This window comes from Elaeis guineensis, chromosome 4 (genome assembly GCF_000442705.2).
Source record: "Elaeis guineensis isolate ETL-2024a chromosome 4, EG11, whole genome shotgun sequence".
Taxonomy (NCBI): domain Eukaryota; kingdom Viridiplantae; phylum Streptophyta; class Magnoliopsida; order Arecales; family Arecaceae; genus Elaeis; species Elaeis guineensis.
This window is the reverse complement of record NC_025996.2, coordinates 37346499-37407446: the sequence shown is the minus strand read 5'-3', so window position 1 is coordinate 37407446 and position 60948 is coordinate 37346499. Positions and strand designations below refer to the sequence as shown.

Here is a 60948-nt window from a genome sequence, read left to right as displayed (position 1 = left end):
TAAAAAATTTTGGTAAACTAAGGATATTTTTAGGATAAAATTTTATCAATATGAGTATATAACAATGATGTGCAGACTTAAACTACCAACTAGTTGATAGAGATGGATGGAAAAGCGATATTGACACAAATTAAAAATTGAAGATTGCATTGAAACCTTTTAAGGAGAGGGTATGTTTGTATAGATGGCTAAAAATAGGGGTCAAATAGTAATTTTCCTAAATATATGTAAAGTGATCGAGAAGATTTTAAGTCTCCATTCTCGTGTTCTCATATTGTGATTGAATATAGAGCTGGTAATTTGTGATCTGACTCATTGACTTGCAAACAATCTACTTCGAATAAATTTAGGTTTAACATAAATAGATTTGGATTATAAGCAAACTGGTCCACATAGATCTATTTATTAAATAGGTCAGTTTATATTTAGATCTTTGAACTATTTAACAATTAGTTTTGAGCCCACACATTGCACACGAGTTCTAGATCATATAATGGACTATATTAAAAAAAATATTTATAAATAATAAAATAATATCCATCCAAATTCATGATGTCCATCCATATTCTCAACTACTGGACTTTTATTGCAAGAGATAATAATATCAGTCTTTAAGAATATCATTTAAGTTACATAAGTGGACTTCAATTCAGTCTTTTAATAATATCATGCTTGCATTCAATATTTTAAGAATTGTTAGGTAGGAGAGTCTAGACACGTGGCATATTGCATATTGATTTTGATCCAAAGAATATTTATAAGTGATAAGGTGCTGCTTATGTGGATAACCTAAATGGCTAATCTATTTCTTTCAGTTTCTACTTTCATATATGCTAGTTTATAACCCAATGTGATGCATGGGATATAATTTTTTTAAATTTATCTATTCTATTATATCTATTAAATATATATTTTAAAAATAATTAAAATAATAAAATAATTATATTTTATGTATAGTATGGATTATAAGTTATCAGACAAATTTTATAATGATCGATGATCCTGATCCATGAAGCTCTTTTATAAATCTATTATTTCTTACTATTTTTATCTTTAATCATTTTTAAACATTTTCATCTCTTCTTCTCTTTCTTCTTTCTTCTTTGATCCTCTCCTTATACATTATCCAACTCTTTGAATAGCAGAGTCGACAATGTTGTCCATTGATCTCCATTGCCACCAATGACAGCAATATCTTCGAGCTCGAGGTGGAGTGAAAATATATCAATATGGTGATAGACGGCAATTTTGTGAGATACCTATTAGAAATCAATTACGATGCAGATTATATTTTATTTATTTATTTTATTATATCGATTATATATATTTTAAAAATATCTTCAATGTCTTGTATACGAGGTGCCCATCTCTTTTGTGGGTCATCCATCTCCTTTGCCAATTTCATCTTCTTTCAAAGTGCAATTGGATTGCATTAAGTCCCACGTATAACATGCCATGCTACCTCTTGTATTTCACCAATTCCCAATTGAGCGCCATCCACCATGCGTATACCCTTAATACCATTATGCTTTTATTTTTTATTTTTAAAAAATAAAAAATTAAAAATAAAATTTGACATGTGGCATTACGAGAGATTATCCTATAATCTTATGTGTCAACACAGAATGCCACTCTTAATACCCATATATTACTTTACTATTATTATATAGATAGATAGATTGTGTTTTTATTTTTTATTTTAAAAAATATAAAAAATAAAAAAATAAAACTTGACATGTGGCGTTGTGAGAATTATCTTATAATTTTACATGTCAACATGAAATGCCACCTCTAATATCCGTGTATCACTTTACTATTATTATATCAATAGATATAAATATAGATAAAAAAATAAAATTTGATATATGATATTACGAGAGATTATCCTATAATCTTACGTGTCAATACGAAATGCCACCCATAATACCCATGTATCTCTTTACTATTATTATATAGATATAGATAGATAGATAAATTATGCTTTTATTTCTTATTTTAAAAATATAAAAAAAATTGACACTTGACGTTGCAAGAAATTATCGTATAATCTTATGTGTCAACACGAAATGCCATACCTAATACTTGTGTATCGTCTTATTATTATTATACTTTTATTTTTTATTTAAAAATAATAATAAAACTTGATATGTTGTGTTGTGAGGGATTATCTTATAATCTTATGTGTCAATATAGAATGTTACCTCTAATATTCGTGTATCGCCTTACTATTATTATACTTTTATTTTTTATTTTAAAAATATTAAAAAAACTTGACACGTGGTATTGCGAGAGATTATCCTATAATCTTACATGTCAATACAGAATGTCACTCCTAATATTCATGTATCACTTTATTATTATTATATAGATATATATTATATTAGATTGAATCATAGCCTAACCTATTTAACCCATTTAAAATCTAAACCATTTTAAATCCACTCAACTTGCTCTTATCTAGTTCAACTAGATCTGCTTAACATGTTTAACCAATTTAATTCTATTTAATCTCTTGAAAAGAGTTACTTGATCTATTTAACTATTCAATCGAATTCTAATAAATGGGTTATGCATGTTAGGTCAGGTTGATTTTTCACCTATTTAATAAACAAGTTCGGTTTGGATTAACAATTTTTTGATCCAACTTGCATCTGACTCAATTCGTATCCAATGTGGACATAACTAAGTTGTCACCTATAATCAAAGTTTGTTCAAAAAAAGTCGAGATCTGCTGTACGTTGGGAGTATCTCTATTAGTCATCGGTACGTAAAAGACGATTTTGTTTTGAAGATAGTATTTAGCATATCTCTAAGCTAAGTAAGTCTACCATTTTTTTGGTTTCTATTTTTCAACGAGTTCAAAATATTCATATTAAGTTTTTTAAAATATGATTTTTTAAGAACACTTTGTATTTGCGGTACTATTTGTCTGATAAATTTTTGGGCTCTCTTTGTTTGCTCTATTAGCCAATTAGTTTCTTGCTTCTATTCAAGTAAACATCATTTATTGATGGCTTTTAAAGCCCCTGTGAGATCTTGTATTTAAAATAGACGATCCTTTAAATATAAAATGAGTTATTTTTATCGGAATAAACATATGATTTTAAATAGATAAGTTATCAGTGATTCGAGATATTTCAACATCTTAGACATAAGGTTATAAATAAAGCCACCTTGGCCCATCTTATAACATATGATTTTGAATAGATAAATAGCATATGATTTTAACTAGATAGTGCACATCCCCCCTCTCCCCACCCCAACCCACTTACACACAATCTCTTTTTTCTTTTTTTTTTTTATTTTTTTATTATTGTTGGTAGATGATCCCCCATTTTGCTTTATGGTTGCATCAAAGCCGCCTCAACTTTAAATGCAAGGGCTTCTGTTTCCATTTCATTCTCTTTCCACCAAACTTGCTAGCTCTAGAACCCTCTTGCTATTATCTTCTTCTGATAGTGAGTCCAATAATGATCATTCGCTTCAATCATCTTGATCTCTTCATCTTGAAAGATGTGCACGTTCCAACATCTTCTTGGTCAACCATCAAAATTATGCATGGAGTTAGGGTTTTTTAAAGATTTGTTTTATTAAATTTGACTCTGACTATGATTTTTGATCATGGGATCTTATTGAGATCTTGTATATTTTCAGGCTTAGATGATTTGACTAATTGAGAGATTGACAATTTTAATTTTAGTTTATTTTTTGAGATTTAAAAATATATTTATCAGTGTGTATATGTTAGATTGAGTTGCAATTTTTTACTCAATAACATATTTAGTTCAATATTTATTATCTCGAGAAAGGATGGATGGTGGTTCAATCAATCTAGAACATACTATAATAAATAGTTTTTTGACTTAAATTCAACTTAATCCGATCCATTCCATCTCTATAAATATCATGATAACCAATTTGAGGAGATCGAGAGAAATTAAAATCCTAATACTATAATTCACAAGCAATCACGGTCAAGTTAGAATCACAATACTCCATCAACTTTCATAGCAACGAAACTTGCAGTGAAACTCAAATCATCAGTGTTTATTTGCATATACCCATTTTTCCACATTACAAACGCCCCCTTCACATTTCTCAATCTAGATGTTTCTTGGTCAGGATTTTCTGATATAGAATTGTATGAATGACAAAAACTAGAATATTAGCTTGCATATGTCCATGGCAATGTCCATGATTGGAAATCTAATGAAACCTATAATACCGAATTAGGTCTCCATAGTCGTCATTCAGCAAATTGATTTTACGTTCCATGCTTCAGTAATGATTGAAGGTGAGCTAAGTTGCTAGATTGCCGTTAAAAGCATCCAATGACACCACACAACCTTGTGTGCGCAGCCACATTAAATGATCAAATGGCATTTTTTTTGGCTCTTACCTTCACATTTTGAAGGAAACCAAATGGAGGTATTGAGACATGCAAAACACCAAGAGGGCAGAGCCTAGCAAGCCGTGCTGCGCGTCTAAACGGAGCAGCCCACAGCATTTGAGCTGCTAACGTACGTTTGCGGGACAGTGGGCGTTCCTGAACTCCACAACTTGACCAGAATTTGGAACTCCGGCTACATGACTCGGGACATACCTGACTGCTCGGTGGGGTCGCGCTACCGGTTGGGTGCCTTCGCTGCAGAAGCCACCTCGATCCCCTAGCCGTTGGATCGTCATCGAACGGGGGAACACCGAAGGCAACGCACGCCTCTCCGGTATAAAAGGCGGCAACGGGCTCGCAGCTTTCTTCACACCGTTCGCACTCCAGCGGCAGACCAAACCCTCCGCCCGATCTGATCGCAAGGGGAGAGAGCGAGCGGAGCGACCGCGGAAAAAAGAGCGAGGAGAAGGGGATCTCGGGCATCGCCGCGGCGTCGTCTCCCTCCGATTCTGAGCGAGTTCAGGTATCCCCTCTTGTCTCCCCTCTCTGGCTGCCCCTCTTTCTCGATGTCCGTACTCGGCATCAGGAAAAGCCCGAGAAAGTTTTGTTTCTTTCGTCGAACGATCGGATCAGGGTTTCTTTCTCTTCAGTTTTAGGGCGTGTTCCAAGGCCTGTGGCCCAGTTTTGTTAATCTTTCATTTTTTGTCTTTTCTTGGTAGTATTGTAAGTCTTTCTTTAGAATACTGTGATTATTGCCTCCAAGGATTCGATTGTCGGTTTGCTAGGGTTTTTCAAGATCATCAGGGATTTGTTACAAAAAAAAAAAAGAAAAAAAAGAAAAAAAAAAGATCACGAGGAATTTGTTGTAGGCCTTCAAATTGTATCAAGAGGCTTGTTTTCTAATGCCCTCAGGCATCAAGATTTGATTCTTTTGCTTGCAGGATCCCTAATAGCATATGTGATTCTTGGGTAGGAGGGTCAGATAGGGTTTAGGTTTTCCCCCTCCCCTATTTTAAATTTGCGCCTTTTTTTAGGGTTTAGGGCTTTCATTGATCTTGTATCAAAGTTCGAACTTTGATTTTGTCTCCTGCTGTATCAGGGCAAAACCAACATTTCCTTCTGCGCGTTTCTGTCTACGGAGTCCATGAATGGCAGTGCCTTTCTCTGGGTGAAGGGTAAGCTGTGTCCTTCAATTTCTTGTTTATTTGCATGGTCATGGGAGTATGGGACTGTGATTTTTTTTAACTCAAACTTCTTTCTTTTTGTATGAAAAATTGTACGATCCGTGTCTTATTTCATTCTTATTGTCATACATATTAGTGCTGATTTTAAACTAGTCATCTATCCAACCTTAAATATCCTATCATGACTTAAAACAAGTATTGTGATCAAATGAGCATTTTTATTTTAGTCTTGGCATCAAAGTCAGACGTGGAGGATCGCTAAATTCAACAGAAAAATTGTTCCTGATAAGACGCTCTAAGTTGATACTTTCGGTGATTCAAAATTTGAACGGTTGTATGAGTTGGAACATGCATGCTACCGTAAGATGGGTGTACTATAAACCATTTACTGTTCTTTTCTTTCCCAACGCCTTGTTTTCTCTTAAAATTTATATTTCAGTCAATTGCTTTTTTACTGTCATTTTTTATCGAGGAAAATAACAATATTTACCTACATATTATGAAAAGCTATGTGTGACAAAAGTAGGTGCAAGGGTGTAGGTTTTTTATATAATAAGCCTCAAGTGGTTATTCCTTCAAAATTGTCTCTTGGATTATCAGAGCATTGTGCTTGTGGTCTAATGCAATGTTCATCAACAAGATTTTGAGGGTTATTTTAAGTCAGCCGCTGCCTTGTTTGCTTTGAAAGCTTAGAATTCCATTGAAGAACAAAGAATTATCTGTACATTGCAGGTGCATCTATGTACACATATGAACAGGTGTGCCTATTTATAAAAGTGCGCAAGACAGCAAGACTATTCTAATTTTTTGGCATATTAGGCCGTCTTTAGTTGGGTAATTTTTTTAGCTGCATCATGAATCATGAATGCATTTATGGACTCCCTGAAAGATCCTTGTCTCTAGTTTCTAAGGACTAGGGGAGAAGCCTCTTAAATTGTGTTTTATTCCCTAAGAGGGCTTTTTTGTATCCTATATATTTTTAGTATTCATTCGTGTCACCTACTTATCTTATCAGATATAGGGACATAGATCTTCTGCTGTCCTTTACTATAATGGCATTCAATGTTACTTTTTTTGCAATAGCAGTACCCATGGTTATTTTGTTGAATGGTGTAATGATGTTGAATGATATGTCATTAGTTAGTTATCATCTAGACGTGTTTGAGTAAATATCATATGAACATTACATTATAGCAGCTATTATTTTTTGGGTCCTATGCAGATTTTTTTTTTTTTTTTATTTTACAGTAATTTTTCCAGAAATGATGTTTTAATGTAAGTAGATAGTACATGCCGGTGAAGTATTTCTTTTTGACAGATTATCAGGGTGGCATGTAACAAGGTTGAGTAGAGGGAGGGTTTATCAGGCCATTTAAAATTAGGTCATGCTAGCATTCATAATGCCCTTGATGAGACTAGGGAGGGTTTATCAAGCCATATAAAGTTAGTCCTGCTGACATTCATAGTATCCTTGATGAGATTTTAATATCCCAAAGGTTGCTTGTGTGCTACAAAATTGGCAGGTGGGACACAAATTAATACTATATGCATTTTGTCATTGTTCATTGGAAAGGAATTTAGAAAATTTCAGAAGAAACCAAAGTCAACTGAATGATTCTATTGCTTTGGAATGAACATAAAACTGAACTTATTTTACTGACAGCTGCTGCCCCGATGCATTTTATTTGTATTTATTTTTATAGCTTTTGAAAGATTGTCTGGGAGTTGGATCCTTTACTTTCTTTTCTTTTTAATCCAACTCAACTATTCATATCTACTATTGATATTAGTCTTACTGTGATTCTAGTTTTTGTTGCGGCTTAAATCTCTTTGGGGGGAATGGCCAGCAATCCACAGTCTTCTGGGGCACAGGTAGCATATATAACCCTACAATATCTTTTCGCAATTTTATGGTGTCCTGTCCGGTCAATCTGAATGATTTTGTTTGATTTTTCCTTTGTTGGTCTTTTGACCATTGCTTGAATATAATGTGTTATTTTTATTTTGCAAAGCCCCTTAGGCCTGCAGTGGTGGGCTCCACAGGTCCACCTCAAAATTTTGGTCCACCAATGTCTATGCAGGTGAGAATGTGTTTCTCTGCTGGAATTTCAGATCTGTTGCTATATGCTTGACTCCCTTTATAAAGCATGTGATTATGTGGATGTTGCAGTTCAGACCTGTGGTTCCGGCTCAGCAAACACATCAGTTCATCCCAGCCGCTTCTCAGCAATTCCGACCTGTTGGGCAGGGTGTTCCTGGTTCAAATATTGGAATACCTTCTGGTCAAACTCAAATGCACCATTTTCCTCAAGCTGCACAGCATTTGCCTCCAAGATCAGGTCCACCAGCACCACCTTCTTCACAAGCAATTCCAATGCCATATGTTCAGCCAAGTAGGCCTATGACATCTGGGTCATTGCAGCCCCAGCAAAATCCTCAGATGCCAAACAGTCATCTGCCTAATTTAGGTGGCATAGGAATGCCTCTTTCTTCATCTTATACGGTAAGATCTCTCATATCTATATTCTTTAGTAGCTGCTAACATATTTTTCCTACCCTTTTTCCACTTCTGTTAGTTTGGTTATGTGACGGGGTGCAATACATGACTGCAGTTTGCAACGTCCTATGGCCAGCCACCAAATACTGTTAATACACCATCCCAGTATCAACCAGCATCCCAGATGCAACCACCCATTACACCTGCAGTGGGACAACCATGGTCTGCACCTGGGACTCAGAATGTACCTCTTGTTACACCTCTGGTTCAGGCTGCACCACAATCTTCAGCTACGGGGGCTGCGGGGGGCACACCTGCTGTGAGAATCTTCTGTACTTTTTTTACACTGTATTTGGTTCACTGGAATGGACGTTTGCATGGAATGGGAATTCTAGCTTGGTCCCCATTCAAATGTCTACTATGGCAATAAAAACCGAAATCATATTTTCTTTCAGAATCGCCACTGCTTTAATTAAAGGAACGATGATTGCTCTTTAGTTGGAGGAGTAATCATTGAATGGGAATGAATAATAGTTCTTGAAAATAGATTGATTAGTGATATTTATGATGTAAAATAGCAACAAACAATATATCTGACATGAGTTGAGTATCACTGGCAATAATATAAAATAAATAATAATTAACATTAATTAAAAAGTATAATTTTATTAAAAATTTAAAAAAAATCAAGTAACATGTATTATATATATATATATATATTGTAACATTATATGAATCATTGCGTGGAGGTCTACTATCTAGTATGCAAACACATGAGCATTTTGCAATGCATGTTAAATGAAGGAATTTATAAATATAAAAATAAATAATCAAATAGTATTGAATTCAAAAACATCTATTAGATAAATATCAAAAATCAATTTAATAATATAAAAATTAAAAGTAGTGCACCTTATTAAAATACCAGACTATGTAAAACAGAAGTATAAGAAAACTTGTTAAATAAAATGCAAAATGAATTAAAAGCAGGATTAACAAATATAAAAAATCTAAAAATGATATTAAAAATAAAAACAAAATATTAAATACAAATAAAACAAAAGTTTCAATTAAAGAATTAGAAAACTAAAAATAAATAGTATAAGAAAATTATAAATCATAATAATTGGAAAAATATAAAAATGACTAGAAATTAAAAATACTAATCAAAGGAAAATGAAGCAAAATATAAAAATGTAAATAAAATAATATTACATTGGGTACATTCTAATGCATAACTAGCTAAATTGAATATTAGAATTGAATTGATATTTTTTTTCTTTCTTTCCTTCCATTCTCATCCAGACATTGGAATCGGAACTGTGGACCCCATTCTTCCATTCCCATTTCATTCCATTTCCTGTTCTGATTCTTTTTGATTCTTGCAAACTGAACATAACATTAATTACTTTGCAAGAAAAATCTTCGCTACAGATCAGATTGATCATGGATGTTTCTTGCTTATATCTTCCTTTTGTCCTATTGAAAAATCCAGACAACAAATGCACAACCTAGGTCTTCTGAACAGACCTCTTCTGATTGGCAAGAGCACACATCTGCTGATGGAAAAAGGTATATTCTATACTTTGCATTGTTTTGCTTAGAGTGTTTCCAGATCTCTGTCCTTTGTGCCCTTTGGTTTTGTCATAAGTGTAGACAACCCCTACTGCATCTTTCTCTAACTCATTTGAATCTTTGATTTTGTCTGTTGGTCCATTATTTGTTTTCTAATCAGCTACAACATTTAATTATTTAGATATTATTACAATAAGAAGACTAGACAATCTAGCTGGGAGAAGCCCTTTGAGTTGATGACACCTATTGAGGTGAGTCACATTATTGAATGACCTCATATTATGATTCTACTAACTTTTTGTGATCATAGAAGTGGTTGCTGTTATGGTTGCTTTCATGAATGCTGACAGTTGTAAACTGTACTAGTGTTGATCAAAATTGTTTTATGTGGATTCTCTGTTTCTTTGCATGTTCTTCTACTGGTTTGTAGATGTCTTTTGGCACGTCTGGAGCAAAAAACGACTGCTCTATATGGTCATTATGAAGACGGGGTTTCAGTTTTCTCAAGGCAGGCAATGATTGCTATTTACCTTTCTTAAATCAAGGGGCTTCCCCCCATCTTTTTGTAATGCTAGTGGTGGGTGTGATTTGTGATCTGTAGAAACATGGAATAACAAAACATGATGCATTTCCTCTGTATGTATGGATAGTTTGGCATGAATTTTTGTTGCTTTCAACTGCCGTTAACACTTAAAAGTGGCCATGTGCTGAACTATAGACTTGATGTAATCCCTAGTTGACATCGGCAATAGAAATTCCATTAAATAGTTCTTCACATACTATTGTATTATAGGCTCGATATGCTTTTTTATAAATTGTGGACTGTTTATTAAGCTGTGCAGTTGCATAGTAACACAGATGCAATCATTTTATACAATACATTCTTAAAATACACATGCAACATTGCAGGCATATATGATGATCATGTGCATGTATAAATAGTGATAGTTGCGTTTGTATGTCAAAATATTTTCATCTAGCTGATGTGCCTAATCAATTCAAAATAATTTGTCACAGTACGATCAATGAATTGATTACAATCACAATAAGCTATTTCCACCATCTTTATATATCCTTTACACAATCACATATTTAATTTACATTGCATTGTGTGGGCAAACCTGGTTCAGATGACGGACATAGGTATTGGGTGAAATGACACTGACTTGCCACAGATACTGAAGCTTCTATCAGAAAATTTGTTGTTGTTAAGATGTATTCATTATGTTCTGATTCATGAGTTCTTTATTTATGTAAATGACATACCAGATGGCAATTCAAAATTTAACTACCTCAGCATTAATCCCAGTCTCATTTAAATATTTAAATGCGGTGTAAAATTTTTGCTTTCCATCATGAGCTGGGATTTCAGGACATGTCAGGTTCTCTGTGACACATGTTGCATTTTATCCCTTTCTTATGATATACCTGAACTTATATTTTGAATTTTACTCTGGGCATTCTTTGCATCATGAAAAATTATTTTTCTTGTTTCATTGATAATGGTGATCTATGTAATAGCATAATTTGGATTTGCTTAATGATGATTTATTTGACATCAATAGTTTCTAAAGGTTGCTCACAGGTACATGATTTATATAGTCACAGGAGAGGTATGATATGTTATGTGTTGAATGTTCATTGCAATATTTCTTGTTCGGATTAAGTTACACTGTATTTATTATTATCTGTTTATCTGTTGCCTTTGTGATGTCTGCTGTGCATCTCTTGTTGAGACTTTCTGCTTGCAGTTTATTGTAGAGGAGTGTTTTTTTCCTTTACCCAGAAAAAAGGGGAGTAGTTTCCACCATCAAGTCATGTTGCATTCAATTGTGTTATTGTACATGCATAAGCATGCTGTTTTGAGTTTAAACCAAATGCTAATCACTTGATAATGCTTTTTTTTTTTTTTGGGTAGAACTTTATGATCAATTAATGGTCATACAACTACTTTGTTTATATTTCTATTTTTTTTAACTGCTTTGTGTAGCTTAGGACTGTAATTATGTGTGCATTGTAGATTTATTTACTTCTGAGTAATTGGTGGTTACATGACTTTTTTTTTTTTTTAAATTCTATATCTTCTCTTGCTGAAACTCAGGCTGTGAAGTCATTTTACTAAAGCTCTAACTCGAAACCCTGTCAGTGAGAGCTTATAAGGGCTATATGGGGTCTGCTGTATTGATCATATTTTGATTAGTTAAGGGTTGAGATTTTTTTTACTGCAAGATCTGAACCTTGACATGGTCCATCTGTATATAAATTGTGGTGAGCATGATAGGCTAAGGAATAACGAGTTGTATTCTATTTCCTTCTTTTGTTCGTTGGCAATCTGTATCTCTTTATAATCTATCACTTTCTTTTGAATGACATTAGCTGTTACTTTTACCTTAAGGGTTGCACTATTCATGTCTACAAACGTAAGTTTATTTTTTGATGAATGGGAGCTTTAATCAGATTCTAAGCATGATTTATTATCTATAGGTAAGTTTTCTTTATTTTCCCCAAGTGTATAGCGGCCTTCTTCCCGATTGAACTGGGCAACAGGAAGGCAGGTTTCAAGGGAGAGAGATTCATTATCAAGATTTCTAGATTGGATAAAATTTTGTTGAAGAATATCACATATTTTATGGTTCCTGTGAGAAATGAGAGAATATCATCGTATTGCTGGATTTTTCTTTTTCTTACTTTATATACAAACATGGAAAAAAAAACTTATGAGACATTCACACCTATGTCACATTGTTGATTTTGTAGAATTGAAAGAATTGCAAGGGATACAAATATGGTTTGCCAATTTATATACCTTTCTTTGACTGCAATTTGGCAGAATTAAGGTGGCATGGTTACTGTGCAGGTAGATGAATCACTGCAGTTATACTTTGGCTATAATCATCAATTTAGATGAAGCTTTGGTTTTTATTGTTATTGCATGTCACTAATGAAATGCTACAATACTGAAATTTTAATGTAACCCTGAGCTGCATAACTTACTAATTCCAGTGAAAGGATGGTATTGTTTGCAGCTGCATTTTGTGGTACTTAAAAAGTTATCACACAACGATTTCTTATCCAAAATTTCTGATACAAATTTATCTAAGATGCCATGCTGGAATTCTTGCTAAGATGAATAAATGATCTCTTGTCAGTAGCTTTGCCTGCGCTTTAGTTTGATACACACCTTGTATCAGTACTCTTCTTTGTGCTTATTTAACCTTTTCACCTGCACAGAGGGCTGATGCCTCGACTGATTGGAAGGAGTTCAGCACTTCGGATGGACGAACGTAAGTAATTTTCTTGTACTTTTACCCATGGTTTCAAATCCTGATGGGATGTCCCATTGGATGCTGGGTTGGGCTACCATCCCAAGTGTTGGGAGTGGACCATTCTGCAATTATCCTACAATCTTGATCGGTGCATCTTGGAACACCCCCCCCCCCCCCCCCCCAAGTATCGGATTGGGGGGGAGATGCTGCTTCCCATCCCACCAAAAAAAAAAAAAAAAGAAAAGAAAAAAGAAGGGGACTCCCCTGTCCTTATTATTGTTTAGTTTCTTGTCAATGCGTCATGTAGTTTGAAATCTTGCAGATGTCTTGTGTTGTTTAACAGTTATAATCTTTTCTATATTCTGAATATTGTACAGATACTATTATAACAAGGTCACAAAGATATCAAAATGGATAATTCCTGATGAGCTCAAGGTTTGTATATGATCCATGTCTCTTCTTTCTTATTCTTATATCGCTTTTTTCAGTTCAATTCTGATTCAATGCATTTATTATTCAGTTAGCTCGTGAGCAAGCATTAAGGGCTGCAGCGCAGCAGGCACATACAGAAACTGGAACAGCTTCTGTTGCCCCAGTTGCTCCAACTGTTTCTTCTGGGGAGATCCCTTCCACCACAACAACCTCTGTGATTCCTGGAACAACATCTGCAGTAGCGTCAAGCTTTGTTCCAGTGGCAGTCAACTCAGTTATATCATCATCTGCGATGGCTTCGGTATCACCATCCGTTATACCATCACCCGGAATCTTGTCGAGTTCCTCCTTGGGAATTCCAAGCACAGTTGGCTCATCAAATCTTCAGACAACCATAACGCCATTACCCGCACCTATTTCTGCTAACACGGTGGTGTCTACTGTTGCAACAGAATCTGCATCATCTAACACTAAGTATGGTTTCATGGGTTGCTATGGATGCACTGGTTTCCTTTATCTTTTTTTTTTTTTAATCCTCTTTTTTTTAGTTAAAAAGTAGCCAATCTTCCATTACTCTCAATTTATTTTCAGGAGTAATCATGACAGTTCATCTCTCCTAAATACTGCAAGTGTGCCTGATGGTGCTTCTGCTCAGGATTTGGAGGTATGGTTGATTTGTAACTTCCTGCCTTGTTGGTTGGGTTTCCTTTCATTAGTCCCACTTTCTACCTGGGTCATTTTGTTGTATAATGTACTTCCCATGATTACTTATGTTACTTTATGGCGCATGATAATAGTCCATTGCCACCAAGATGTCATAGGGGTTTGTATTCTTCCACTATGCTTTTTTTACCCTTGGATTAGAATAGAGGGAGATGCTTGATATACTCGAAGAAAGGTAGGTAAAAAGCAGGAACCATGAGTGGGTGAAAGTGAGAAGTACACAAATGTGAGGAGATCATTAACATTGAGTGGTAGGTTTGTGAGCTGAGGGGAGGTGTTGCACCACCTTGTTTGCTGATAAGTTGAAGCTCTAACTAGTCATGTTACAAAATTTGTGGAGCACCTCTGGTATCAACTTAATGACCATGTAACTCTGGTTGGTTGCTGGAATATCCATATGACATGTGAATTCGAGCCAGATATGGGTGCCCAAACATGCCCAACAGAATCAACTAAACGATCTAAGTTTGGGTTCTCCTGATGCAACAAGGAGATTGACCTGGAAATGGGTTACCTGATCCTCTTTGCCCAGTCATTTGTTTGTCCTAGCTTTGGATTTCCATGTTGTCACTGTTCAATACAATTAGCATAGTGGCTATTTTTAGTTTGGTGACTATTTTTAGACTTTTGTATTGGTGAATTTGTTGTAGGAAGCTAAAAAGGCTATGCCAGTTACTGGAAAAGTCAATGTCACTCCAATGGAGGAGAAAACAATTGATGAAGAACCTTTGGTTTATTCTAATAAGCAGGTATTGTAATTGATTGAATGTCAGCTGGTTTCTCTTTCTTGTTTCTGATGAGTTGTGCTTCTTATTTTTTCTTTCAGGAGGCAAAAGCTGCATTCAAAGCCCTACTGGAATCTGCAAATGTTGAATCTGATTGGACTTGGGAGCAGGTATTTTTTTTTCTTGAATTAATAATGGGTGTTGTTTTTTTGACCTTTGGTCCTTTACACAGTTATATGATATTGCTTGGAATTTCTTAGGCAATGAGAGTTATTATTAATGACAAGAGATATGGTGCATTAAAGACGCTTGGTGAGAGGAAACAAGCATTTAATGAGGTGAGTTCACAGATAAATTATTCTCTTATCTAAAATGAAATTTGACTTAGCAAGTGGCGGTAGGTACATTGTAGGGTTGTCTTTCATTCTTCAGCACTTAGTGAAGTCACCTTATCTAGTAATTATTTATATTTTTGCTCTTGATAGTTAATCCCCTCTTTATTTTATCTCAGTACTTGGGACAAAGGAAAAAACAGGAAGCTGAGGAAAGGCGCATTAAACAAAAGAAAGCACGGGAAGACTTCACCAGAATGTTGGAGGTAGGTTACATTTTTTCTTTAAGAAGGTCCATTTGGTAGTTTCTCCGTATGTTTAATAATTTTTAATGGTATCTTATGCAGGAATGCAAAGAATTAACTTCGTCAACCCGGTGGAGGTCTGTTCTCTATTGTGCTTGTTTTTATGTACACAAGAAAAGAACTAGTTAAAAGTCTAAAACATATTCATTACTAAAAGCTGCTTGAATTTGAACATAGGAACTAGCTGTCTGAACTAAGATTTTATATCTGCCTTTATGAATTCTTAGATCATTATTACTTAGTAGTTGATTATATCCATTCAGTAAAGCTGGGACCATGTTTGAGAATGATGAACGGTTTCATGCTGTTGAGCGGCCAAGAGATCGTGAGGATCTATTTGAAAGCTATTTGGTGGATCTCCAGAAAAAGGTCAGACTTGCTGGATTGTTTTGGACAAAGCGAATAGATATAATTTGTTTCTTGTTTTTTGTTGCTGATATTCTTGGTGCTACTATGATGTTAATTCTGTATCTAAACCTTTTATTGATTTGAGATATTTATATGGCCAGCACATAGCAATATGTGTTTATTTCATTACTATAGCTGTCAAGCCTTATCCCAAGTATTGGGCCTGGCTTTGTCAATCCTCAATTGCCAGGTATTGAATTTAACTAATACAGTTGTGAAATATAAAAATTTGGATCTTATTACAGGTGTACACATCTGCAATGCAGATAACATACCAGACTTCAGAAACAATACCTAGGGTTGGAATTGACTGTTAGGTTCAAAAGCGTGACATTTAATTTAAATTTAAGATGTATGATGGAGATTACAGAGAAACCCTTGATTTTGACATGTGAACTTAGAATTTTAATGCCAGACTTGAAAAATAAAAACCAAGTCTTAAATTCAAAATCCGGGAAAAGTTACCTAAAATAATTGTTTTTTGCCGTGCTTGTAAAATTCTAACTTTAACACATGCAAGCTTCCAAACACAGCATTGTTCAAATTCATGCTTGTTTAATAATTCATTCTATACATTGATCTTCTAGGTTTTCCTCTAGAAGTATATGTTGAGCTGCTAGTTTGTCTTAGCCAATCATTAGTTTCTTCATTCACATAGTAAAATGGCTGGCTATGTGGAAATTGAATCATGCTTTGTGTTTCTGTTTTTGATATTTTATTATATCAAAACGTGCTTTTTTTTAAATATATCTTATTAGTTTTTCATATCTTCTTTAGGCTGGGTTATTGTAATATTATCTGCAGATGGATGTTTGAACACATCATTAATGCCTCGCTAACAGTTTGATGAAACCTGTGGCTTGAGCAAGGAAATTAGACATAAAGACTGTGGTCTTTTAGTTGTTGGCTTCCTTTGGGAAATCATATCTTTGAACTTATTCTTGATTTTTCTTTTAGCTTGTTATTTCATTATCATTCTTGAATTTACAGAATCTTTCATGAAGGATTTCTAGCACACTTTTTGCTCCATCATTTTACTGTAATGTGGATCCTGCTGCAGGAAAGAGCAAAGGCTGCTGAGGAGCATAAGCGAAACATAATGGAGTATAGAGCTTTTCTTGAATCATGTGACTTTATCAAGGTACTGTTGCAAACTAAGTGCCATATTAAGTATGCAAACATGGTCATTCTGCTTTAGAATATAGCTACCTATTATTTTTCCTGTATCTTTAGGCAAACACCCAATGGAGGAAAGTTCAAGATCGACTGGAGGATGATGAAAGATGTTCTCGACTTGAAAAAATTGATCGTTTGGAGATCTTCCAGGTAAGCTTTTCTCATCTTGTTGTTACCTTAGGAGGTGCTTTTCTCATCTTTCATGTTCTCAACCATGTCAGTTTATTGCAGGAGTATATACATGATCTGGAGAAGGAAGAGGAGGAGCAGCGGAAGATACAGAAGGTGCATTTATGTTTTTCTTGTCATAACTTGTGAACTGAATTTTGTAGTGTGCTCATATATCCTTCATCAATTGAACATATAGGAGCAATTAAGACGGCAGGAACGCAAAAACCGTGATGAGTTTCGCAAATTAATGGAAGAACATGTTGCTGCTGGAATTCTTACAGCTAAAACTCACTGGCGTGATTACTGTATGCAGGTAACTTAAAAATTGTGGTATGCTTTCATGAGATTATGGTTCATTGGAATATTTTCTTTCTATATCCATATGTTATAACATAATTGTTGCTTTGCAGGTGAAGGATTTGCCTTCTTACATAGCAGTATCATCAAACACATCCGGTTCAACACCAAAAGATCTGTTTGAGGATGTTGCAGAGGAACTCGAAAAGCAGGTTAGTTTTTTATTATCCATTTGATAATTATGCCTTGCCCGTTCTGAGTATTAGGCATGCATTAATTAATGAAGGTCAAAAATGAAGTTGGATGTAACCTTTGCTAAGTTATGGTGGTTCGTGAATGATTGTTGAATTGCTTTTTTTTTCCCTCTTGGTTTAATTAAAGAGAATTTCAAAGGAATATATTGTACCCATACTAACTGATTTCCAATTGCCTAATGATTCAAGTCAACTTAGGTTCACATTATTCTTTGTTTGGCATTTAAATCATATTTTGGTGAGGTTTCAATGTGTTGGTTGCATGATTAAACCAAAATCTGAATGTTAAAGAGATATGCTAATTGGGTACTATATGACTGCATGTTGCCTAATAAATAACGTAAAGTTCAGGTCTTATAATTCTCTCGTAGATTTGTTGGTCATAATGTCATGATCACTTTGTAGTGGAGGAAAATGACCACTTGAATTGGCAACCTTCAAGCGGGCAAGATAGTTGTCACAATATAATAACCATATGTCTGAGTGGAGTTTCTTTTTTGACCTCCAAAATAGAGCATCAACGTGTGCAATAAGATGAATATTGTCTTTTGGACAATTTTGTGATGTAATTTGTGGAAAAAAAGAATGTTAATATGTCTGAATTTACCTTTCCAGGAGAAGGTGGACTAATCAAATATTAAACTCTACCTCTTATAAGGTATATATCTTTGTATTTATTGAATTATGGGCTTTAGGAATATTCTAGTTCTATGCGGTATTTTACTATCTTAAGAAGTCATTCAACTTCAGATCTATGGTCTAAAGAATCAATAAAATCTGCAAACACTATGGGGGCAAACAATGATGTGCTGGAATTTGCATCACAGTCTGGCTTACTACGAACCAATGTGGTTCATTCAGGAACATGAATCATTTGATTGATGGCTCCGATCCTTTCAGATTGATTGTAGTATATTTGGTAGATAGACTTTCCATTTTGGTACATACTCTTTGATGGTGATTTATTTGAGAGCTAATGTTTTGACTATTCAAAGGGGGAGTATCTGTAATGGGATCAATTGATGGCTGTCTCCAGAAATAATATTCAGGGGGCTTAGTCATAGAGGTTTTAAGGAGTTTGCATTACAAAATGAGATGTTACACTTTTTGCAACTGGGGATTTCAGTCTCATGCCATGCACGTCATGACATGTTATCAAATTTAAAAATACAACGAAAAACTTAAATCTTAATTAAGTTGATAGTTTACTTTGTAAAGTGGGCTTGTTCTAGCAGTCACATCTTAGCAACCAAGTGTTCTAGGTTTGATTCTTAAAAAAAAAATCTAGAACTAGGTAATTACCAAGTTATTTAGTGCAACACATAATATTAAGAATACTATGAATTGGTACATGCTGTTCTTGATCATTTGACCTGCACCGTATAAAGTGGATGAATTGTATCAAATCAAATAAAATTTATAGTCCAAAAGAGCAACATCATAGACAGAGTGGAGGTTATGCCCAAGTATTTGAAATTGAGGTTAAATTAACCAAGGTTGCTCTCTGTTTTGTTTGACTCTCCCGGCAAGGTTCACCAAACTGATGGAATTAACTGTGCTGGAAATTGACGGGCCCGGCTCAGGACACCCCGAACCAGCCACTTCGGCATGGATTGGCAGACCTTGCTCCGATGTTCTGATAACTATGAAATTGTCCAGCCTAATTGATATTAAATTAAGCCGGGGGTTTCAAATTTGAATGAATTTAATTAATACAAACTTATCTTCAAAACCTCAAATTTAATTGCAACTTAGATGATGGAATAAAGAGAAAATTAATCCAAGTATAAATATAAAAATAGTAAAAAAATAGTTTTAACAAACAAACAAACTTTCCAGGTTAACCTTCATAGCTTTACCTGATAAAACGGATCATCGGTCCTTTCCCCTTTACTCCTTCATCTCTCTAACATCAAGCCACAGCCAAACCTTCCTCCTCGATACGCTCTTTTTTTTTAATTTCTCTCTGTTGTTAAACTCCTTTGTCTCTCTAACACCAAGTAATAGCCAAATCCTTCTCTCTCTCTCTCTCTCTCTCTCTCTCTCTCTCTATATATATATATATATATATATATATATATATATATATATATATATCTAACACCAAGCCTTTATCTCTCTAACACCAAGCCACAGCACATCCTTTCCTCCTCCTTGATCCCCCCCCCTCTCTCTCTAATTTCTCTCTAATGTTACTTCTTTGTGCCTCTACCCCCAGGCCATCATCGTCCAATCCTTCTCCTCTCTCCCCTCCCACTCTAATGTTTAGCTAACTAGCTATGAGAGGAGGTGGCAAGGGGTTGTCATGTCTTTGGCAAGGGTGATAATGGAGGCTGGTGGAGGTTGTGGAGGGATATATCCAGTATTATGTTTTAGAGCATCTTAATAGATAGAGAGGGGCTGCTGATAATAAACATGCAGCTAAAGTGATGGCAATTTTGTAAAAATAATGAGCCGTTGCTTGTGGAGTAGTAAGATAAATGCTTAAAAGAGTCCTAGAATCAACACTTAAAAAAAAAAAAAAAAAATATATATATATATATTAACTTTCTGATGTTATACTTGTAGTTTTTTGTTATATACTTTTAGATGTTATTAGGGGTTTAACCGTGAGCTTGATCAAGCTTGGGTTTGTTCAAGTTTGGTTTGAAATTAATTTCAAGTTCGAACTCTAAGATCGCACTTGGTCTATTTACTATCATATCAAGCTTTATTTAAGCTTAATTTTGAATCAAGCTGAAGATGAGCCTAATTGATCAGCTTGATAATTCTTAGTCAATCTGAAATTAATTTGAACTTGAATCTAGCTTGGTTCAAGTTTGGTTCAAGCCTGGAATATTATTTAATTGATTAATAGAAACTTTTACTAATTAAAGCCAAAATCAAATAATCAGTTATGTATGTATGTATATCTCTCTCTATATAGAGAGAGAGCTATGCTATTGTGTGCTTGAGTTGGCGGAGATCCAAATTCGAGATCCAAGATGTTGAACATGATCTACATTATTACAAAGGCCTAAGAACCAAAATTCATGTGTTTTGGTTGTCTCTAACCTATCATCCATAGGCATTGAAAATGGATGGTGTTACTTGTGATAGTGCAGTAAAATACATGATAGGGTACATAAAAATTGACAGCCACTTTATGGATCTTGATTTGTGCATTTAAAACATCAATAGATGTAAATTCACCATGTTTTGATGACTAGATTATATCAGAACATAATATCATGAAAGTAAAGCTGCCCACTTTAACACTAATTGATGTTTGGGTTAGAGATTATGAAAACACATGAATTTTGGTTTCTAGGTCTGTTTTATAATGTAGCTCATATTCAACAGTTTGGATGTCCTATTATTGGCCTTGAAGGTGAGCCGACGTATTTTCTGGTCTACCCTAGCGCACATATTTATTGTATGTATGCATACTTTGCAATCTTTGTGTGTACTCAAGCTTTAACTAGCCGGACTTGACTGTGCCAAGTTGATTTTTGGTTCAGCTTGAAATTAATTTTGACTCTATTTTGCTGGTTGAAGCTTGGTTTGTTCAGTTTCTAATTGAGATGTTATTTAGAAATTTAGTTTATTTGATTTGATCGAGTTTTCTTTTTCTTTGTCCACGTATCGCTTTTTATTTTTTTTCTTGCTCCCTTTTTGCGTCTCCCCCACTGTCTTTCCTTTACCCCTTCAATATTTAATACTTGCAACCCTGCCCCATGCCCCCCTTCACCCACTGGGGTCCTTACCTTTTTTTTTTCTTCTCATATTGTGCCTTTTCTCCTGTTTATTTTTCTGTTGCCTAGGACACTAGGCATCTGCTTAGTCTGCCTTGGCTTGAAGCAGGTGATCAGTGTTTCTTTCTACCTGTCATTGACCAATAGATAATTTTTTGCATCATTGTAGGTATGTTTTTAAAAATCTTAATTGTTTTAATAATGTGGAAAAAAATTAGCTTGATGAAGTGCGATATCCAAATCATTAGCATCTCACATACATGGCTCAATAGAAGATTCCAGAAACCTCTGTTGGTGGCCTTTGTCATAATATTGTGGGTGGTGGGAACTTCTGTACCTGGTTTTGTCTATATGTCCAACCAGTTTTTTAGTTTCGGTGTCTTGCAAGGCTCATCCGCCTAAGCTGGTTAATTATATGAATTAAGTAAATGTTGATTTGTTATTATTTTGTAGATTAAAAGGTAGAATTTAAGCTGGATTTTATTTTTCGTATTGTATGTTTAAGCCACAAACATGTACTGATTATTATGCTTGTGAAGTGCATACCACTTTTCCAGTCCCTGCACTACTGGAATGTCATATTTGAATACTAGACATGGGCCAAATCATGAGGGTAAAATTTTTGTCACAGTTACTTTATTAAGTCCCACAAATTCTGTAAGATGATCAAGTGATATTTCTGTAGAGGCCTCTGCCAAGGTATCATGTAAGCGCCTCTTTTGTCTTCCACCCTATGAGTGGAAAACCTATACCTAATTACTCTTTGCTGTTGGAGAATGCTGATGATATGAATGTTCAAACTTTATTTCTGAAGTTGATTTTAAGCTGCTTTTCTGATTGTTTTATGCTCCATTTTCTGGCAGTACCATGAGGACAAGGCCCAGATCAAAGAAGCAATTAAGATCCGAAAGGTAATTGTTATCTCTCTCTCTCTCTCTCTCCTCTCTCGCTTCTGTGCCTTACAAATGAATGCATTGCTGTAATGGTAAAAATCTTATATCCAGATTGCTTTGGCATCTTCATGGACATTTGAAGATTTCAAGGCTGCCACTTTGGGTGATGATAGCCTAAAAGGAATTTCTGAGACAAACATGAAGGTAAACTTTCCATATTTATGTCCTGCTCTCTCTCTCTCTTCCTTTTCTCTTAAGGTGTGTGGGACATTTATCCACACTGGTGTACAGAAGAAAGCCTCCTTGTACAATTTTCTCCCTCAGCTGTATTTTTTTGTTTGTGGTTAATGAAAATAGTCCATTAAGAACCTTTATTTGTTCCTCCGTTGACTATCTCAGTTCTCCTTTGCTTTTACCGTTAGACATCTTTTTTGCTCTATTCTCAATCAGTTTTCTCTCCATTATGTATATCTCCAAGCCCTAATTTTCTAACCTTCCTACCAACACCATCCTGTCGCCAGTCAGGTCCCCTTCTGACTCTCCAAGCTCCGAAGGAAAATGTGGACAACTCTCCTGTTAAATTTCAGTTGATCTTCTAATATGGAAATGAAGGGAGAAATATGAACATATGAAAAGACAAAGAAAAGGGATTAATTAAAGTATGAATGTTGGAATAGGAATATTGTAGTCAAGTTAATAAGAAGGGGACGAATGGTTGACAAAAATATATTCATGTAAAAACGTGATTTTTTTGGAGCATCTTTTTCTTAGATTTTGGAACGTTTGTTGGATTGTATTTGTTTGTGCATGTATTCTTTCTATATATCTGTACATAGCTAAAACTAATGTGTATAATTTCTGTTGAGATATCCTCTGTTGACTCTTTAAGTTTTCCAGAAAAACCTCAATTTTCCTATAATAAAGATCGAGACTATTTAACATCTATCCTTTCCATGTCACTCAAAAGTGTGTTAGCCTGTTAGGCTTTCAAAAGAGTTTTTCTTGTTTATTGAATTTCCTTTTCTTGTTCCTTTGTTGAGATAGATAACTTACGAGTTTGGTTGTTGTAAAGATTAGAGCTGATCATGGGCTGGGTCTCTGGCCTAAACTATGTTCATTTTTAGTTGGCCTTTGGGCTGGGCCTATTTAAAATTTGACATCTTCTTGTGCCCAGCCTGACCCATGATCAGCTCTGGTAAAGATATTGCTTGTTGCTGTTAAGATTCTAGAAAATTTTAAAGGTTCAATAATATCTTATTCATTTTTTAGATTCTAACCTACATAATGTCTTCTATGATGTTTTAAGGAACCATCATAAGTCCTTTTCATGGTCATGATCCCACTTTTAAGCCATAAGTACCGTTCCTTCGTAGAAGTCATCGTCCCTGCCTCCTTCCCCCGCACCCACAAAAAAAAAAAAAAAAAAGGAAAAGCAAAAAAGGAAGAAAACACATACACACAAACGGCTTCCCACCCACTGCCAAGTGCACAAAAACATATCAGGATATCCTAGAAATATTCAGGTAACTGAAATGCATGCTGAAGTCCTAATGCATGTGTTAACAATTTATTTGTTATTTTTTCATTTTCTGTTTCATGCCAATTAAAAATTAAATTTGATTTGTAAAATGTTTGGTGGATCTGCTGTCTTATGCTCTGAACATCAAGAACCTGTTAATTAGGCAAATTTTTTTTTTTCCCTACAGTATAAACCTGATTTGTGGTTTATCCCAATTTGTAGCTTGTTTTTGATGAGTTACTGGAAAGGCTTAGGGAGAAAGAGGAGAAGGAGGCTAAGAAGCGCCAACGTCTTGCAGATAATTTCTCTGACCTGCTTTACTCAATTAAGGTATTTGAGCATGCTCTTAAGAGATGTATGAAGCATTGGTTGACAGTGATATTTCTGGTCTCATATATGTTGATACAGATATATTTATGGATATATGTTATCCATAACTGTTTGGTTGTCTTCCCCCAGGAAATAATGCTTCATCTAGATGGGAGGACTGCAAGTCACTGTTTGAAGACAGCCAAGAGTACAGGTGTACAAAAACTCAAAAATTTTCCGCTAATCTACTTTTTTGAGTTTCTGGTCTTCTTAAGCAATTCGTTCATGCTTTTTTAGGTCAATTGGTGATGAGAATGTTGTAAGAGAGATTTTTGAAGAACATGTAACCCGCTTGCAAGAAAAGCTGAAAGAGAAAGAGCGTAAAAGAGAAGAGGAAAAGGTACCCAAGGTTTTCTGTTTCTTGTGGCCTTCATATTTACTTGATTCTGCTTGAATATAATTCTGGAGTTTTCCTAGGTTATGAAATGCTTCACTTTTGATTGTAAGTTCATGACCTGAGATGCAGCGCATTTCTGTTACCGTAATGTGTCATCATAGAAAAATTACATTTTATCGTTCTTAATGCTTTTATTCAATCATATGATTGGAAAATGCATGTCGTGAAAGTGTACTCATGAATGTAGAGCAAGATATCATGGTGTTCCATTTGATTTCACATCTTACTGTATCAAGCTATTTGCAAACATGCACTGTATAACCTCTTTATGACTTTAAATGGGTATGCTTCTGGTCAGGTTTGGCCTACGTGAAGCTAGGCATCCTTATACCTAAACCCAACTTGACCCGAAAGCCAATCAGCTTGGCAAGAAGTTGCCAAAAACATGAGGGACCTTGGAGTCCAATGTTTGAATTGGAAACCTGCAAGCATCTAAGTTTAGGAATTGGGTTCAGGTTTGGGTGTGGGTGTGGTTTTGCGTTAGGAAACATTATCTATGGTGTTTATAAAGTGCAAGGTGCACTTGGTTGCTACCTTAGCACCTTGATTGCCAAGGCGAGGTGAGTCTGTGTAGGACCTCAAAAGGCATGCCTTTCATGTGCCTCAAGAAGAAGGCGGGGTGCCAAAAGAGCACGTTATCTACATTATGCATTACGGGATTAGATCTAGTTTTAGACTTGAGTGGCCAAGGGATAGAAAAATTATTGTCAATATAGAAAAGCAAAAGAGGTGGCTGCAGTGATGAAAAAGGCAGTCTAAAATGGCGATCTTCTTGGATGACTACTAAAGCTCAGAATTTTTCTTTACCCTTCTTTGGAAGATGGGCTCATCTTATTTGTCTTCCTCTTTTTCTCCTTCTCCTTCTCCTTCTCCTGGTTGTGCCTGTTTGGCCATAGAAACCATCCCCTCTTTCTCATGGCGCGAGAAGTATGACCAGGAGGAAGAAATAAAGTGGGGAGGATGGGTGGTCCCCCACTCCCCTCCACTCTTTGATTGAACTATCTGTTTGAGATTTCTGCTTTCATTCTCTCCTTTTTTTTTTTTTTTTTTTTTTTTTTGTGCGTGTGCATGTGTATGCACATGATGATGTGGTTGTTTTGTGTTGTGGTGTGTCGACTATGTAGGTCATTGTGGTTGAAAATTTTTCCATCTTTTTAATATCCATAATACCCCTAGTTAAATTTGTTCGTAGAAGAGTCTCTGCTTTTTAATATTGATGATAACCCAGTTAAATTTGTTCATAGTTCCTACTTTTAATGTCAAAACACACTTCCTAATCCTTCGTCTTTGATCACTCGGACTCCTTGTCATTCTTTCTGCCTAGTAATCTAATCTCTCTCCAATCTCTACTGCATGTAGACTCTAATCCAAAAACACTCTTTGGCTCTATCAGTTTGGCAACCCATTAACCATTTTATTTAAAATTTATAATATACTCAAATTGTCTTGTGTCCCAAATCTTCAGCAGAAATGTGCACTTGCATGTGCATTATAATCATTTCACACGCATGCTTACATACATACATACATACATACATACATGTGTATATATATGTATATGTGTGTGTGTGTGTGTAATATGATGTAAACATGCATGCATGCACGTATACATGTGTGTGTGATGTGCATTTCTGTATATGTATGTACATAAGTGTACATTTATGCCTCTCATTTTTCTAATGTGCATGCCTTTCTATGGGACATGCCCTTGGGTTCCAATAAACCTTGGTTCCCTGACCCCTTGGCCGATAAAGGATAAATGATGTTGATAACTGATATTTATAAGACATTTGCATGTTCTATATATATCACAGATATACGGTATAAATAGTTTGGTTGAGCCATAATCAAGTCAGGTTGACCTAAATATGGGCCCAGCTTGATTACTCTGTTGGCTAAGCTGGTCAGATCATGGATGATAGCTTGTTCTATTGAAACCATGGTTTGCCAGGTCATGTTGTGTGTCAGAATCAAACCCATTGGCCTGCCTCATAGTCATGCATGCTATCTGTTACATTGATTTGATAGTAATATATCTTCTGCAACCCTCCCATCCCTGGTGTATATTAATTTTGTTTTCCTTTCTTGCCTGAATTTTTTTCTTTCATTATATATTTAGAAAAATGATGTTTTTGCATATTATTCATCTTTTAATTAGCAATTAGAGTTATCTTTAACTGAAGTCGCGACACCTGCCCATTCGCATACAAATGTACACACACATGTTTGCATATGGATGGATTTCAAGTGTCTAATTAATGAATTGAAGATTATGCTGCAAAAATTGTTCTCTTATATGACCAATGAGCTTTCATGCAATTGTTTTTAACAATTAATTGTACTGTTGCACATTCATGCTTTCAAAGTAAAAATGTTGGTTAATGGGAGCAAAATAATGTAGTTCTATATGAAATCAGTGTGGACTGAACTCTGAAGAGTTAGTAAAATTTTACTCATTTATAGGCAAAGAAAGAGAAAGAAAGAGAGGAGAAAGAGAAGAGGAAGGAGAAAGAAAGGAAAGAAAAGGAAGAAAGGAAGGAAAAAGAGAGAGAACGCGAAAAAGACAAAGGGAAGGACCGATCTAGAAAGGATGAAGCAGAAAGTGAAAATGTTGATGTGATGGACAGCCATGGCTCGAAGGATAGAAAGAGGGAAAGGGATAAGGAAAGAAAGCATCGGAAACGTCACCACAGCATGGCTGATGATGTAAGCTCTGAAAAAGATGATAAAGAGGAGTCCAAGAAGTCCCGCAGGCATAGCAGTGACCGGAAAAAATCACGTAAGGTACAAAATGTTCTTTTTCCCCCTTGTTTTAAATCCTATAGTGGCAATATGATTATATACTTACGATTATTTGATGATGTGTGTAAAATTCATGTCGGTGTTTTTTGCAGCATGCTTACACTACCGATTCAGATAGTGAAAATCGACACAAGAGGCATAAGAAAGATCGAGATGGGTCCCGTAGAAATGGTGGTTATGAAGAGCTTGAGGATGGGGAACTTGGAGAGGATGGGGAAATACGTTAGTGCTCTTCACCTTGCAGCTTTGTTAGTCACTTTACATGTTCTTCACTTTTGCTGATCGAAACATGTTAGGGTTTAGTTTGTGAACAATTAATGGTTGATAGTTGTACTGGAACAACCTTCATTTTCTGTGTTGTAGAAATCAACCATTCACTTCTTACCATTACTTTCTGCATATTATTATGGATTGGTTTAACTAGTGTTTAATTTAATAAACTGAACGATTGTGGGTAATTGCTGGTAATATGATGTGCCTTAAGATTGCAATTGATTCTCGGATGGCATTCATTTCATGATAACAGATGCCCTTATGATTCTTATTAATTGTATGATTTAATTTTCTTATCATTGCTTCCATGTGTAGGTGGTGTATCTGTTCATAGTAGTGATTTGATTCGGGACAATCATGTTCCTAAAATTTGTTCTTCTATCCATTCTTTTGAGAAGTTGCACATCAATTCATCTGTCTGGTATTGCAGTAGCCTCCATCTTCCCATCTTCATGGTCAATGTCCTTCCTGCTGTCTTCTGGTGCTTAATATTTCGTTACTGTATGCTCACTTTTTTTTAAAGGGCTCTAGGACATGATTTGAAACTGCTGAGTTACATGAAACTGAAATTAGCGGTAACTCGTGTCATTTGGTTGCACTCTAGGGTAGTGACAGTGAATGATCTTCTTTTGTTTAGTTGGATATATGCCTTTGTTTTCGATTTGGTGGGAGGACTAGAGAAAGGTCATGTGGATCTTGACGGGGATTGATGAGGTCATGAACATGCCTTTTGTTTTCTGAGTGTGATTATTATTTGGTAATATTTGATTTTTTTGGTGGTTCTCTCTCACTGATTGTGGCACGTGACTGAGCTACCGGCCATGTTTGACTATATTGGTGATACCCTAGCTTTTTCACTGTAAGTGCATAACCTTATTCATTGTTGATGATGTTTTAGCACATTTTGGACATCTTCAGTCTATAGGTGACCTTTCTGTCCTTGGTTGACGATCAATTAACAGCGCCTGTTGATTGCGCATGGTAAAAATTATTACATATTTTGCGAACTAAAGTGAGGCTAACCAAATTTGATCACCGGAGGCAATTTCTTCTTGTTTGAGATTGTTGATCAACGCTGACCGATATGAATCATGTATGTTATTTTCTGATGATATAGAGCACAACTAGTCATTTCTCAGCTATTTTACCATGCTGGTGCAGGTCTAGTCATGATATTATCAAGTTTGGTCATTGCTTGACCATGAGTCATTATATAGCTAGCTAGCATCCTTACCTGGCCCACAAAAAAACTTGCCCAGCTACACTTGTATTTAGCTGATCAGGCTGGTTTGTATTTGCAAGCTTTCACCAATATTGCCACCATACTTCAAGTCATAGGTACTATGGAGCAGCTCCTAAGTGCCTAAGAGAATATGTAAAACCATTTCTTAAGTCTGCTAGATTTTTGGCCTTCTAAGATCATTTAAAAATCGGCGGTGTAAAACAAATCAGATGTCTTCGTTATGAGAAGTTTCAAAATGCAAGCAGAATTTTGAGAGCAGTCTATGCTTTACTGAATTTTGAGTGTGAACTGTTAATGTACACAAGGCAAAAGAAATAAGGATTGATCTCAGGGAACACAAATAAATGAAGAAGTATGACGCATGAAACTGTGATGATTTGATACATTAGTAGAGTGTGAGATTTACTAGATAAGCTTTTTTTACTGTATGCAATCTATAGCAGTTTTTAATAAACTTAATGACCTTTATTGGTTGAAAAGTCTTGAATTTTAATGCTCTAAGATCAAAACTCACGGAACAAAAGGCAATACCTAGAACACCTGAAACATGTGCAGTGTGCTAAGTTGTTAACCAGTGGGTTAATAATAAAAGTAGTGGATTGTACAAGCAATACATGATAACCTGTAATGCGAGGTATTGAAGTGCAGAAACACTTGACATAAATGTCATATTAACTCAATACTAAACAATGTTGGTGACTTTGAACACTAGTCGAGCACCTATGAAGAATGGGCATCCTATAGGGTGTGTATGCAACATGATACATACACTTCAATATGGCCATTCCTGAAAAATATGATGCGATATGATTAAATCATAACAATGAATGTAAAATAAATAATATATCTAGAATGCCATATGTAAAGCAAAATGTGTTATCACTAGTTTTGTGCTTCATGCTCCATAAAATAGTTTTGGCATCCACAAGCTTAATCAATTGGTCTTATTCTAATTCACGTTTTTTTTTTTAAACACTACCTTTTTATTTTTTAACATTTAAACAATTGAATACTTAATAATTATTTGAAATATATGCTAGCTCTTCTGATGATTATCAATTTTAAATATGTATTAATACAAAAGATAGATTGGCAAGTTTTTCATTACTAGGCTATGCAAATAGGATCACACCCTCTTTTATTGTATCATGTATAAGACATGCAAATAGATACAAATGTAGAGTCTATGGAACATACATAAAATTAAGTCTATTAATCACCACAAAATAATTAAGGCTTTAAACACCTCAAAATGATTGCTTTCAAATGAAACATGTGAAATGCAATTTTGATATTCTCTGTGAAAATTTGGAGCTATTTTCTTGCTTGTTGTATTTGCTTATAACATCATTTTCCTGGAAGATGGTAGTAGTAGTGTTATTGGGTTGTTCATATGTGCATACTAGCATTTGAGAATCTCATAATTATGACATATTGCTCTTAGAAATACTGTATAAAAAAAATGATGTATATAATAATCATGCCAAGATCTCTTCCTTTCTAGAAAAGATTGATGGAGTTCCGTATCAAGATTGTAAGATTAGATGGGTTGGAGTTTTAATTTTCCAATATAGGTGGGTGGTTTTGGACATGCATATTAGGAAATGAAAGGGAGGGACTAATATAATTCGAGCCAAGGACTAGCTTGTGGAATTTGGAAGGGGAGAAACAAAAGGCCTTTTTTCGGGAGGGGGGGGGATTGGTGTACAGAAACAAATGGCTTTTGAGGATAGAATATTATTGCGAAATGGGGTCTAAATGAGAAAAATCAATACCATGTAGGAAGAGATTGGTAACAACAGAAGCATTAGAAGAATCAGAAAAAAAGTCCTCCAGCAAGGAGACTTGGTGGGGAATAGAAAATTTCAGTTGATGGTTAAGGTTAAAAGGGAGTTCTATGGAAGGCTCCCTAAATGTAGGAATAGAGGAGTGTATGAAAGTAGTTATAAAGTGGCTAAGAAAGAAGTTGAGAAGGTGGTATGGGAGGCTAGATTCAAGGTGTATGAAGAGTTATATCCTAAGTTAGAAACTAAGGATGGAGAAAAAGGTGTCTATCAGATTGCAAGACTAGGAGAAACAAAAACTAGAGATTTGGCTCAGGATGAATGCATCATAGATGAAGATCAAAAAATATTTGGTGAAGGAAGATGAGATCAAAGAAAGATGGAGAAATTTTGGTAAGCTGTTCAGTGGAAGTCATGTAGATGAATTAGAATACATTGCTATTTTCCATTAGGGATAGAAATGTTAATATGCATGTAGAATTAGAATATTTAAGGTAAAAGAAGATAAGAAAAAGATGAAAAAAGGAAAAATGGTTGGACCTAACAGAATCCCTATTAAGGCTTGGAATTGTTCAGGTGACATGAGAATAACATGGCCAACTGATTTGTTTAATAATATTTTAAAGATCAAGAAGATTCCTAATGAATTGAGGAAGGCCACTATAATACTGATTTAAAAAAAATAAAGATGATATCGTGCTAGATGTTGTGGTATTAAATTCATGACTCATCCTATCTTAAACTGTAGGAGAGGGTGAGTAAGCACAAATTAAGTTGTGATACAAGTATTAGAGAACCACTTTGGTTTTATGCCAGGAATGTTTACTATGGAAACTAGTTTTCTTCTTCCGAGATAGATGGAGAAATATAAAGGAAAAAGATATGATCTACGTATGGTTTTTATTAATATAGATAAGGCATATGTTAAAGTCCCTAGAGAAGTCTTATGGTGGGTGTTAGAAAAGAAATGAGTTTTTCTCAGGTATGTTAATGTGATTAAGGACATGTACGACTTAGTGATTTTAGTACGAGAACTACTGACAGTAATACTAGTATGTTTCTAATGACAATAGATTTACACCATTGATCCGCTTTAAGCCCTTACCTTTTATGCTCGTTAATAGTAATGAGACTTGGTGGTGGAATAGAAAAGTTCAGTTGATGGTTAAGGTTAAAAGAGAGTTCTCTAGAAGGCTACCTAAATGTAGGAATAGATGAGCATATGAAAACTGTAAAATGGCTAAGAAGGAAGTTAAGAAGGCGGTATGAGAGTTAGATTCAAGGCGTATGAAGAGTTATTGCATAAGTTAGAAACTAAGGATGGAGAAATAGGTATCTATAAGATTGCAAGACTAGGAGAAATGAAAACTTGAGACTTGGCTCCAGGTAAATGCATAAAAGATCAGGATCAAAAAAAAAAATTGGTGAAGGAAGGTGGGATCAAATAAAGATGGAGAAATTTTGATAAGCTGTTCAGTGGAAGTAATGTAGATGATTTAAGATATCTTGCTATTTTCATTGAGGATACAAGTGCTAAGAATACATGTGGAATTAGAGTATCTAAGGTAAAGAAGGCGAGGAAAAAGATGAAAATAGGAAAAATGGTTGGACTTGATGGAATATCTATTGAGATTTGGAAGTGTTTAAGTGATATGAGAGTAACTTGGTCGACTAATCTGTTTAATAGGATTTTAAAGACCAAAAAGATGATGAAGGGAAGAAGAGCACTGTATTATTGATTTGTTGGAATAAAGATTATTTCACAATTGGTCTAACTATCATGGTATTAAACTTATGACTCATGCCATCTTAAACTTTAGAAGAGGTGAGCACAAATTAAGGTGTGACACAAGTATTAGAGAACAAATTTACTTTTATGCCAAGAATGTTGACTATGTAATCTATTTTGCTTCTTTAGAGATTAATGGAGAAATATAAAGAAAAAAAAGACATGATCTTTTTATATTTTTAAGCGTATTATTGAATCTCTAAAGAAGTCTTATGGTGGGTGTTAGAAAAGAAATGGGTTTTCCTTGGATATATTAATGTGATTAAGGACATGTATGGTGGAGTTGTTACTGGTGAAAGAACTACTAATGGTAATGCTAGTAAGTTTCTAATCACAGTATGTTTATATTATGGATCTGCTTAAAATTCTTGCCTTTTGTGCTAGCAATCGGTGAACCTAGTGAGCATGTTCACGATGATATTTCTTGGTGCATGTTATGTGCATATGATATAGTCTTAGTGGATTGACGTAACCTCAGGGTTATTTGTCAAATCCAAGGGTTTAGGTTAAGTTTGACCAAGATGGAATGCATGTGGTGCAATTTTAGTAAAATAAGAAGTGATGAAGGTGAGCAAAGATTGAGGATACTGAGGTTCCCCATATGATCATTTTTTATATTTAGGATCAGTTATCCATAAAGGAAAATTGAAGAGGGTGTTATTTATAGGCTTAATGCTGATTGGATAAAATAGAGACATGCAACTGGTATATGATGTGATCAGTGGATACCAACCAAGTTGAAGGAAAAAAATTATAGAATGGCCATGTGATCCTCTATGCTTTGTGGTACAAAATGTTGGATAGTAAACAATAATGTGAATGTTGAGATGGGCATGTGGTAATACAAGAAAAAATAGAATAAGAAATGAAGTCATTCTTCAAAAGGTAGAGGTAGCACTAGTTGAGAACGTATTAAGAAGAGGACAACATGAGAGAGTGATTTGATAGTTGATACATGTAGAAAAATAGAGGGGCAGAGATAGATCAAAAATCGCATGGGATGAAGTAGTAAGGAAAGGTTTGATATACCAACCGAAATTGGTGGAAAAGGATTAATGTTGCTGACTGTACTAGTTTGAGAGTATGGCTTAGTTGATTTGAGTTGGCTATATGGTAATGATGCTAGAAGCTGGCCTTTATGACATTTACAAGTTAGTTATTAATAGTCCTGGGATTTGTATATTCAATACTATTTTTTAGTTAGAACAAAATGGAGGTGGCCCAAAACCATTTAATCCTGTAATTGTCTTTGTAACTTTCACTAAAACATGCTTAGGTCAAATCTATGACCATTGAATGCATTCGTGGTCTCTAATGCTTTTTTATTTGCTGAAAACTACTATGAGCAATTATAACATACCGCTATTTGTCAGATAATATTTTGAAGTGCTACCTTACAAACTTTGGAAAACTGGTTGTTAATGGTTATGATCATGGAAAGTCACTATCACAAAGTCTATGTAGTGTTTGTTAATTATTGGTTGTTTTAGTTAATTTATAACAGAACATCAGGAACATTGGAGTCTTTTGTTGACAGAGAAAAATCCACCTGCTCTACAATTACTAAGTCCAGATTTTGGGGTGCACCACCCAAGAATCAAACACAGTAACTCTTTGCAACGTGGAAGGGTGGGACCACTAGAGCAAGCCGAGTTCACTGGAATTGTTACTGTGACCGGTATACTAAAACTAATTTCACAATGGTATGTTCATTTGATAGGCTGCAAGCGATATCATGTATAATAATACTCATGGGTGGATGCATTGCATGTGGTTTGATGCAAGCAAAAGGAATGCATGCATGATGGAGGGTAATCAGGGAGGCAGCAGCAAAATCAATGTTGATAGCAATGACATGTGACAATGTATTACTTTAGCATTTTCCAAATAAAATTGTGAAGAGAGTAAGTTCCGAATAAAGGTATCAACTAGAATTGTTAGCCTTCTTGGGCTTTCAATCTTGACTTGGAGTCAAACTCTTATGATTTACAAGTGTTCTTGTTCGTTGAGATGGAGTTGGAAGTTTGGTGCTTGATGAGGTCGCTCACCAATTGCTAGAGTCAACTCAATGGCTTTCAACCATGAATTGTCAAGAATTATGGGGTTTGCCTCCAAGCAACATGCAAGGCAAATTGTCTTAAGACTTACAGTTGTCTCGAATTGATTAGTTTCTATTGAAAGTAAGACACAAATATTTGTAAGGTTCAGGTGGCTGTAAGCCTGTAACTAGCAGACTCATCTCGTATTAGGACTCCAATAACATTGAGAGCGAGAGAGAATGCATAAAGCTATTTTCTGAATTTGACAGGAGCTCTATCCTAAATGACCACCTTTTCTGATGCAAAAAAAAGTCCGGGAAATATTTAAATTTCATGCTTGGGTTGGTTATGGATGAAATAACAATTTGTGATTATTGGAATGACCACAACTCCATTATTTGGGCTTTGATTGGTGGGGGATTGTTGATATGCCAGGGAGCTGTTCTAATGTAGCATAAAGTTGTTTGATGCTCAAAATCCACAGGTCCTGACCTTGACGAGTCTTTTCTTTTAGTTGTTCTTTGGGTGGTGTTGCTTTAAGAGGCTGTTGTGTCTCAGACACATTCACCAGTATAAAAGCTGCAAAGTTTGTGGGAAGTGCCTCATGGGTCAAAGTCTTGAGATCTGGTTGCCACTTAATGTGGTGTCAAATGTAGTTGATGCATTCTAGTCTTGTCTGGTTCGGGTCCCATTGAACACCTGGTCTGTTATTTCTGCATCTTCCAGCCTTGTTCTTGGTTTCTTCATGTGACCATCTGGCAAAGAGGTCTCATTACTTGTGTTTTTGCTTGTGTGGAGGTGTGTGTTTTCCTCTCTCTCTCTCTCCCCCCTTTTTGTTTTTTTTGGGTGGGGGGTCTGGGGTGGTGTTCTTGTACTCTTTCATTAGGGCAGACTTCTGGAGCTTGTGATGGGCACACCTAGAGGAGTGGACAAGTGGGGGTGTGGGATAGAGTCATTGGCGCAGCATCTGAGGATTGCTAGGTGGGTTGGTTTATTCTGTAGTAGGCAGAGGTACCTGGTGGAGCATCTGGATGGCTCAGCTTGGAGTGGATCCAAGGGTAGGTCAGAGTCATGGGAGAAGAAGCAAAGGGTAGAGTCAACGCAGCTATGTGGACTGCGAGTTGGCGAAAGGCTTGTTAGGAGAAGAGAGGAATGTGGCAGAACAGGAGCTATAGGGGCAGATTAAGGTCATGGAAGCAATTGGTTCCATAGAAGAGGCAGGTGGGATCATAGGGGAGGTTGATGTATGTGGGTAGCTGTGGCATGGCATAGGGGAAGGGCGTAAAGAAGATTTGAGGATTAGCTTGCAGATTGGCTCATCAAGTATTTATGATAGTATCTGCATGTGCCTCAACCAACTTCAGAAAGCATCTGAATTTATCAAATTTGATATTTCAGAATAACTATTCGAACATTCTATTTTGATTGAGGCACGGCTATGATCAGTCAATATGTTGTGTTTGTATGCTATGAGTGGAAAAAAATAATTTCTAATGTCTCAATTTACATAATATGAAGCAACGGCAGATTGCTATAGCTGAATTTTGATATAAATATGTATTTTAGCTGTTTTATCAGTTTGAGAGCACTGTCCATTGACTTTTCTTTCTTCAGTAGGAATCTAGTAACAATATAAACATTTTTTTTTCCCCTCCAATTACTTAACTATACTGCAGTTCTCTTTGGGGTAAACCACCTTTTTTTTTTTTTTTGTAAAAATGTTGGCATTTTGCCATATGTTGGATTAGTTTATGATGATTTAATTAACAACGTTCATTGGTTTGGTATGCATCTTCTCTAGATGCGGTTTAGAAGTGTGAGAAGGGACAAGGTTGTCACAAAGAGCACTTTCCGGGCTCTCAGGAAGGACGACCCCCCATGGGCCTAGGTTGGTTCCTGACAACCGTTTTGCCGCTTTCTTATGAGGGATGATACCAATTATGATATTGTTGATCGCTTCATGTTTCACCTGTTTTTCTTCATATATATTTTGAAGTTCACATACTGTCTGGTTGGTGGGGGTGCTTTTTAATGAATATTGGAGGGTAGTAGTCAAATTAATTCATAGACTATATTTCTAGATCATAGCCATCATTTTTGGTGTCCTCTCGTCTTAATTACTACTACGATCTGCTCCCTTTTAATTATTTCAGGTGTTCATAGCAAGTTTCCGGAGATATTGCTTGCTTTCTAGTTCATTTTTTGAACAGAGCAAGTGGATGACTAATGGTTTATGGATAAGATGTTTGTGATGCATTTCTTTGTAAACAAAATGTATGTTTTGTTCACTACGTTTCTAGATCTTACCGTCATATTTGGTGTCTCTCATCCATCTAACGACTACTGCAATCTGCCCCTAAATGATTATTTTTGGTGTTCATAACAAGTTCTCATATATATTGCTTGCTATAGTTCGTATTCTGCATGGCACATGCAAATGAGCAACCATTTATGGATAACATTTTTTTTCTTTATATGTTTTATGCAAGCAAAATGTGTTTTCCGTGATGCTTTGATGGTACTACAATATAATTTTATTTTTGTTAAATTTTGAGGTCTATGAACTCTAGCCACCTGCCTAGGTACCCAGGCGTTCTATCTAGGCATTTCCCGCGCCCACCGCTTAGATTTGACGAGCTCGAGAAGAAATGAGCTGCATCCTCCAACATCCAGTGGCTTAGTCTGTTTTAGTTATTAACAATAATAAGAAACATTACACTTTCAGGGTTTGAAACCTTTCCCACCATCCCTAGTGGAGAAGAGGAATTATTAATTGAAAACATTATATGGGGAGAGACGGGCTTGGTTTAGGAGTCTACTATGGTAACTTTGGTCTGGCCCATAATTTAATGGATCCACGCATCTTCGGCTTCATTCTATGACGGAGAAATATGGTTTACCTTCTGTAAGCTCAATCCGGTCTTGAGCATTAAAGTGGAACTTATAATGGGTTAAATACTATATATGTTGTTTTTGTCTAGATAATTTTCTTTGTAAGCACTGAATTAAACAAGATTGTTCTAGTCCGGTTGCATTCAGCAGCTTACCATTTCATCTTCTATGCAGCTTTCTCGCTTGAAAGGACTAAGAAACATCAATTTTGGTATGGTCAATGACTATAATGATGTGCTCAGGTGGATATCATAATTTTTTATTATGAGATTTGGGTGCTATACCCATCTATCTGGTGGATGCAAGTTTGTCAAGATGCCATTTAAAATTTCCTGCTCCAATGTAGTATTACCATTTGCCATCGGGCTGATGGTAGTCAAGCTTCTGTTATATGAGCTGTTTTTAGCTCATCCTAGCAATATCTTCAAATCTTTTTGTTTTTTTTTTTTCTTTTTTTTTGTGTATGGATATGACACAGACTAATTTTGCTCCAAGTAGATATCTTTGTTTTCTGGCAGTTTAAGAATCATGTGCCAGGTACTGAGGCTAGAGATTTCCACGTCTATTCTGGTGAAGGAATCCGTGCATCTCACTGGTTGTACCGGTCATGTATTTTTCATTTCCTTGCTGTATTGACCCAGGGTAAGGTTTAGAAGGTACGGAGAGCAATTTTCCGATATGCAACATCCTGGTATGGCTATGAGCTCCTTTTTGAGATGATTTTCGGAGGTCACAGGATATTGTCTTTTGCTTTACCTTCGGGCTTCATGCCATCCTTGGTGGTAAAACCCTCGTTCAGTGCTTTAAATTTCACTGAAGGGCTTTTTAAGGCCAGGTTATGTTAACCAAGCTCTTTGCGGTGCGATGCATCTTGCTTTCCGGGTGGAGCTTTCATTGTCCAAAGCTTTGAAAATGTCTCCTATGGTGGTGTATAGTTTCTTTAATGGAAGGGTATTAGATTTACAAATTTTTGGTATCAATAAGTAGGATAATGCACCATAGTTCTTTGAATTTTTTTGCATTTAAGCAAATATTATTACATGTCATTGAAAAAGTTAATTTAATTTTGTAATAATCAAGCAACTGAGTTTCACTGAAAGTTACAAGTTTATCGTAGTTGCCTTCTGGAATGGCCTGCAATCAGTAAATAACTGTATTGGTTTTCTACAATGTGGCGTGGCAGATGTTCAATTGTATAGATTTATGTTTTGAAAAGTTTGCTAGGTCTTCTTGTTTGAAGAGAAATTCTTTGTACGTCATCTGCAGTGTAGAAAATTCAATGTGGAGTACACCATTTTTCTGATTGGATCACGTAATCATTGCTTCCCACGCACATTTAATGCTTGCAGGTTGGTGTTTTTATTTAAAAATTTTGTATAATGAAAATGTCCTTCATGACTTTCTGATATCTTGTATGATTTTCTGTCATATGACTTCTGTGAATATATATATCTTATCATATGATTCTGTATATATAACTTTTTATCATAAATTTTTATGAATATATATGATTTTCTGTAAAATATATGACTTCTTGTCAATATAGATAACTTTCTGTAAATATATGACTTTCTGTGAACACACACACACACACACCACACACACACACACACACATATATATATATATATATATATATATATATATATATATATATATTCACAGAAATTATATATATTTACAGAAAATCATAAATATTCATAAGAAGATATATATATTCATAGAAAATCATATATATTCACATGAAGTCATATATGTTTATAAGAAGTCAAAGGAAGTCATATATATTCATAGAAAGTTATATATGTTCACAGGAAGTTATATATACAAGTCATTTACAGAAGTCATACAAGACAAGAATCACTGTATCAGTATCCATACCGATGCCATACGATACAGTATCAATATTGCACCGTGCCGACACATGGTATGCTCTGGCGTACCGATTTAGTATTGATACACATTTTTTGTTTTATTTCTTTTTTTTGTCTCCAAGTTATTTATAATTATAATCTCAAAATTATATTATATTGCATATTATTGATATATTTGGGTTCAATTTTTGAGTTCGGTAGTGGTATAGAGAATCTTGATCCAAAATTTTAAATATATATTATTTATATTATATTATAATTCTATCATCCTAAAATTAAAAAAAAAATATAAATATATATTAAAATATATTTAAATATTTAAAGTACAAAGCATAAAGAATGATGTACTAATCTCAAGATCTGCTCTGTATTTAATATCTCATCGAGTGTCTGTGACGCTTGGATTATTGGCATAGTTTGGAGGAATATTAGTCCATCCCTCTAACCAAGGCATCATCTCTGGATTGTAAGATATTTCAGATCTCACACTCAAACTCTCTAAGAAGTATCCTCGAGATGATGGTATGGCTGTGGAGGAGCCCATCCAAATATGCTGATAGTAAAATCTAATCCGTAAGATGCTCCAGCTGCATAGGATAGTAACCACTAGAAGATGATGCCTCAGATGCACCATATCCTTATAGATTATAAGATGACTGCGAGTAATAAGATCCATAATATGAAGATGATTCAGATACATTTATAGATCCTACTCTACGTGTAAGATCGTCTGCAGCTGCATCGTATGTTGGATGACCTCTAGGAGCCCATCGTCTATATAAAATCGACTCCCCACGGTCTCTACTACTCATCCATCATGGTTTCTATCTTGTATGGTGTGTGTAAATTAGGACTCATCAGTGAATCGAATATCATCCTGCGGTTGTATCTCATAAGCAGTGATCTTTTGTTCTCCAATTTTTTTTTGATCTTCGAATCTGAGCCACATAGCTCTTGTACTCTCGAAGGTGGTGCACGTGCAATTATTTTTTTTTTTCCTCCTCCCCTCTATGATTGAGTTTTTGTGATTTGATGGATTGTTGCTAACCGCCGACCTCGTCTAAATATTTCTTGCTCAAACCTCTGTGAAGATGTATCGGACATCGAGTCATATGATGAGTCCTCTATGTTCCTTTAGACTGTTGTTGATTAGCTGAAACCTTATGTGGAATATTTTTTTCTGCCTATTATCCTGGATCTATCCTGATCTTCCTAGCTACCACACTGACTGATCGTGAAGAGGATCTCAACTCATCAAGCTCTGGCTCCTGCTGTTAATCTTTAAGTCATTCGATGATCGGATCATCATCATCTCAGCATAATCATCTAGTGTCGGATTAGTGTGCTTCAGTTATACTTTCTCCTGAACATATTTCGCTTCAACCTCAGATTATAGTAAATATATACAAGATCATTGAGATACTTTTATATCAGACGATTTTTTTGTTTGTTGTGGATAAGAACGAAAGTCGATCAATTGTGCTCACAGCTACTAGCAGAGATCGTCTGCGAAAGAATGCGGACAGTCATATCTCTCAAATATTCTGCAGATATTTCAAAATAAATCCATCATTCAGCTGCCAAAGTAAAATTATATATCAAATTTTATTATATTATTAGGCATATGATGTCAATCTATGCTACTTATTATTGATATGTAATTTACTTGTCTAATCTCTTTTTAAACTATTTCATCTGTAAAAAATATATTTATTAAATTTATAAATATATCATTGAGTATGGATCGAATTCAGTTGAATAATCATATCTATTTTAAACTAGCATATCTCTTGCAACACAAGGATGCGATTTTTGGATCGGGTACCATTTTATATATCACATTACGAAGAGCAGCAAGAAGTTCGTTATCCATATCTATCTCAGAAATGGTATATTAAAATCTCGGATTTAAATAGTAAACTGCAAATAAATTTATAATTGATTATTTACATTTTTACAAGTATAAGAAAAGAAACATTTTAAAGTATTCTTGAATCTGTGCTTACCGACTAGATGCAAATCTCTATCCATCTGATAGTCCCAACAGTGCTTAATGATGGTAATAAATTCTTGAGCATGTTTCGGATCATGCTCAGTGATTTATTTTTTTATTCTCTCTATCATATAATATATGAGCCAATCTGAGGGTATCTTTCACTATCACGATGCGAAGCACCTCGTATAATGACTTAATAGCCTTCACTATCTTCTCAGTCCGCTGCCAGAATGACTAACTTATCATCAAATTTTTCACATGACTTCTATCAGTATTGACCCTCGCATATCTACTCTCCTGCCACTTGATATCGATAAACATTTGACGTAAGACTGCTTTTTTCTGAAGAAGACTATCAAGTGCCATGTAGTTGGTAGCAAATTGTGTGACATCCGGTCTCAAGATCTCCCCCTCAGTATATATTCGCATCAATGAAAGGATCCATGTGTAATTGTAGATGAATTTAATAATAGTCTGGGCAATCTCCACTATCTGCTGCACCCAACGAGTCTTTCCAGTATCCATCAATATAAGATCAATGCAATGTGCAGCACATAGGGTCCAGTATATCTATGATCGCCACTCCATTCTCTGGTAGCGTTATATTGTGGTTCATTATCTGTGATGACTTGCACGACATACTGCTCATCCATTGAATCAATTACCTCTTCCATCAGATCAAGGATATATGCGGCATCGTGAATCTTATTTGAAACATCAATTGATTTGTGAAAAAATATTTTTTCATCACAGTATGCCAAAAAAATTAATGATGCTCCATCTAGTAGGATCGGTCCAACCATCACAAATCACTGTCAGTTCGTATGTGGATCATTTATTTTTGTAAAAAGCAATCCATCTCTGCAGATCTTCATTGTTATTGTCAAAAACTGATCATAGATGTCCTTAGGTCTTGACGGATCTACACTCTGACCAGCAGTTTCTATGGCTGAAATGGTAGATTGATAGTAAGGATTGCCTGCTGCATTTGCTGGAATATGACTGAAATAAATTATGATCTAATAGCTCACTACATATCCTTCTTATCTTTTCACTATAGTGTCAATTCTTTGTTGCTTGGAATCCTTGTTGGAAAAAGCATGTGGATCTAAATCATAGATAGTGGCTCTGTTGGAATATCTCTGGAGGACCTTCTCCTACTATCAAAAGCTTCTAATAAAGATGAAATACTGTGTCTGCTCTCTCTACCACCAAGCTCTCTGACTGAGGTAGTCCTTCTAAACTTGGATTCTCCCCCATCGATCGCTGATCCAGACTCCGATTCATAGCACGATGGTCAAAATCGCTCTCTATACTTGGCCATCTCTTTCTATCGGTACTGATCATCCAAGCTGCATGAATGGCAGCCTCTATCTGTGCCTCCTCATCATCTGGAGCGGAAGTCTCATCTGACTCTTAGAGTGATAGAAAGATGGCTCTGCAGCTCGACGGCCCACCTCCGTCCTCTTCTGCTTTGTCCTTTCCTTCTCTGCTTTCAAATTAGTGAAGTGCTTCTTCATCAACTATCAGATCTTCTATGGATATTTCTGATACATGGACACATCAGAATAACCACCAGTCAGGTGCTGCTTCAACTTAGTCACCTATCTTCTCTTGAACTGTGTTGTACTATTTGCATTTTCAATGATGCCAACTGAAAGTATCTCACTATGATCTCAATTAATATCACACTCTGAATCTTTCTTTTACTCATTTCTGCAAGCATAACAAAACACGACAGTTTAATAATTATTAAAAAAATATCATATATAAAATTTTAAAAAAAATTTAATAATAATTTTAAAACTCATAAATTTAAAAAAAATATGTTATATGCTTCAAATAATATTTCTGAATTAGCTAAAATATAGTACAAATTTTACATATTTTTTTATTTATTATATTTTTTATTATTTAAATAATTATAATTTTTTTAATTTTAAATTTTTTTAAAAAATTGAGGTTAGATTTAAGTAGTTTGAATCATTCTAAACATGATTTAGAATCTCTAATTTTATATTTTTTTGAATTTATTTTTTAATAATTTTTTTATGAATAAATATATATATATATTTAAAAAAATATATAATTAATAAAAATCAACGATTTTAGTATCATCATGTAGATCTTTCAAAGATCTATCACATTTGATCAAATCATACTAAAATTATAAAATTTTAGTATAATTTTTTTTTATTTTCTTACTTCTTCATTTTTATTCTTTTTTAGCTACAAAAATATAAAAAATAAAATATTTACTAAAATAATAATAAATTATTTTATTTTTGATCGAAAATTATCATCTTTTTGAAGAAGTACTGTAATTTGATAATTTTTTTTTTTTTTTTATTTTTTCAGAAGACTTCGTGTCGTCGAAAGCCTGAAAGCACCTCTCGAAAGTTCTGAGAGAGCTTTTGGATTTTTATCAGAGAAAAATCCTGATTGCCATTAAATAACAGTCCAAGTTCCACCACACCCCCCCACCCCTCATGTAATATGTCGGTACGGTTCGATTCAACATCGAACCGTACCAAACCAAGCCATACCGCTTGATTTTGGGCGATATAGCTTCGAGTCGAACCACTTGGTTCGATGCGGTTTGGATGATTTTTCAAAAAAAAAGATCAAATCGGATCAGTTGGCCATCGGTCCGATTCGGTATGCCCTATATCAGATAATTTGGCCAGGTATTGCATTCCTTAATACAAGATATCAAGAAATGACTTTTTGTGAAGAGATGTCATAATTTTGAACAGAAATTTTTTCATCATATAAAATTTTTAAACGAAAATACCAACTTACAGGCACTAAATACACATCGGGAAATGATGGCTGCGTGGTCCAATCGGAGAAAGCGGTGCACAAAAATTACTCCTTGTTTGAATATTGATTGCTTTTGGGCCACAATAGAGAGCTTGATCTATTTGGTGCATTGTTAGCATTTATAAAAGATGAACCAACCATTCAAGATCAAGTGCAAAGTCTTTGATTTCAAAGTTGAGAGGCATGATTACAAGGGCAAATCTCCATTCTCTACATTTTGACATATATTTCAGAATTGGCTGTATTTTAGAATATTAAAAAAATCTTTGCATCCTTTGCTTTTGAAACCTAGATTTTTTTCGTTACTAACTTGTTCAAACTAATATGTTCGATAGGCTCCACTTAATTTCTTGAAATCCTTGGTGCCCTTCTGCTGCATTAATCTATCTCACCATTTCAATATGTGGGGAAAAGCAACTGGATCAGATTCTGGTTCAATTATTAGCCAAACACTGTGCACTCTCTAGTACGCTCCATCACGCAACCCTCTCACAAGCCTGCAACCATCACCTCAGCGGTCCTTGAAACAGGTGCTCTCCCGGGCGTAACAGTCGGTGCATGTTGGTCACGATCACCGGACTCGGTCAGGACGGAAAATAAGGTTCTCGTCGTCTGCACATCTCTACGAATAAAATAATATAAATAAATAAGCAAAAGAAGCCCACCCTCTTTAATCTCCATTAACCTATTATTATTATTATTATGACTCTCTAATCCGTCTCCATATCTCTCCTCTCTCCCCTTCCCTATCTTTCAGTCCACCTGGAATTAGGGTTGGGGTATGGTTAGGGCTTCTCCTTCCTAAGATCGATTAATCGATGTATCGATAGATGGATAGGTGGTGGGCGGGGGGGTGGGGGGGAGGAGGATGAGAAGAAGAATTTAGCGGAAGCAGCAATGACGGGGAAGGCGAAGCCAAAGAAGCATACGGCGAAGGAGATCGCGGCGAAGATCGATGCGGCGACCACGAACCGCGGGGGCGGGAAGGCCGGGCAGGCGGACCGGATGGGGCAGGACAAGGGAGGCCACGCGAAGATGGAGTGCCCCCTCTGCAGGACCACCGCCCCGGACGTCAAAGTCCATGCAGATCCACCACGACGCCCGCCACCCCAAGCACCCCTTCGACGAGTCCAAGCTCATCAACCTCCACAACAACCACGTCGCCGAACCCTCCAAGCCCCGCCCTGGCGTCCGTGGCTCTTTCAAGAAGTGACGGCTTTCGGCATATTTCGTCGAGCACCTGACTGGCGGCAGGTATGCTATGCTATGCTTTACTCTCGCGTCGCCGTCTCTGTTTCCTTGCTTCGGTGTGGCTGTTGGTGACGTGCTGTTATTATGTTTCATAAGGTCCTAGATCTAAGAAAAGACCGATCTTTCTCTCTCCTTGATTCTCTCTGTGGTATTATTACCTTAGAATGTAGGGATTTGCAGGTACTGTTGTGGTTGCTGGAGATTTTTATGAATTATAAATTTGAATGGGATGGAGGGTGGTGACTTTATGTTATCATTACTTCTTGTTCTGGTTGTCTGATGGCTGATGCTATGCCCTTCGTCATTTTCTCTGGTTCTTGTTGTTGTTTTTGGTAATGTTCGTATGGTAATTTTAGTCAACCGCAAAACAACCTGCTCTCTTGACCTGCATGCAATTTGATTGTGCAGATAACAGATTGATCTGAACAATTGTAACGTTATAATTTTTTTTTTTTTTTGGATTCTTTCCAAGGCATGCTTTATTGACTAAAAAGAAATTTTACAAAACAGTGACAAGATATGCAATTAGGGGTGGCAATTAGATTGAGTCGGATAGGGTTAATATAAGTAGGATCAGAAAATCATCAACTCAAATTTAATTTATTTATTAATTAAATTAAAAATTTAAATTTAAATTTAAATTATTTATTAAATAGATAATTTAATCTATTTATTAAATAAATTAAATTAAGTTAAATAGATTCAATGGGCTAAATAGATTGGGTTAAATGGATTAAACTGATTTTTTTTAAAAAATAGATTGAATAGATTTTAAACGGATTAAACAGGTTAGACAGGTCCGATTAAATGGATCAGAAATAGATTAAGTAAGTTTTAAACAGTTTAAATAGATTTTAAATGGATTAAATGGATTATATTAAATGGATTAGAAATAGATTAAATAGATTTTAAATAAGTTAAATAGATTAAATGAGTTATCAGACTCAATTCAATTTGAATATTAAATGGATTAAACAAGTCAAATATCTCAAATCCAAATCTGATCTAAATATTAAACAGATTAGACAGGTTGGTCTGTTTATAATCTAAATTTGTTTAGCCTAAATCTAAATTTATTTATGGAGGGTCGAATACGAATTGAATTAGCAGATCAAATTATATTTTGTTGGCCCTATATGCAATTTTATGTAGATCTGCATGTTGGGTGATAAAGAGTGTCCAGGAAAATAGTTGAATGTTGCAACAAGTGCGGAGTGAGAAATGAGCATATTCGAAGAGCTGCAAGAATCGCGCAGGTTGAGGCTAAAGTGATGTCCTTTGTTGTCTTTTGTGATTCAAACACTGAGGAGTTGAAATGAAGAAAGAAAGCAACGGGGAGAGAAGGGCAGCACGAACCAAACTGTTGGATTACTGGAGGAAGGTTGAAAGAATACCAAAATGGATGTGGCAGGGAGAAAGCAAGGGGATGAGGGTAGGAGGCAAGAGGCATTGGAAAGGGGATGACCAGAAGCATCGAGATTTAAAGAGCGGGAGGGTGATAAAAGGAGCTGAGAGGAGGGATCTTGAAGGACTCATTTGATTCACGGGAAGTGAAGGGAAAAAAGATAATTTATGGGAGGTGGAGAGAGGGTCTCTTCTTTGATTAGAGTTTTAAGGAGAAAGAGAATGAAAAAATCTCTTCTTATAAGATGTCACTTCTTACATTTCATGGAAAATAAAAATCTATAAAAAATAAATTTTGGAACTTTCCATAGGATAGAAAATGATGGTGTTTTTTTTTTTCAAAATATCTTTTTAAGAGCTACAATTAAGATTTTGCAAAATATCATAGATGGTTAGGACAAAATACTAAATAGTGATAATATAATATAATATTAATATTATCTTAAAATTTATATAAATATAATATTAATATTATAATATTTATTATATTTTAATATTATACTAACACAATATTTTTATTAATATTATATAGTATTTATATTAATATATTAATATTAATATAATATTATATTTATTAAGATATTAATAAATTTATTATATTACAATATTAATATGGTATTAACATAATATAATATATTAGTATTATATTAATATAATAAATTATTATGATCTAATATTATATCATAATATATTAATATTATTTTTATATTAATATCAATATAATATTATTATTTATATAAAGTTTAGGAGTAAAAATGTAGTCTTATATCTGTTAAGGATATAATAGATATTGTATACAGTTTGCTTAGAAAAATAGTTGCTTAACCAAATATAAGCCACTCTTCAATAATCATTTTTTCATGGTCAACCAAACATACCTATTCTTAAGAAATAACTTTTTAGAAAGTAACTTTCGAAAAAAATATTTTTGGAGAAGAAAAGTTCTTCCTGCAAACTAAATGAGTTTGAGCAACATCGGTTGTCAGAAGGGCTGAACTCGCCTAACTTGCCTTATTTAGGAAAAATTACATTACACTCTTCAAACTTGGTCGAGAAGCATTTCGATCTCAAAAAAAAAAAGTTATAACATGATCCGGCTATGACACCAGTAATGAAGTGGAAAAAGGATAAAAATACTCTTGATTCAAAGCGACGTGATCATGGCTTTCATGTGAAACAAGGATTCATTTTCCATTTCACAAAACTACCATTAGATCACTATAAAAATTCTAAAGAGCTTTATCATTCTTCCACCAGTATAGATGTCAAAGTGAGTAATGGATGGAGGCCAAATAGGTCGAGCTTTCTCCTCCACATGTGACCACCTCGACCTCAAGTCCTCTCCTCCATTTGTACATGCTCCTCTTTCGATGAGACCAAGGCTTCTAAAGATGATGAGATCTGCGATGCTGGCAGGTCCATCGGTGAGAGCATGCAAGCTATGATCCATCCTCTTTCTCCTTCATCTATAACCACTCGAACGATCAGATCTACTTGCTCTAGTGGCTTCTTCCAATTTAGCAAGGCCAAGGGTCGAGGGCATCATGTTGATGAGGTTAAGGCAATCATGTTCCAAAGGTACAACAACTCTATTTCGAGGGGCCTTCGTTCCGTTGTTACAAGGGCATTGCGCCTTCGTTCCAAAGATGCTTTAATCTAATGAGGTCGAGAGCCAAGATTGAGGTTTGAAGGCATTGTGTCGATGAGACCAAGGGCATTGTGCCTTTGTTCCCATGTTTCAGTGGGGCCAAAAGCGCCTAGTCAGAATTGATGCCTTAGTCTATCGAGTTCGATCGACCCACCACCTCGCTGACAAGCTTCAGAGTAATAACCATCTGATTTTGAGAGCTTCAGCCTCCTATTTGTGAGTAAAAGATTACCATCAACCAAGATCTTTCGTTCCGCCACTTCCTCTTCTCCCTCGTGCCAAGGCCCTCCTCAACCCTGACCCTCGATCCCAACATCCTCTCCATTGATCCTTTGCCCATGCCGCCCTCTGCCCCTTCTCTCCATTGCCCTCTCATCGCTCTAGCTCCGATCTTCCTCGATTCCAGTCTCCTTTGTTGATTGTTCGAACCTATTGACAAAGATCAGGATCGTCCGTCACATGGATCTCAAAATGCTTTATCCTTTATCATTCATTTGGCTGCATATATCTCAATGCACCCAGTGGATGATCTAACAGTGGATCATCTTGATTTTTATTTTTTATTATTTTTCATCTTTCATGATCATCTCGATTTAAAGTGGGAGGGACATTTATGGAATTATAGGCTTGTTTTGTTATCATGTGACAATCACATGATAACGATTTTTGATAGAGACAGATGGCTGGACTATATTGCAATCAAAAAATAAATTATGGGGTTTAATTAAAACTTTTAAAAATTAGGATTTGAAGTATTTCTTGCTTAAACTTGAAGAGATGTGTTTGTAATTTTTCGTAGCACAATAAACTAGAACTGGGTTGGGATGGGTAAGTCCAGTGAAGTGGGTCCTGGGGCACAACTTGGGGATCCAATTATCCAAGTAGCCTAACATGGCTAGTTTGCCTGAACTCCAGTTCAAAGTGCCCAGTTTAATGCAACCTGATGACCCTTGGTGAAACTAATCCAATCGGCTACATTCAATGGTCAACGTTGTCAAGGATTAGATTAAAGCCATTAGTCTTCAATTAAGTTACCCTTCCCGATATTTCATGTATGCTATGATATTTCAACTCTTCAATTAAATACCACAAATCTAATCACAAATACAATAATCAGTATATGGTCAACTTAAATGAGCTCATACTACAGTATCCTCTAGCCTATATTGACCATCGGCCAGATGAATTTTGATGCCATTTGTAACAACTTAAGATCTCACCTAAAACTAAAAGGTATTGTTTTGGTTCCTTAGTCTTGTATGAGCATCCAAGATCTATATAGTGTATAATTATTATGGTACAACTTATATGCATGTATAAGTCCTTACAAATTTAAATAAGCAAGGGTACTGCTTTTAGTTAAAAGAAAACTAATGATGGAATATACACACCTAAGAGCAAATAAAAAAATTAAACAATATTGCCAATGGTTGGCAAAAAGTTGCTGGTTGTTGATATCAATGACCTTTGTTCAAATCCTAACCCAATTTCTACAAAACTAAAGGTGTTTACATCTTAACCTAATTTCCATGAAACTAACCCAAACCCTAACCTGATTTCTATGAAATTAAAGAGGTTTGCATCTTAATTTGTTAGATTTAATTATTTTACATTTAAGTACAAGAAAATTTGTACTCTTTAGATTAGTAAAAAGCTTCTTGAAACTTCTCCCATACTTTACTCCTACTAATTAACTCCTATGCTCACGCTGTAAGTTTTTTCTTTAAAATGGAACATTTTTATATATTTTTTTTTACATAAACCAATTAAGAGCAAGAAGTTAAACATGTTGATTCTTGTTTTGCAAATAAACGCAAGTAGTCGTCACATGATTTTCATAACATCTATAGGCTCTTTGAAAAAAATGCAACAGTTAGCAGTATAAGATTCCTCCCCTTTATATATCATTTTTTCCTTGTAATGTACCCAAAAAATGTTCAATGAACTGTAATTTTATTTGATTATGAACCTTCTTCCCATCACCTAAATTAATTTTCGACGTGATATAATAAACCTTAGTGCATGAGGACAATTTTATGGTTTTTATAACCACTAAGCTGTAAATATATATTGGAATAAGGGTCTATTTATATATAAGTGGACCATATTTTTGTAAACCAAATCTTCTTCCCTGATATATAAATTCAGAGATCACTAATTTGCATAAATTCCAGAATTTATCTAAAGTAATTTGGTACCATTGTGAAAGTTACTAAGAGTGTGTCAGGATGCGTTATATTTTAGCATTCTTCAAATCTATATTGGAATGAGGGTCACGGTGCTTCCTTTCTTTGATATGTTATTTAGCATTTTGTATGTCCGGATTTCTTCTTATAAGATTCTCATGCATTCAGCTCGTTTACACACACATCTAAACCCGACCAGGCATTCTAGACCACAGGTTAATCCGTTTTTTGGGTCAAATAACAGAACCACTCTGTATCCTGTCAAGATTTACTATTTGATTAGTTACACATTTGTAATAATGTAGCAAATCTCATGAAAACCTACCAAAAAGAATTGGTTCTTTGTATATGCCGGCTTTGCTTAGGCCTCTTATGGTGCACGGAAGTTCCAAAATTTTCCTCCAATCTTCCAAATTAGATTGGGAGGCTTATCTAGACTAGCATAGTGGCATGCGTACTGCATGTTTAGTAATAAAAAAAGAAAGAGAAAAAGATCTCAACTTAGTTGGATTATTCAATATAAAATAAAATTCAAGTTTAAACATATATAATAAAAATCATTTTATACGTCGATATTTAGCTTTTTTAAATTTTAGCGTGCATCAAAAAACTAATAGAAATATGCTTTGAGTTTTCTACTTTTATTTAACTTGTAGTTTCATTTTTAGTTATTTTTTACTATGTAATTTATATTAAACATTTCACCTTATCTTAAGATACTTTACATAAATTCTAGAATTATGTGAATCAATAAGCTATAAAATTTACAAATTACCATGATAATTTTTAACAAAAATATGGAAAAAAAATTAAAATCTTATAAATAAATTTGACTGTGTAGCAATTATAAGCAAGACAATTAAAATTTGATGAATCCTAACTCACTCTTAGTACCTTTTACCATTACAACAAGCCACTTTAGGTAAACTCTATAATTTATATGAAATAGTAATCCCTGGATTTATAAATTGTGATAGTAAGGAAAACTTTGGAAGGAATGAAATGGAAGAATGAACAAGGTAAGCAACATTAGCTTGGAAGGAATGAGATGGAAGAATGAATAAGGCTAGCAACACCAAAACACAGCAATCAAGGAAAAATTGTCCGTATGGTAACTTCACAGGGTACACAGATTTCGAACATACCTGGTCTATTTTATTTGTTTCCATCTCCCTAGATATGCTGAGTCCATGAGAGGAATGTAAACTCTATTTTCACACCACTTCAAGGGCATTTCTTGTTGTATTTTTCCTTCTTTTTTTTTTTTTTGATAAATCATGTGTTCCACTTCCCTCCAATAAAAGTAAAAAGAAAGAAGAAACAGAGAGGCTTGGAAGATGAGCATAAATGGAAAGAAGTAATTGTCTGAATGCTCGGTTCTTTATATCATATTAACAGGAAGGAAGGAGAAACCAACTCCAAAAGCTGAATTGTTGCAATCCTAGATAGATGTCCAACTATAATACATAATGCCAATTCTTAAGGCTACTTGTCTTTCCTAATTATTCTTTTCTTTCCTTGTCCTTTTCTTTGTATTGAAATGTTTTAAGGTACATGGGCATATGTTAATGGGGCTTATCGCAATGGTCACACCCCTATCCTTTTAATAGAGAAATTTCTATTATTAAAATAGCGGGTTATTGTTTTCGATCTGACCATACCCAATGGCACCAAGTATAGTTTTAAGGTCCAAACTAGATCATATATTAACATGCAGCGAAGTCAGGTGATCAAACTATTGATAGCCCTAGGTGATGTTTGAGCAGACAAATCAGAAGAAGTGAGAATCACATGTTTAAGAAAATACAAGACTTATTAACACTTCAGGAATGCAGAGTTTAGTCGATTAATATTATAATATTCACGTAAGTTTTATTCTAGAGCAACATTGCAAAGTTCCCTCATTCCCCTTTGTGGAAATACAACTGAAAAAGAGGGGATAATGTATGGTGACAGCTCAGATAACTTGATTTATTTAGTGGCATTTCAGTATCAGACCATCCAATAAATGTTTGGTGGGGATATTAGACTTTCTATAGTTTTGATCTTACTTTCTCGATAAGCTCTCTTCTTAGAATTTTTCCAGAAGCAGATTTTGGCACGCTGTTCACAAAAGTAACTCTTCTCAATCTCTTGAAAGGTGCAACCTGTTGACATACAAAGAAAAGCTAAGTGGACTTGGCAAAGTAGAAGATCAGGCACAAATTCATTAAAGATAGTAGCATACAAGCGTTATACATATTACAGGAGGTAGACGACATGTTTAAACTTGTCCAAGAGGAAATCTTTGATTTATGGCCTACCAAAAGTTATTGCTTCTGTTTCCAGACCAAAACCATTGTTGTTACTGTTTTGGCCCATACTGACAGAACAAACACAAATTTTCCAGCCTAAGGCTGCATGAAACATGCCTGGACTCCAATTTTAAATGTTGCTAACAACAATGTGCTTCTTTCCTTTCACCACAAATAATTACTTTAATTGTTGGTAATAGGCGACAGATGATCTATGCTGTCAAATTTCCTCTGGCAATGAGAGTATCAGACCAAATTCCAAAAACTTTAACAATAAATGGTATATATATCAATAACGGCTATATCTGCATTTCCTTAGAAATTCAAGTGTGTGGTGCATAAGTATGTCAATTTTGTTAGTTACTACCCAGGGAACAATACATTATTCAAAAAAAGCACGGGAGGAAGAAAACAAAAACAAACAAAAAAAAATTATAAAAATATCAATTTGTTAATGACTAGGGATCCCTACATCATTCAAAAAAATGCATGGAAGAAGAAAAGAGAAAAAATTAAACATTATGGTAGACTGAGTTGATGTACTAAAACTTACTGGCGAAAATAAAAAGTTCCTTGTGTTTAAAGACTCCTCTATTGGAAATGTGGCAGAGAGCTGAATTTAATTTCCCACATGAACTTGCTCCCAGTTCAGGAACATGTTGGATTCTTGATTTTCATAACTACTTCGTTTCAGTCAACAGATTCCACAACATGCATTTACTAGATAATGGCGGTTATGAAGCAAGCAGGAAGATAAAGCAGGAAAACAACCATGTTATAAGATGATATGCATTCTCTTAAAAATAATAATAATAATAATAATAGAAATCGGTTGGCATGCCATCTTCAGAACTTGAACCTCCGGTAACCTATCCCAGTGTATATGCTGTGATGTCAGGGTTGCCATCCAGTGGGGATCAATGGTCGTTTATCGGGGGGGAACACAAAAATTCTAATATTTCTCGACAACTAAATTAAAACTGTGAAGGATGCAGTCATCTATTTAAAACATACAGGAATTTGTGCAAGCAATCTTCATCTTTAAATATACCTGCTCTGCAATAAATTTCTGGACATTCTCTTCAGTCAGTGAGCTGTTAGGAGACCGAACCACAAAAGCAATAGGAACCTCACCAGCTTCAGCATCGGGAAATCTAGGAGGTAAACATAATCCCATACGTCAGATTATCTACAGATTGCACTTAGGAGATGTATAGGGTTGATTAAGCTAAATGACAACAGTTACTTTCCACAATCTATAACAGAATGAGTGCATAATATATACATACAGTCATATTTCGAACTTACGGGATAACAACTGCATCAAGTATCTCAGAGTGAGAAAGAAGCAACCCTTCAAGCTCAGCAGGTGCAACCTAGAAAAGAAAACGAAAGTAGAAATCATGGCACAGATTTTACCTTAAATGCCACAAATAAAGGTAAAATATCAGATATTTTATTGAGGAGAAAAAATGGTAATGGAAATGCTATATATAAATGCGGTTTACTGCATATAATCATTTATTTTAGGCCAGATATATGATACACAGAACAATGATATAAGACTATAACTACTATAAATTGGTTGAGTTAGAAATTTGTAGTTACTGACACTTGCCAGAAAAATGACTTCGCAATTATGCAGAGAATCCTAAGTGTCCAAATTGTGCCTTCTTACTGCAGCAGCAGTATCTGCTCTAACCTTCAGCATGCTTGAAGTACACTATTTCTTTTATTTTCAGTAATATTATCAAATGCTTTTAGCTTATTATCTATAGCAATTCTCTTCACACTTAATTTTCTTTAAAGGTCGATGATCGCACAAAAACATCTCGATGCAAAACTATCAAAAAAACATCAGAGATCAGTCATTTAAAGGTTACCTGAAATCCTTTGTATTTAATGAGCTCTTTTATTCGATCAACAACATATAATTGTCCCTTTTCATCAAAATACCCGAGATCACCTGTATGTAACCATCCTTGCTCATCCAAAGTCAATTTAGTGGCTTGTGGATTGTTCAAATAACCTGAATTATTTTTAAAATTAGTATATAATAGCTCAAGCAAAGTATTACAAATAGATAAAACAAATACAGATGCACACGAGCTCGCGTGCATACCTATAAAAGCAACATATTATCCTACTCCATGATAAGTGCATGCTAACATATCTATCCAACAAAAAGGTACATCCTTAAAAGAGAATCAGCCATGCATCGATGTTATTCCTTTCATATACATTAATTTGTATTTAATAATTTATAAGGAGAAACTGATAGGTGAAAAATAAGAGACATTGAGACTGTCATATCTTAGAAGTGATCATTATCTTATGATATTTGCAACGAGCTTGTTGCTTGAAATAGTTAATGAAACATAAAGCATGGTCTTCCATCTTTTCCATGGTAAACTAACTAGGATCTAAAATCAAGGTGCATACATGGAGAACAGTTTTTGCATCATTGCCTCCTGATAAGGGTATTCCAGAATTTAATAATGCACATTAGCAGAATGATTACCTGCCCCAAAAAGCTATACATTGCATATTAGCATTTTGCATTTGCAAGTCAACATAACTTATTTTGCATTTGCAAGTCAGCACAACTTATTTTGTTGTTAAATGCAGATGTCATAAGGAATGGAGCCAAATTGCCTGCACTGGACTTTTGGCTGAGAGCATTAGCAGTCCTTTGTATCTTAGCGTCAGCTGATGTATCGGTCCGTGGGGTGAATCAAGTCATGAGAGACGTATCAGCAGGATGCACTAAATATTTTGGAAAGTAACAAATAACAATCAAATTGGAAACACTGATTGCTTACAAAAATAACATAAAAATATATGAAAATTGTCCAAAATTAGAAAAAATAGATAAAATTCTTTAATCATATTTCGCTGTCATTACAAGCTAACTGTTATTATTTAGTTAGTTTATCAAAAGAAAAGGTTATACTTTGTATATATGATTACGAACATCTCAAAATCAGATAGAATTATAAGCTTCAAAATTTCAAATACTCACTGAATTTATTGAAAATAGTTTAAGACTCCATTACATGAACAATGTAGACCGTAGGCTAATATAAAATGGCAAGCCCAAACCACCGGTGGCCAAGCATAGACAAGCAATGCAGACATGACATGAGCTACTAATAGAAACCAAGCACTGCTGAACAAGAGAGTCAATTATCAAAGCAGGCATCTCATGACCGGCAAAAAGTCTCAGAGAATCATAGCATAAGAGGTGAAAGCACATGCAGAAGCAGGACTTGATGGAACCCATGAAAAAGCCATCAATAATAAAAGTTGGCACCGCAATAGATGACTTGATGGAAGATACTGGATGAGCAAACAAGTAAAGGGAGTTCAAAGACCAAAAAACTATCATGACAAAACAAAAAGAATCCAATGAAATATCAAGGGAATGGTTTAAAGAAATAAAAAACAAGATTATTTAAGAACATGATTTGGAAAATGCAATCCAAGTGTTGGATCATATGCACGATGGTATAAACACCAAGATGAATTCAAAGCTTAATATATAAAGGAAAAAGAAACTGCACAATTAGGACCAGGTGTGGCTTGCTCGAAAAGGAGAAGACAGGACAGGCTAAACACATCCAATCATGAAACATTACTGATGACGGCACATTAGGAAAAATGTCAGATAAGTTTAGGTTGCCCAAACCTAACCAGAATACTAAACAACATTTGGGGTACCCAGGATTTTTAAGATTCAAGAACAATCATATTAGAAACAAGCCATCAAAGAATTAAAAACCTGCATCCTGAAAAAATGGTGAGAGACCAAACTACATGTTGAAATGATGATCATAAAGAAAGGCCTTCAGATGCTATTCACCAGCTGATACAAAATCCTGACTAATGGATGTTTTTTGTCATTTGGAAGCAGTGGTTAAGTGATGATCAAAACTATGGACAAGCCAAAATCATCCTGATGCCAGTAGAATTTTCTGTAATCAGATGATGACAGCTCACTGGATTTTGGAGATCTTTTGGCAAATTTTTGTTGCAAAGAGGTGGAGAAAAGGAATATGCCATATTGATCAGAACCCAAGATAGTGATCTCCCACATATTTTCAACTTTGAATTATATGCCTTAAGGCTTTAGCGAAGGGGCCTAAGATAGTTTCTAAGATCTAATATCATGAAACTTGGGAAGGAAGTTTCAAATGCGTGTGCTTTTTTTTTTTTTGGTATAAAATGCGTGTGCTATTTGCCAACTAAAGCTAACAAATAGTATTACAACGACCTGTGCCCGTTCTGTGGTAAAGGCACATTAGGGATGAATTTGTAAATGAACTCATAAACAATCTATGTACAGACTCATACAAAGAATGAGAAAATAAATTAGATGATGGCATATTAGACTTAGACATGTAGCATGGAAGGCATAGCATTTCTACAACAATTAATTTCAGGAAGATGTAGTAATTTTTGTCACTTTCATTAGAGTACTTTGATGGGTTAGCATACATAATTGCAAACATAATAGTAAGCATCTGTCAAAGCAATTGAACAAAGTTTTACCTTGCATTATGTTTGGTCCCCGGAAACATAGCTCCCCCAGTTGATTAGGTGGAAGAGACTTCAATGTGTTTATGCTTACAACTTTGCCTTCGACTCCTGAGGCAAGTATTCCTGTTGAACCAAACCAGCGAGCCTCTGCCTTAGGAGGATTCTCCAGTGATATGATTCCACAAGTCTCTGTCATACCATATCCCTGATTTTAGAACAAAAAGAATGGTTGAAACCAGAATTCAGTTTTTCCCTTGTTTCACAGTGATCTCCTTGTTGATTCAAAAGGTGAATCAATAAAAAAAGTGCAAGATAGAATAATATAAATCAGGTTTCGTATACTGTAACAATACAAAATCTCACCCAAAAAGACTAGCTAAAGGCATTATTTGGATTCCTTGGCCCTATATAAATACTCAAGATCTTTCCAGTAAATAACTAATGTGGGACTGAATACACGGTCACAGTTCCTCACATACTCTCTCCGTTTAAGTCCTGGCATCCTCGCTAGGCTAAGGGTCCAAATTCATGTATTCATTCATAAACACCACGATTCGGTTCGTGGTCAGTCTAATGAAATCATGCTATAGTATCACTAGTCCACATGAGGTATAGACTGGATCCGCTATAATACCATTTGAAACAATTTAGGACTTCATCCAAAAAAACTAACCAGAATGTGTTATTTGGATTCCTTGACTATCTATAAGTATTCAAGATCTTTTCAAGAAATAATCGACATGGGACTAAATATACACCCGTATTGGTCCTCATATATACTGTATTCATGGCTGCCAAGGGCCAATGCATCATGCATATAGTAACATATATATCAACATGTCACACATTGGGACTAGAGGAAATGCTAGTTATCAAAAGATTTACGATTGGGATACCAAAACAAACTTACATTATTCATTTGAAAAAAAACTTAATACATTGCTACCGCAACACCCTAAACCACACTCTTCCACTGCATGGGACCCCATCCTAAGTGGGCTTAGCATAGACCATCCGCCAGTGAAAAAATTTATAGCTGGTATCATGGAGAGTGTTTATAGAGTATTACTTCATTGACTCAGAACTTAGACCTATGTTAATTGCATCATACCAGTCTACAGACAAGATTAGCACATATTAATCTAGTTTTCAAAATCAAGAAAACCTAGCATCATCTAGATTAACTTCACATAAGTAACACTTCCAACAAAATTATGCCACATTTTGATCCCTACCAAACATATTAATGATATCTTCAGTCTTCCTAATAAACATCAACCTTAGAACAACTCAAATAACTATTAACATTCAACTAGAGAAGATGAACTTGTAGAACTGAAAAACTGGACTCTATAAGCTATCAAACAAACAGTACATCTCAGTGTTCAAGCATTCAGATACACATGATGCCCAGCAACCGAGCCATCAGTCCATATCAAGAACAATGAATAACAGTAGAGCTACAACAGTAATGCAACATATTTATCACTACATATAAACATTAATCTAGTTTCACTATAGGAAATATTAATTCAGAAAGATCAACAAATCAGTCAAGAATTACCTGTATAACATCTGCATCAGGAAAATTTTTCGAGACGTCCGCCATAACATCCTTCCCCAAAGGAGCAGCACCCGAACCAATAAGCCTCAACGAGCTAAGATCAAACTTCCCAGTTTTCCCCTGCTTCGCCAGGGCGATCATAACTGGAGGCACGCAGAACAAATGGCTCACCCTGTACTTCTCGACGGACTTCAGCACCATCTCAAAATCGAACTTCCCCATGGACACCACAGTGTTTCCTCTCGTCAGCTGGGCGTAGGTGATCACCGAAAGCCCGAAGATATGAAACATCGGAAGGAAGCAGAGGAATGTGGCCGGCGGCTCGCCATTCAGCTCCTGGTCGGCGGTCACCATGAGAGCAGCGCAGATGAAGTTCCTGTGGGTCAGGATGACCCCCTTGCTCTCGCCGGTGGTACCGGAAGAGTAAAGGAGCGCTGCGACATCCGTCTGCCGGACCGGAGGCGGTTTGAAGTCTGGATTTGTGTGCCTGGAGATCAGCTCGGAGAAGTAGGTGATGGGGACGTGGGTGGAGGGGGATAAAGGCGAGTCTTTGGGGCCGAGGATGACAGCGGGGAGACCGAGGGGGGCGACCTTGGGCCAGAGATCGGGGACGGTGATGACGAGCTTGGGATTGGAATCTTTGGCCTGCTTGGAGATCTCCGCGACGGTGTAGAGGGGATTGACGGTGGTGGCGATGGCGCCGAGGGAGAGGATGGCGAGGAAGCAGACGGGAAAGTGGAGGGAGTTGGGGGAGAAGATGAGGACGACGTCGCCTTTGGAGATTCCGAGGGAGGCGAGGCCGGCGGCAGCGGAGGAGATGGCGGAGCGGAGCTGGAGGAAGGTGAGGGAGCGGCCGGAGTCGGCGTCGGCGAGGGCGAGGCGATCGGGGAAAGCGGCGGTGCGGCGGAAGAGGAAGGGAAGCATGGAGAGGTCCGGGTCGGAGGGGAAGGCAATGGGGGGGCTGAGGGAGCGGTAAACGCCGTCGGGGTGGAAGCTGGAGGTCGTCGCCATCGGAGGAAGAGGAGGGAGAGTCCTGGACTTTTATCGGATGATTGGCCGGACGATACTTGTACAAAAAAGAAGAAGAAGAAGAAGAAGAAGGTGGAGGAGGACCTGAGGATACCGGTGGCGTAATATGACTGGGTAAATACAAGATATGCGGAACAGAGCAAAGCCCTCAAGTGAGACGTCGCTTTGAGAAGGTTGGAGTATCACCGTTGCAACGAATATTTTTTCGAGAAGGTTGGAAGGGTGTAAATGTTTCCGTGGTTTGGATGGCGATCCTTTTGGAATCTTTCGTGCGTCGTGATCCGGAACTTTCCAAGCTTTTAGGAGCCACGAGTTTGGAAAGACTTTCGCGCTGCTTGCGGGGACGGCGATCTGGGGTCCGATTTTCGCAGCATTTTGAAATGGTCACTTCATCCAGAAGAAGGAAAGAGTTAGGGTGCGGCACTTTCCTTTTTCAAAAATTCGAGGATATTTTTTTTAACAATTTTTTTTTTTTTTTTTTGGGTAGAACAAAAGTTTCTGATAATAGAAAATATATCTGATTTTTTAAATTTATAAAGAAGGTTGAGGATGTGGCTGGCGATGACGGGTGAGGGAGGAGAGATATAGTTAAGGATAAGAAAGAGCTTGATATCAGACACGGCTGCAAAGAAAAAGGAAATGGTTTGAGATGAGACATAGATTCACATTGGATAAAGAAATGGCTAGCGAGATCTAAGGAATGGTTATATGGGGCTGAGAATGAAATTTGAGCGAGAAAAAGAAAGATTGTGAGGAGGAAGATGAAAATCTAGTTTTTAAAAGAAACATATAAACGAAATTTTTTCATTGTTATTTGTTCAGAAATAATGAAAGTTATTTAAAAAAAGAAATATAATCAAAATAACTAAAT

At 35.5% G+C, this 60948-nt stretch overlaps 2 protein-coding genes and 1 pseudogene across 6 annotated transcripts; 2 read left to right on the top strand and 1 right to left on the bottom strand.

The window, feature by feature from the left end:
• The first annotated feature begins 4750 nt into the window (after window positions 1–4750).
• Window positions 4751–27907, top strand: LOC105042956 (pre-mRNA-processing protein 40A). Of its 5 annotated transcripts, XR_012140930.1 has the most exons (29): window positions 4751–4913; window positions 5490–5565; window positions 7382–7446; window positions 7587–7655; window positions 7745–8077; window positions 8187–8390; window positions 9567–9643; window positions 9828–9897; window positions 12878–12930; window positions 13290–13347; window positions 13433–13818; window positions 13936–14008; window positions 14718–14816; window positions 14894–14962; window positions 15053–15130; window positions 15304–15390; window positions 15472–15506; window positions 15693–15798; window positions 16898–16978; window positions 17071–17163; window positions 17245–17298; window positions 17381–17497; window positions 17595–17693; window positions 22333–22380; window positions 22474–22566; window positions 24104–24404; window positions 24488–24590; window positions 27111–27431; window positions 27542–27907. XR_012140930.1 is itself a non-coding variant. In XM_073256340.1 (27 exons), the coding sequence occupies exons 3-27, from the start codon at window positions 7414–7416 to the stop codon at window positions 24511–24513; spliced, it is 2742 nt and encodes a 913-aa protein (XP_073112441.1). In that variant the 5' UTR covers window positions 4751–4913; window positions 5490–5565; window positions 7382–7413; the 3' UTR covers window positions 24514–24591. The 5 variants fall into 5 exon arrangements, 2 of the variants coding, with proteins under 2 accessions (XP_073112441.1, XP_073112442.1); XR_012140931.1 differs by lacking the exon at window positions 5490–5565 and having other exon boundaries at window positions 4755–4913; XM_073256340.1 differs by lacking the exons at window positions 27111–27431; window positions 27542–27907 and having other exon boundaries at window positions 24488–24591.
• Window positions 27908–44494: 16587 nt separating this feature from the next.
• LOC140857459 (protein METHYLENE BLUE SENSITIVITY 1-like) lies at window positions 44495–45669 on the top strand (annotated as a pseudogene).
• Window positions 45670–52445: 6776 nt separating this feature from the next.
• LOC105042958 (piperic acid--CoA ligase) lies at window positions 52446–60260 on the bottom strand. Its single transcript, XM_010920335.4, has 6 exons — window positions 59049–60260; window positions 57497–57689; window positions 54829–54974; window positions 54254–54321; window positions 53997–54099; window positions 52446–52798 (listed from the first exon to the last, which is right to left on the bottom strand). Exons 1-6 carry the CDS (start codon window positions 60057–60059, stop codon window positions 52685–52687), a joined length of 1635 nt encoding a protein of 544 aa, XP_010918637.1. The 5' UTR covers window positions 60060–60260; the 3' UTR covers window positions 52446–52684.
• Window positions 60261–60948: the final 688 nt, after the last annotated feature.

What these genes read in the sequence shown, in the direction of transcription:
- LOC105042956 (XM_073256340.1), top strand. Translation starts at nt 7,414, where the DNA reads ATGGCCAGCAATCCACAGTCTTCTGGGGCACAG. An exon ending in TAATTCCTGATGAGCTCAAG is followed by an intron (nt 13,348 to 13,432) that starts GTTTGTATATGA and finishes TTTATTATTCAG; the next exon opens with TTAGCTCGTGAGCAAGCATT. An exon ending in TGGTTTATTCTAATAAGCAG is followed by an intron (nt 14,817 to 14,893) that starts GTATTGTAATTG and finishes TTTTTCTTTCAG; the next exon opens with GAGGCAAAAGCTGCATTCAA.
- LOC105042958 (XM_010920335.4), bottom strand. Translation starts at nt 60,059, where the DNA reads ATGGCGACGACCTCCAGCTTCCACCCCGACGGCGTTTACCGCTCCCTC. An exon ending in TTAAATACAAAGGATTTCAG is followed by an intron (nt 54,322 to 54,828) that starts GTAACCTTTAAA and finishes TTTCTTTTCTAG; the next exon opens with GTTGCACCTGCTGAGCTTGA. An exon ending in CTTGATGCAGTTGTTATCCC is followed by an intron (nt 54,100 to 54,253) that starts GTAAGTTCGAAA and finishes TTTACCTCCTAG; the next exon opens with ATTTCCCGATGCTGAAGCTG.